At 38.6% G+C, this 56,092-nt stretch overlaps 1 protein-coding gene across 2 annotated transcripts; it reads right to left on the bottom strand.

Annotated features, from left to right (window-relative positions):
* Nucleotides 1–4,124: 4,124 nt before the first annotated feature.
* Nucleotides 4,125–39,657, bottom strand: BOD1L1 (biorientation of chromosomes in cell division 1 like 1). 2 transcript variants are annotated; one of them, XM_021554410.4, is made up of 25 exons: nucleotides 39,448–39,657; nucleotides 38,951–39,075; nucleotides 37,549–37,739; nucleotides 35,841–36,437; nucleotides 35,227–35,373; nucleotides 33,777–33,946; nucleotides 32,804–32,927; nucleotides 32,314–32,458; nucleotides 31,580–31,655; nucleotides 24,734–30,848; nucleotides 22,592–22,653; nucleotides 21,163–21,223; nucleotides 18,621–18,664; nucleotides 17,661–17,748; nucleotides 16,555–16,631; nucleotides 15,895–15,979; nucleotides 14,842–14,915; nucleotides 13,538–13,613; nucleotides 13,423–13,457; nucleotides 11,515–11,560; nucleotides 8,661–8,695; nucleotides 8,471–8,555; nucleotides 7,869–8,022; nucleotides 6,070–6,213; nucleotides 4,125–5,263 (listed from the first exon to the last, which is right to left on the bottom strand). In XM_021554410.4, exons 1-25 carry the CDS (start codon nucleotides 39,640–39,642, stop codon nucleotides 5,155–5,157), a joined length of 9,060 nt encoding a protein of 3,019 aa, XP_021410085.2. In that variant the 5' UTR covers nucleotides 39,643–39,657; the 3' UTR covers nucleotides 4,125–5,154. The 2 variants fall into 2 exon arrangements, 1 of the variants encoding a protein (XP_021410085.2); XR_014954721.1 differs by lacking the exon at nucleotides 13,423–13,457.
* Nucleotides 39,658–56,092: the final 16,435 nt, after the last annotated feature.

The following is a 56,092-nucleotide window of genomic DNA, read 5'->3' on the forward strand; positions in this document are numbered from 1 at the left end:
ATGTTCCTAGCTTTAAATACAGCTATCCAGGGACTCCCAGCAAGACATTTATTTTTATTATGTTTTTCTTTTGGACTTTATTCACAAAGCCAGCAAGGATAACTAAAAAGCTGAGATTTGAAAGAGGAAACGGGTTTAAATGAGAAATACCCTTTCAAGGAATTTTGGTGAAACATCTTGAAACAGAGATTAGAATGGAGATAGAATTTCCTAGGTGTTTAAACTTTCATGTTTTAGTAGAAAAAACCCCACCCTGTTTGAAACAGGCCTCAGATTTTTGAGGAGCCAATGGAATCAATGGAGTGTGACGTACATAGCTGGGACAAGGAATATACTGGAAGAAGCGAGCACAGTATCTTTAAGAAGTTGCCAAGACCTGCAGAAGGCTGACATGGGCAATTTCCTCCAAACTGAAGCTACAAGCAAATGAAATAGATGGAAGGTTGTTGAAACTGAAGGTATGAGTGTTCTCAGCTCTATACAAAATGAATGAGCAGAGAATTATGAGGATATCAGAGCTATCAAGAGTTTGGAGTAGGTGTATGCTGTATGAATGTGCAATCCCCTTTGTCAAGATGGTCCCATTAAACCTTAAAACTGAAAATTTTACTGGGAAGAGAATAAAAACATACCAGTTACTTTCATTCTTTACAATATAAACAGGCATACCTTCAAGGAAATCAAATGCTGCTTCGGAAGGATCTGTAAAGGCACTCAGGGTATCCCAGATTCAGGGCAGCAACTCTCCAGACCAGTGATGCTCAGTGTTGCAGAGGTGCCACTGCCTCTTCCAACAGCAAGGCAGTACCCAAAGTCTGTGGTGGCAAATGATCTTTTCCTAATGCAGAACCTGATACAGGTATCAGGCCACTTTTAGGTGTAGACACCCAAGCTGGTGTTGAACTTGCTTCACAGCGGACATCTCTGACTGTCACTACAACGAGGAACACCTGCTGCTCTTGGCAACCAAGTGTTTGTGGCAAATTTTTACTGAGTTTCTGGAGAGATTAAAGCAGCTCAGGACTGTATGCAGCCTCTGAGGGATCGGGGCCAGGGATCATTTTGTATAGGATAGTTTTGGAACATTTGTTGGGAGAGAAGCAGTACACGTGTATTTGGGATGGATGTCACAGATTAACCCCTGCCTCTCTCAAGAGAGAAGTAGATGCATTACTAGAGAAGCTGCTGGAATAGAAAACTGCCAACATCAGCAAAAATCTTGCCCCAACTGCTGAGTGCACCTACTGACTTTGGATCAGGCTCTAGAGGGAAATTTCACCAGTTGCAAAACTTAAAAACTCGCCAGACCCCACCTAAAAATGAAAATTGCAAACTTGTAACTGGTGACCCTCTAGGTCGTTTAAAAATCCATCACAAAGAAACACAACTAAAAAAAATCCACTAACGTGATTTAAAATCTATATAGTAGACAACACTATAGTATTTCAAGTTGAAGAGAGTTAAGAGATGCAAATAGCCTTTAAGTAGAATGCATCAGAAATATGAAGAGATCCTAAGAATAAGCCAACAGCCAGCTGGTAACACAGAGAGATGAGGCATGGCAAGCAGGACTCAAGGTCCTGTTCTGTAAAACTCTGGGAGGAGTTGAACTCAGTCTTCCACCAGCACATCTCTGCACACTCAGTATTTTAATATTCAGAGAAATGAAGCTGTCCCAAGAGAAGGATCTGGAAGAACAAACAGCCACTAAAACAAAAAAACCAGCCAAGTGGTTTAGAAATTTACTGGAATTGAAGCCTAGCCCCATTATTGCACCAAACAGCCCTGAGCAAAGCTCTCCATAAAACACTTTCAGTACATTCTGTTTCATCACAGTGCAGGACAGCATTTCTCTCCTGACCTCTAAATCTGCACGGGCTAGGAAAGTATCACTGCTTTATACATATGTCAAGATTCAAGCTGGAGTACAAACCTCACTTCTGAAGAAGATAGGTGTGACTGTGGCAGAAGATAGTCTTCTGCACTTCCTCCCTCTCCCACTTTACAATTGTCTTTGATGAGCAGTATGATTTGTCCCAAGATGAAAACCAGGTGAGAATTGCAGGAGGAACTGTCACATAACAAGATAAAATCTTAAAGTAGCTCCAGAGGTGCTTGCATTAGAATTGTGAATTCTGCAAAGCCAAAGACTGTAAACACTTCTAGCTCTTCCTGCTTATATATAAACACTTTAGAACTGCTTGTCTTACACTGGCAATACTTGGATACTGTATCAGCAATAAATCCAGTCATAATCATCCACATAACCAATGTCTGACTACTTGTGCCTGAGTCTTCTACTCTACTACTCTGCCTTAATGTGACTCCTGCTCCACACACCAAGGAACTGATTCTTCTTCCACTCCGTCTTGTGCTCGGAAAGGCTCTGGGAGACAGAAGCTACAAAAGAATTGGAAGCTGTAAACATTCAATCATAAAATCATGGAGGTTGGAAAAGATCTCCAAGATCATGGAGTCCAACCCTCGATCAAATGCCACCATATGAACTCAGTCACAGCACGGTGTCATGTCTGCTCACTCCTGAACAGTTCAGGGATGGTGACTCCACCAGCCACCTGGGAAGCCTGTTCCAACACTTAACTACCCTTTCAGTAAAGAAACTCTTCCTTATCAAGGAAGTTTCTCACATTTTGCTTAACTACAGCAGACTAGTACTGTTCCTGTAAAGGGCAATAGTAATTTAGATAAAACTTTGAAACTACTAAGCAAAAAAATATTGGGAAAGAATTCCCTATATAGATGGACAGTGATGTGGCCTAGCATAAATGTTGACAAGAAAGAAGGTGGCAGTAAGTGAAACATGCATAAGCTGAAAATCTGTGGAATTGGCAGTTTTTACTTTCTCTTAAAGTGGCTGTCCTGCAGAAAAAGAATTCCCTTAATGCCTTTGTATTACAGAATAACTTAATTATCAAAGAGATGTTCCATACACAAGATGTTCCCAGATGTTATTCCTAAATGCTATGCATCACTAGGGGGAAGGACAGTAGGACACCTCTTAGGAGCTCAGCTTTGAGAGACTGACACTGATCTTCAGAGCTCTTTTTATCTACTGAGATATCAGACAAGAGCCAGTCAAAAAGATCTGACACAAGTCAGAGCTCTGTCAATCATTATAATCCACCGGAAGAGCTCTGCCTGTGAAACAGGCAAAGATGAGCTGTCCTGGAGCAGGACAGGTACAACCAGCAGAGAGAATAAATGATAACAATGTACACTGCAGTGGTGAGGCTTCCTTAGGACCTCCTGAGCAGCCTAACTACTGAATTCAGGTGAAAGGAAACAAACAGAACAGGTGCAGGGAATGACTCCAAATCCCACCGAAAGTCTGGAAATTACCCATGGAAAAACAAACAGTTCAGCCTGTTTAGCCTTACAGAACAAAGGCTGAAACAAAATATACATCTTTGGTCCATGTCTACTGCAGGGGGCAAAGGGAAAAAATGGAAAAAAGGGAAGATTTAATATATCCTACAGCTGTGCATAAACATCAGTATTAGTAACATACAGGAATATATCAATCAGTATGCTACCAAGGCATGTATTAATATGGCAGCAGAGTTAAGGTAGAAAGTAAAAGGAATAATTTTCAGAGCTAAGATATTTTCTTCTTTTAGACTAACTTACTTAAAGTATTATGTGAGCATTTTTATAGTGTCCTAAGGAAGGCAAACAGTTGTAGACTTTCCCTCCTGTTTACATACCTAAAATATAAGCACCTGTGAACATTTTTTAAAGACACTAACCAGGTAAAGTTTATAGACATGACTCCAACCAGACACATTTGTAAAGACAAGTTCCTCAGTAAAACAACTGAAGAAAAATAAAATATGGCAACTCAGATTTTTGGCAAACATTTTATATTTTTTATACAAAAATCTCAGTAAGAAACCTAGCAGAATATCTGACCGAAACATCTGCCTTACAACAAGTTAAAAAAAACCCAACAAACTCACAAAAAAAAAAAAAAAAAGAAAATAAAGAAAAAAAAAGTAAAATTCGAACCCCCCAAATATTTTTTAATTATAAACCAGAATATCAACAAAACACTTAAAATAATCTCAGATTGTTTGGCAATTCATCACATCATAACAAGAGACACATTAGATCATAAGAAAAGTTTAACTTTATATACAACTTCACTTGAACATTTGCTCTTACCAGAGTTAATATACATTAAAAAAAGATTCTGGCAATAATACCAGCTTCTATTTTTAATACCTGTGTATAAAATGTAACATAAAATGCTGAAGCTCTATAGTTAGGAGAAGTGACATTTGATTTCAATGGGTCCCTCTTTGTTGAAAAAGATAAATACTGAAAGAACATGTGTTTAGTTGCAAAATAAAACTTTCATTTTAGGGTGGTATTGGTTGACTGTGAATAAATCTAACCTAGTACTATTTATTTCTTGAAGATGGTAGTAAATTTCCAAGTGAAAATATAATCTAGTAAGATTACATTTTAAATGCTGTACTTTGCCACAAATGTGAACAGAAAGGAGCCAAGTCCCTTTCACTATGCTAAACTACTTTAACGCATGCGAGAAAAATATTTTACCAACTGTCTGAGCATATTTTAGAGAACTTCAGATTTTAGACAGCCTGGGGGAGCGGAGGGGAAGCTTCCTACTGACATCTGCATAGAATGTAAAATATATAATTAAAAAACCCTAAGGTATATACTAAAGTTTACAGACCAATGCTTTCCATATAATAAATAAAATGTCCATCATTGATCAGATTCATACACAGAGTAAAATACAACCTATTTTTACAAGTTTATGTACAAAGTGTATTAGTAGGCACATGGGTGCCTTATGGGCTGGAAGCATCTGCATTAGCATGTCACATTGGGAAACTCCAACTTTCCAAGTCAGTGATAAAATATATAACTACTTTGTTTTTCATTCAGATACAAAGTAAACTTATTTTTCATCTGAAATAAATGTACATAATATTCTGTATAAACAATAGTTTATAAAGCTGTTTAAAATGTAACTTAAAAGTACTGCATTGTTTAACTTAGAGCTCTGAAACAAGCACGTGCAAATCCCTTTGCTTTAAAAAAAATAGAAGCACAGATGTTTGTTTTCTTTTTGACTCTTCCAAGAACAGTACTGGCTGGTAAAGATTATCGTTTTGCTTTCTTTAATGGCGTCTCCTCTGCTTTCTGCTGGCCTTTTCTCCGTACCACTGTTGGGCTGTCCTCCCTTTTACGCTTGGCAGACTGCACCTTTAACCTGGAAAGCATATTAATCATTATTTTCACAATGAAGAGTGGTCAGGAACAATTCTATTCAGAGGGCTGAACTAAATTGTCCATCTCTGATATATGACATAAAAGCTTACAACTAAAACCCACTTCTCAATAAAATATGGGGTACTAATTCTGTATGTTGGAGAGTGCTCCATATGCACAATTTGGGGCTAGAATTCACCTTCTTCCTTCTCTTTCTCTGGAAAGACTTGTAGATTCATAATAGATTTATAATGGACTTCATTACTCTTCATTACAAAAACAGAATAGCAGCAAAAGTGTCTCAAGCCCTGCATACACAAGAGGGAATAAAGGGCAGAGATCATATACCCTTACCCTGTGCATTCACACACCACTCTATCTGCTCACCATACTTCAGCTGCAGCTAACTGTAAATGGGCTTAAACTGAGATCTTTGAAGCATTAGACTCATGTCATCATATTTAGCTTTGACCTGAACTACCAATGCTGTTAACCCCCACACAGGAAAGAATCACAGCTAGTTTAACAGAAGTTAAAATGCTACATAAACAGCATTTTCAGATTCTCACAAGAGGTTTCCAAGGATATAAGAAAAAAATCTATAGTCTTCCAAATGTCAAATAAAGGAAGAAAAAGAAAAAAATGTAAACAGAAGAAAATCCTTTAAAAGCTTTTATAATTCATATGAGAACAGAACAAAACTAGTCTGCTGTTCAGATTTTGAAGCAGTGTGTTACATATAAGGAAAGGATCTCTGTAGTGGCTTCCAAAACAAATACTCAAAGTAGATTCAACTTTAATACTTACTGTGTCAATGGAGGAGATTTATTGATTTTTGTATCACTTGGAGATCTTTTTTTAGCTGCTAGTTTCTGTCGTTTTCTAGGAGAAACTGAACTTGGACTGCTGCCTTTAGAAGTCGCACGTGTGGTTGGCTTGCTGGGCTGTTTTCTGTAATACAAAAGAATGATGAATTTATATATAACAAAATACTTTTACCAAGTCAATTTCTTGCATACCAAGTGTAGATAACTAAGACTGCACAGTATTTGCAACAAGTAAATCAAAGTTGCCAAAAGAAACAGTGAAAAAACTGTATTTGCCTGCTTCAAGACACACTGTGAAGTCAAGCTGGGTATTTTTGTATCAAATGTAGAATCAAAATATTGCGCTACTGACAATATTTGGCATTTGCAAAAAAAAAAACCAAACCAACAAAATCAAACCAATCCATTCCAAATATTAAAATATTTTTTGTACCTAAGTGTCTATGTTTAAAAGAATATCCTGTAGTCTGAATTCACTCATATAAAGCTTTGGTATGCACAAGTTCAGAAACCTGGAAAACTGTATTGGTGATTCATTTCATAATTTAGAGAAAAGGTGACTTAAGTCAGAGAAATCCAGCAATGCTGAATATGAAGAAGCATCCTCTTCCACAGACTTATTCCCAAAAGCTATTTATAAAATGCAGACTGTATGCAGCACCTTAAGGTAGAGATGCTTTGCTGCAATCAGAGCCAGAAAGGTAGCATTGGATATCTGAGACACAACCCCAAATTTACAAAAAAAAGTAGATGTTTCCACAAGCAGAATAAACCCATAAAAACCTTTATTACAATTTCAGAGTTAACAGTTATGTGAGACTAAAGGAAGTCCTCATGCCTTTACTAAAACAAACCATGTTGTTTACTAAGTCGTAGTGGTAAACCTTCATAGGTTTTACGTAAATGAAGAATCATGGAACTACTTTTGGATTCAGTTCTGAAATTATCAGCTCAAGAAAACTGTGGCAACTGTGCTTCAAGTACTGCCTAAAGACTACCATATAATATATACAATATAACATAATATCCTTAAGAGGGAAGTAAATATGGTCAGTTGAAAGTAATCCCACCACCAACATAAAAAAATGCCTGGACTCCAATTCTCTTCTGAAAGAGAGCAACACACATCAAAACTTCCCAAAGCTGCTATGTTTCATTGTTTCCATAATAACATCAAGAGGATGAGCTGTGCTAGAATTCATGATGCCTACAAAAAAGCAGACCAGTGCTAAGGCAGATGAAGAACAGCTTCCTGAAAACAGAACTCTTGCTATCCACACTTGTTTTTGCAGCAAGACTGCTGTCCAAGCTTGTAGATCACCATACTAGAAATAAAATCCTCCAGTACTGCAGATTCATGTATTTAACTTGGACAGTACTTAAAGAAACAAACTGGGCTAATTATATTTTCATCTTGTTCCAACACCAAATGGTGAATTGTACAGTCAACTCTGATGTCCTCTTTTACCCATCAGAACCAAGTGTTCTTAGACTTAAATTCTGAGGCATCAGTAGGATGAAGAGTACCAACAGGATCAATTTTTGCCTCGTTACATATTCAAATATGCCTTTTGAGACCCTAACAATTTCCCTTAGCCTCACCTTTTGCCTCTTCATTCCTAGAATTAGAATCAAAATTATTTGGGAAGCTCTTATCAATTTAAAACAAACAGAAAAAGGCAAAAAGAGGAAGCAACAGGCTCTTCTCTACAACAAACCCCACAATAACTGATAACAAGGTAGAAAAAAGCTCGTTATTAAGAGTGTCTATATGGTTACCTTTGAGCCTCTAATCTTGTGGCTGATCTAGTTGTGGCCCCAGAATGTGCATCGTCATCTTCCTCACCATCATCTTCCTCACCTTCCTCTTGGTCTTTTAGCTCATCTTCAGAAGATGTTAATTTCCGACGTTTCTTCTCCGGCTCCAGTGTTTCTGTCCATTTAAAATTTTAAACATATGCTATAATTTTCCAAAAGGCCTCCAAAAGGACATGAACACTTAATTTAGAAAAAGTATTCTAGTCACAAGTCCCATTTTCAGTAAGTAATTTTCCATTTCCTTCATATTTCAACATTTTTAATTCACACTTGTTTGACTTAATCTTGCTAACACATTCACCACAGTTTACTTACACAGCTCCTAGCCAGAATTCATAGAAAATTCATGAGGCTTTATAGAAGCATCTGGGATGTAGCAATTCTGACATGAGATTACAGCAATTTACACGTATTTACATAATATTTACACTAGCTGTAACTCAATGATTTTTCCTCAAGAAAGGAAAATTGAATAAAGCTTATCTTGTTGCTATTAGTAAACAGAAAGGCACAGCAGTATTTTCTTATTCTGTCAGGAGTAGCACAGCTTCTCATGCTTTTACCCATTTCCTCGGATTGAACCAGGGAACGCCTGGGCTTTCTTCCCCTTTTACGTACAACCATTTCTGCTTTCTCAGCTTCATCTTCCTGAAAAAACAAAATGGAATAATGTAAATCAAGAACTATTTACTTTACACAGAAGACTGACATTTTTCATTACATACTGCTTGTAAATTTAAAATTCACACTTACATTTGTTGTTTCTTTCTTATTAGATATGTCTGTACCTAAAAAGAAAGGAAAGAAAACTTGATCCTGAACTTCAAATCTTTCACCAATCAATTTAAAAGGGAATTCTTTCATATTCTCTCAACTTTGTGTAAGCATCACAGTAGCTCTAAAAGCATTCCAAATATCTTTCTAATTTACAAAATAGCTTTTCTGTATTTTGTTATATACAGAGTATACAGAGACTGGGACAATAATTAAAGTTTTTTTTACATACTAAGGCTTTATATGACTGACAGTATTTACTGCTTTGTTGCATATGCTGTTCTGTTTTAATAGAAAAGCAGAAGACACTTATCCCCTTGTAGCTACTGTCAACCAATTACAGAATCACAGAAAAATTTGGCATAGAAGAGGCCTCTAGAGGTCACCTAGTCCAATCTCCTTTTAAAGCATGGCTAAATTAATTGATCTAATCTTGCACAAGATCTTGTTCAGTCCAATTTTGAAAGTCTCCAAGAACATGGTTCCTTCAGGTGATCTGTTCTAGCACTTAACTGTGCTCATACCATGACTGAGATAAAGCTCAAAAAGACACTATTTAAAAACCTTCTAGTATATGAATGACATAACTTCCTCTGCTGAAATACTTCTTACTTCCAACGCAGTAATTTTAACAGGCCAGCCTATACACGTTAAAACAGATTTTTAACTCTACAGCCCATGTCTCAACTTTGCTTCTCTCCATGATTACTTCTATCCTGACTCTATGATGAGAGAGATTATTTTACATAGCTTTTGAACTCTGTCACACAGAAGTATCTCCAACACTGCAAGGATAAAAATCCTTAGCAGTAGGAAAGAGAAACCGCTTTAAATAAAAAAAATAAAAGCAAGTTTTTATATATTTTCCCCCCTGCCATAAAATTGCTGTCTAATTTCTGAAAGCTAAATAACAGAGGATACAAACTCTAAACTCCTCATCAATTAGACTGAGAAAATAAACAAAAGAACGACAGTGCAAAGGATCTAAAATAGATCTCAAAGAGCAGAAAGATATTCTAAAATTCACACACAAGCTTTTTGGCACTCCTTTGTAAGGTAATAGGGAAAAACTTTTATACAAAAGCAAATTAAGTTAACCAGAAATATATTTAAGAGTTCAAAAATTAAGTGAAATGAAATAAAACATAGGACCATCCACTGTATTAAACTCAACACATAACATAAGCACATACATCATACAATCAGCCTGTATTATTTCTATTGTGTTCAAAAGAGATACTTCATAATTCTGGTTCACTTTGGCAAATCTCTAGCAAAGGGGTTCTTGACTGAAGAATAATCCCATCTAGGTCGATGACATGTCTAACATAATCCTCTGTAAGATAGGAAAATGTACCACTTATGCCTAAAGAGAAGTATAAAAATAGTAATACATAGTATCTAAAAATTGTACTAATTTTAGAGTAGCAACTGTTGATTAGTGCTAAATAGTTGGTTTCAAGTTCAGTGTTAGTGTTATGGGAGGATGATACCTTCAGAAAACATGTGTATCTTAAGTGCATGTGCTGTAGTGGCCAAAAATAAAACTCTGCATCCCACTCCACACATGGGTCTGTCCCTATAGCAAATCCTTACGCAGAACACCGAGAAAGTACCAGAGTAAGTGAACTGCACAGAGGGATTCAACTTGGCTTCCTTTTCATTACCAGGGGTTCTTAACCCCATGAATGCTAATACATTATGAAAAATTTAACAGTACATTCCCTTCTATATACTCCTCTGAATATTGCTGTGATACTAACAGCCCATTACCTGGAAAACAGAAACATTATGTAACACACCCAAACTTTAAGTACACAGTCAGGTGTCTGTGCTTTTGAATAAAAAGCAAAGCAGAATGCACTTTTATTTCATTCTCACATTCTTGTCTGTTCTCTTTGCAGTTCACAGAAGTCAAGTATCACACAGCGAACTAACCCTCCAGAGACAATTCTGAAGCAAATGGATTAAAACTGACATTTTAACAAATGTGGAAAAATAGGAAACAGCCTATATGTTCACTGCAGCTGGATTAGTGTATCTGTAGAAGCCTAAGCTTTTGGAAACTCCAGAAGATTTGTTTTGAAGACTTGGTTTCTCAGATTTTTTGCATGTTTGTTTGTATCCATTTACAAACCATTTTTTAACTTACTTTCCAGTCCACCTGCTTCCTAAAATGGTTTTACAAAGTTTTTCTTATGAATGGCCATAATTAAAAAGACACATTTAAACAACCAGTGCAGTTCAGACTCTATACACAAGAAAAAATAGGAAAGAGAAATACAAAGCTAAGCAAGCTAAGTGACCATGTTCCAAAGATCTTACAGCAGTTGTGAAAAGGGAAATAAATATCCCCTCAAGATACCCCTAAGATCTTTAGATACATAGCCACAGATAAAACAACTACCTGAATAAAGTTTGAAATGTAAAGTAGTAAGTGTGATTGACAGTCACTGTATGAAAGAAAGCAGGCAGAAAGGGAAACAGTCACTAAGAGCCAGCCTGACAGGGCACCTGCCTTCCTCTGAAGCTCTGCCATGTACTTAGCCTACTCAGTTGTTTGGTACATTCTGCAGTGCATTATTCAGCACTGAGCAATGCTGCTACCTCTTTGAACTAAGTTCTTATCAAGCTGCTCTTTTTTGAAACAAAAAGCTTGGTAGGAATTGGAGACAAGTCTTCATCTCTTTCTTCAGATGCTTTCATTCTTGAATAACACTGACTGACAGAGATGATGTCAGGACAACGAGGGACCCGTGTGATTTTTGTGAAAACTCTCTTCTATTTCTTCCATATCTCATTTTATATGTTGAGGCAAGTATAATTTGCTTACCTGTTTGAGGTGTTTTCCCTCTACTTGTGAAGGCAGGAGACTGCAGCTGAAATTAAAAAAAGTGGGTTTTTTAATTTAAAGAAATTCAGAAAAATTTAGCATTGTGTTACATTATCACAGAAACTTGCTCACATTCAGTGTAGAATGAATCCATAAATCTAGAAGATGTGAACACTAATAAGCACACAAAGTTTGTACTGTAGTTTAAGAGTAGGATGCATTTTTCCATTTTGCTAAATAACTGAAACAAGTCAAATCAGCCCATAAACAAATCACAACACTTTCAGCAACCTGACACTAAAGTCATTGCAATAAAAGACACAAAAGATACAAGCAGTGTCAGTCAAACACATTTCCAAGTATTTAATTATCAATGAAGAAGTTAGTACAGTCACTTTATGTAATCTCACATACAGATTTACAGAACTACAAGTCACCAGAAATTGTTTATTTACTCAGAATGCAGAAAAAGCTATATATAATTACACACTGTCCTATGATGACTGTCCAAAAACTTCAGCTTTCACCACTGAATGACCACACCACGATGCCTACAGTTCCTCTGAAGTAGCAACATGTTCCCAAGCAGCCCTGGGGAAACTGTCATGCCCTCCTGTCTCAGATGGGAGGGCAGGTATCACTCCTCCCTGAGCCAGCCTGCAGCTCACACCAACCCCTCACTCATCACTAGGAAGTACAAGACCTTTAAACACTTGAACCAGAACAAGATGATTCTGTTCCAGTACTGAGGGTACCAAGGTACACCTATTAAAATTAATTTTAATCCTTAATTGGACAAAAAACACCCCAAAAACAACAAAACAAAAACCAACCCAAAACAGCAAAACAGAAAAATCAAATACCAAAATCCATACCAGTTCAAATTACATTTCATTAAATTAACATTGAAAAAAAACTCGATGAGGAAAGACAAGGAATTCTGAAAGGGAATTCCAGCCAATCTGTAAGAACAGACAGGACTCAAAGGGCTGCCTGAAATATGAGGACAGAACAAGCAGAGACAATAATTCCTTTTATCCATAAACTAGGTAAATTCCCAAGATCTCCAACAGCCATGCCAGCTGGTGCCTCACCAGGCAAGCAGGAAGAAAACCTGTGTTTTAACACAACTTCATTTTTAAAATCCACCCTTTTCTGTGCAACAACGTTGATTCTGAAATAGAGGAATTCCCTAGAGAGAAGCCTTTAACCAGAATAAATCCAACTGGCTGTACTCCACAAACATGCCTGACCCATCACTGCCCTGTGCTGAAATCCAAGTGGACTGCAGAAACAGACCACTTTCTTAGCTGTGAATATCCTTCACAGAGGTTAGGAAATAAAACTACCACTGAGCTTTAGAAGACAGACATGTTTCATGAGCTCCTAGGTTACTCACCAGTATGTCTCTTGCATGAGATGTTGCAATATATATGTAATACAACTGCTTTATATAACATTTTATTTTACAGCTATGAAAAGATTCCATGTGCTATTATTATGATATATTGAGAAGAGGGGAAAAAAAATTTGTTTTTGAAATAAAGTCACCCTTGCTCTTCAGGCCAAAATTACTCTCAGCACGAACTAAAAGACACATATGCACACCACCAAAAATTCACCCTGCACACAGGTATATATTGCTAGCTAGAATAACACTTAGATTTGTATTAAGTGAACTAAGTGTGAAGGTGATAGGTAATTTGCTATGTTCTGAATTAACACTATAGTTTTCTTAAAAAGTTCAGCTATATTAAGAGATACTATTAATATGTTTTGTTTACTTAGACTGAACTCGATTATCCAGTTTTCCATAAGATGTTTCTGAAATGCTGTTAACTGTTAAACAGATCAATGGCTCTTGAAATACTGTGTTTAAATGCACCCAAACAAAATAAAGGCACTTACATTCCCAGTGCTCAAATCAGCTTTTGACTCCCCACCTGAGGGAAGAAATACGAGTTCAGAACTTGAATGTCACTATTATCTTTGTTTTTCCACACAAGTATTATGAACTACTTACCACCAGGCTGTACTGCTTCTAGAGGGTATTTACGAGGCCGTCCCCTTTTGCGTTTCACTACTACAGGCTGATTTTCCTATTAAAAATAAAGGACAAAAATATTTTACTTACTGCGACTGACATTTAGCATTTAGGCAATACAATACAAAGACTGCTGGCTTAATTAATAATGGTAGTACTTTTCAGTTAAAAAATATATGAGGCAAGTTTAATAGCAAGAGATGCTGCCTTTTATGAAATCAACCAATACAGGTTTTTGAAAAGAAATGAGAACTCCCAGTTATACAAAATTCTCAGCAGTTTGACTAAGGCACAAAGCATGTCTGAGAATGCAGTGCCTTCTGCTCCCCTAGCCCAAAATCTCTATCACTTGGTCTCACAAATGCTGCTGGCTTACCCCATGCAAGAACTCCAGACTTTACATCCCATGAGCCCCTTTTACCACAGGCTACATCCTGTATGTTGAGCAAGTGCTTCAAACAGTTAATATTATAATTATCCCAATACAAAGATTGCTGTTATTCTTTATATAAACAGGATCTTTAGCAAAAAGAGCCCCTTCTTGTGAAAAGTTAAGCATTGAAACAAAAGTTTTAAGTAAAAAGTAGATGCTCAGATTGTGAAATCCGCAATAAGACTCTCTTATATACAAGAAAAGCTTAAATGCCTCATTCAGCATTTACAGAAGTTTAGCTGTATCTCCCCCAGAATGGTTCTTAGAGACTCAAGCCTTGAGTGAACAAATATAAAAACATATTATTTAAACTTCCTTCTACTTCCAAATTTGTGGCAAAAAAACCCCAAATGATGAAATCCAACACCTTTCTGAGATCAGTGTCTATTTCTAGAGGCCAGCATCAATTTTAATCTTGAGGGATCAAAACATTTGTTTATAACCCATACTGTTATACCCATACTAACTATTTCAAGTATGTGCCTAGGGGATTATAAAGACTTTAAAAACTGTTGACAGTATTTTCTAAAGGCAAGCTGTATTTGACTAAACTGTCCACATCAATTACAAAGTTTCCAGAAAACATGATTTCTATACAATATAATTCTATATAATTGCTTTCTAGACATTTTGTAAGCACTATTAAGCCTAGGAAGGGAGTTAGTCCTACTTCAATAATGAGACATTCTGTGAGTTTATACTTTATGACAGAGCTATGTAAGTCCTTGGTACTTTCTGAAGATAATTTTAATATTGCTGTCTACAAAACACAAAGTACTTATGTACCGCAAAGACAAAGTACTGTAAACCTTCATTATCTCACTGAGTTAACATGAATAAGACCATTCACCTCTGGAGAATTTTCGTTTGATTCTGGACTGTGCTTTTTCTTTTCAGACACTTCCTGTTCAAAGTTAAGGCCATCTTCATACATACAAAAAAAAAAAAAAAAGAAATGTTATGCCTTTGTTTTATTAGGCAAAAGAAATAACAGAAGCCACAACCTCCACACTGAAAATGTTATTTCATTCTTTAGCCCAAAATTCCCTAGAAACACCCATCAGAAATCAACACTGTTTCCCTTGTAGCAACAGTGTATTGGTCTTCCAAAATGCTTCCTACTAACACCAGACAAGTTAGGGAAGTCTTCTTTTTTAAGGTAAGAACAAAAGCTCAATTGTGACATACTACAAAATGGTAGGACAAATACAAGCCTCTATTCCATTTTCTCACATGTTCCATGAAACAGGAAGCTGAGGATACATGCACATTGCAGAACAGATTCAGACTTGTCAGCATGCTCTCATGAGAAACAAAACTATTAATATGTCAAACTAACATCAGGGAACATTCCAGGGAGCATTCTTTGTTCCCACAAAGACAGACTGAAGTAACATCAAAGCCACATTAATTATGTGGACACACTGTCTTTTATTGTTTATTTTAGTGCAATTAAGTCAATTACAACAGTGTAAATTGCACTTTTCTGGTTGTTTACAGAAGCAAACAAAACTCATTTGATGGTTATGTCATGGATTTTCACCTAGGACAGCTCTTGCTGGTAGTTAAGAGGTAGATGTTTTTATCACATAATGCTGATTGTTCTATTTTCCCCATCTACCTGTTTTATTTCCCATTGGCTTTCCTACCCAAGATACATACTGAAGCAATAATGGAGCCAACAGGTGGTAACAGCAAAAACACCAAAACTTTTATCACCATTAAAGAAACTAAGATTAATGCATTATTTGCTAGCAGTTAATAGAGCAGAAATCAACTAAAATATATGCAAGCATATTTGCTGGGATCAAGTTCCCACTTTCTCTCAAAAATCATTCAAATGAAAATAAATTAACATTCAATATGGGTTCAGAAAATTTGCCATAATGGGTAGTTTAATTACCTTTTTCTTCTGTGGTACTTCTAGGAGGTGTTTGAGTTACATCAATTTCTTTGGACACTTCTGCTGCATCACCAGAAATAACTTCCTACATTGTTTTGAAACAAGAGAGGAAAGATGTTTTACTACACATTAAAAATCATTGCCAGTTACACTGAAAAACCACCCCACCTCAATACATGAGTAGTTATTTCACTCATCAAGGTTTTGTACAGTCTCTTAAAAACTTTGATGCTCTCAAATCAGTGGGTGAGTTAGTCCCAAATATACTGCATGTATGCCTAAAAATAACATCTGTCTTGTCCTAATTCCTGTTTTGATTTAGCAGAACTCAGGTACAGTGCAATATACCCTCCTGAAGAGCTCAGGTCAGTACACCCATGCAGACGCTGAACTGACTGGAGAGCTGGCATCCAACAATGCTCCATGAGATCCCAAGCTCCCAACTCCTGTGCAACTCAGTCCTCTCACTCTTCCACACGTCAAAGAGGTCCAACACAGACCCCTGCCATGTTTTTTGTCTCCTCCACTCAAAAGTATCATCATCTAGTCAGTTCTTTTGTATTCAAATGGATACACCTCCCAAAATAAACTGATAAAGAAATTGCGATTAGATTTTCATCTTATTTACAACTGCAGAACATAAAGAGTTCTTGAAAATACCTTGATGTTACCAGACTTGTCAGAACACTGACTTTGTTCATCATCTTTTAGCACATTCTGAGCAATCTGCTGTTTGCCTGTAAAAGCAATTGACAATTGAAGTGTTAAAAAAGTGTCTTCTGCATTTGTCATATTTTTGTGCCACTTTTATACCAGCTCATTATTACTGAGATTCAAAAGTCTGAAAAGCAGTCTCTTACAAAAATATGAACAGGAAGTTACTCTAACCACTCTTTGAAAAGAGAAGACAACACAATAGCAGAAGGGAATTACATGTTTCTTGTATGTTACAGGTGTGGGTTTGTTTGCTTGTTTGTTTTTAAAGATAAGCTCAAATTTGAAATTTGGTAGATAACACATCAAGAAATAGAACACCAACCTCAACTTCAACTCACCCAGAGATAGGGAAAGCAGTTAATGCTATGTGGGACATAATGAATATGTAACTTTTAATCACTCACTTCATCAGATCACAATTCTTAGAAGAGGAATAAAAGCTCTTATGAAAAAAATGCTATTATTAATGATACTAATTTTTTTCTGAAGTGTTCTGATGCTGAATAAAAGTAAGAAGTTGAATCCAGAGCTTGAAGAGATATTACAGTTAGTCTTGTAATTACTCCATCAACAAAATGGCCAACTTATTTTGACACTAACTGCATCTAAATTTAATTTAGAAATGTTTATGTCATTCAATGAACTGAATTCCTTCTCACTTTTTACTTCCAGACAAATAAAAGGCTACACTAAAATTTATTTATTTCCACCTAAGAAAAGGAACCATCCATCCCCTCAAAATTTAGATTTTCCTGATGACCAGCTTACTTATCTTTTATAAGTATAAAATTAGTAATTATTTTACAGGCTAAACAGAAAATGTTTTGTCACCTATGATTAAATAATGCAGTAATTAAATTTGTTTTAATATTTTTATCAAATATATTAACTGAGATATTAGAAATTGTTTTGGGAATATAAATTGCTTTGGAGTTTGGAATTTCCCCTATTCTATTCTCAAAAATACCATTTTATGGTCTAGACACAGTAGAACATGGCTTTGCCACAGAAAAGCTTTGCACAAATTCCTGTACTTCTGTATCACTTACATTTTTCTTTATCCAATGTTTCTGAAGATTTACATTGAATTCCTCTGGATCTGTGTTCTTCAGTTATCTGGGTAGCCAAGTTTTCCACCTACACACAAAACACAAAGAAAGATAGCTTATTTTTTTCCAGGAAATTTATAAACACAGAAGGGAGGAACTTTTCCCTACTTGCTACTTCCAAGCACAACATACATTAAAATGGAAAGCAGCCGTCATGAAGGAATTTATTCCTAGAACTCAAGTAACATTCCTACTACAGAACAGCATGACCAAAAAACTTCAAACTTGCAGTATTTTCAGAATTTTTTATTGATATTTTCATTGAAAAAAGTCTAAGAATTAAGCACCCTACTACATTTTTAAAAGTACTTAATCACAGTAAACCACACAGAGTATTTCTGGATTTAACATTTTCCTACACTCAGGAACAACAGAATTATCTCATTAGCATCAGAAATGTGGCCAACCAGCATTTCAATACAGTAATAAATATATTTACTACCCAAGTTTAATTAATCACAAACACAATTTCAGCCTCCTACCTGTATTAAATGTATTGGTTTTGCTCCATAAGATACACTTTATATTTGCAAGTTTCCAAGTTATCCCTCTTATAAGTTCTTGTGAAAGATAGCATACTGCATTAAACAGGTTTCTAACTGTGACCAAAACCTCTATTTTTTTCCTCTAGTCTCATTTTCCTCTCTTCTCTCTTCTGGCAGTTAACAATCGTGAAATAGTCATAGGCCATTGGACAACAATACAAGATTTGCTTACTGGCAGATTTGAAAGAATAATTAGACATCAACCTACACAGCTGCAGAGTTTCAATAAACATAGGCTATGCATATACAAAAATAATATTTTCCTTTACAGAATACTTAATGTAAATAGAAATAAATTCAAGTATGAGAAAAGCAGCACAGATTTAGATAATAAATTTAAAAACCTAGTACTTACATGAGAAGTTTCTTTTTCTAAAGGAGTATTCCTCTGCAGCATATCTATTAAAAATAAGTTTAACACAATCAGAAAAGCTAAGCAACCACAAAGTATCACACTATCCTGTACTTCACCTCCCTGAAAGGATTCCAGACAACCTGAAACTATATAAACTTACTTTCAATGTCAGAAGTAAGGGACAACCAATCTTCTCTTTAACAGTCTACCCATACCCACAAAACAAAACAAGATATGAATTTCTCAGCACAGAATAACTGAGAATCACTTTATGGTTGAAATACAGCCAATGAAGGGGCTGTCGTCTTTCAAATTTACGGCAAATTTGAAATTTCAAATATATTCTACATCTGAATCAGAATTTCATCCCTCACAATCTCAGATTCTGGATCATGAGATGAAATAGAACGTGATTAAGCTACATTAGAATTCCAGAGAACTAAAGTTTGCATAATTGTACTACTAAAACCTGTAGCTGACAGAATGCACATAAGGAAACTGTCCAGTTGCTAAACTCCACTATACTCTGATGAAGCAGAGCCTCAGCCTTCCCTATCACAAAAATAGGGAAAATAATTATAAGAGTTGATAAGTGGTCTGCAGTTTTGAAAGAATTCCATACCTTTCAATACACAATGAGAATTATAAAGAAGCTGCTCCATCAAGTGTTCTTAAAATCTGATTCATAAAAGCACCAAATGAATACTTTGATTAAAAAAAATCTGCTAAAACATTCCAAGCAACTTTCCCTTCAGCTACCACAAAAACATAAACCTAAAATCAAATAAACCCAATTTTTTTAACATAGAGTTTTATGTATTTTGTAGCTTGTTTCTTAAATCTCCATGTTTTAGCAATAATTCTTTCACAGCTATATTGCTGAGTTGCACATCTTTCAATTTTTAAAGCAGCGTCAAATTAAGAGCTAGTTCCTACCCACTCAAACAGCAATGATTTGTTTACATTCCAAAGAATCTTGGACTACTAAACTACTGTGTCTGCTGTTCATACTCATGACAGGACACACATTTGTCTTTTAAACAACTTCCTTTTACGTATGTTGAGCTGTATGTATATATGCATGCATATATACATATAAGAGAGATTATTGTGGGGGAGGGAAAAAAAACTCTCTACCAAGATCTACACAGCATTAGTCTTCAGTATGTCATATCGAACATGATTTATACAACAAATGGACTTTTGTTAAACATTTCACAAGAAACAAGATTATCTCAGCATGTTCAATCTGCACATTTAAAATTTTAAGTACTGTCTGTCTAGATGACAGAATGATGGGAAGTGGCAGTTTTAAAGGCACTTCAAAGAAACCTCACAGAAAAACCTGTTCAAATTTAGATCTGTCATTCTGAAGTCTACATTCTTCTAACCAATTCTCACGGTTTACATTTGCTTTCTTGTGAGCAGAGTATGTCTCTTATCACTCAGCTGAATATACAACACCCTATAACCAGATATATGAATCTGACTTACCTGGAGAATACAAAAAGAATTCCAAAGTTTTATACCAATGCTCATATCCCACCTTACAGCTGTTTTTGTTTTCTATTTGGTATGTCTAAAAATTCAGATCTGAGTTTAACAGTCTGTCCCTTCACAGAATGTAGGCCTTCAGCTGCAACCTTCTGTTAGAGGAAATGCATCTTTAACCTCCCTGGACAATATAAGCAGCAGTAACACCGGTACCTCTTGGGATTCATTTTAGTTCTGCTTGCTATTGCAGTAACTGAGGATTAGCTCTCATCTGGTAGTGTTGTAAACATCTCTGTAACGCATCTGGACCACAAAATCCATCAAGATGGGCACAAAGAAGGAGTTTGTTTCTGGTTTAACAAGAAAGTCAAACAATTGCAATACATAATTTGGGCTTGGGAAGAATGGATTCTTTTTCAGTTTTGGTCCTACTGAAGATTACTTTAAGTACATGGAAAAGCAACCACTGAGCACAGATCCAAGTTGACTAATTGTTGTTTCTAATTACTAGATTATTACCTACTTGTTACTGCCCTTCAAATTTGAGTGAATGGGCACAATTATTTTAATCTTTTAGAGAGTAAGAATTAAAAAAAAACCAACAGAAATTTTCTGTAAAGTCTTTGTGACTTGTCCTATAGTACTTACTATTTTCATATCGTCACAAGGCCTGTCACAGCACCCTAAAACCAAGATGTTCTACACCTATAAGGAAAAAAGCTATTCCTTGGGGAAGTTTCTGCATCTTTCCTAGACAAATGTTTTTCTTTATTTATTAATTCTAAGTAGAATATTAGCAGTTGACTTTTTTAAAATCTCAAATTTTAAAATCCTTTCCTACTTTCAGCATATCATGTTGGAGGGAAGTCTGACCCACCTTTCCCACAAACCAAATTCAAGCCCCCTGAACTCCTAGACTAAAGTTAAAGACTTCTGAAGGCTTTCTTCAACTCCTTTATACATCATATATAACAGATCTGCAACCTTCTAATCATAAGTAATAGTCCCTTCAGCATGAAACTAAGTTGCTACCAAGCATAACAATCACCTTTTTGCAATTCTTTAGTCTGAAGATCCACACATCCTTCTTCACTTCTTGCACTTTCAGGCTGTTGTGAATAAGCACAAAATCAAAAGAAAGAAATATCGCAGATATTCAGAACAACTATGTCTCACTCCGCTCCTGTGTGTCATGATGAACATTGTCTTATCATGAACTATAAAAGTCTTCAAAAGCTTTCTTATTATTAAGACATCAGTACATGTATTAAGAAGGAACAGTCAGAGCTATGTTCAACAGCACAGTATATAGATTTGACCTTAGTTAACATTAGTACCTGAGATCAGTTTAAAAAAGCAGGTTTCAGGAATTCAAAGTACAACACCTACTCTGAGCTCCAAATAAAACCAATAGCCCAGAAATGTTCACCTATACAAGGAAAAAAGAATCTGCTATGTATAACAAAGTACAGTGGTCTCCTTTCAACTTGTGTTTTGGGTGGATTGTTTAGATTTGCTTGCTTAAAAAAAAAAAAAGAAGTTGCAGATCAGCTCCAAGTTACCATTGCATAAACAATGCTATATGGAGCTAAGTGTATTAAGTCCGATCTGAACACTGTAAACTCAGCTACAGTTCCACATGATGGCTATACTGACTCCAGAACCATGTTATGCTGGTAAACAGTGCAGCTGTTTGCAGCTGGAATTATCAGTAATTCCCACCAGATTGAAGCTGACTTCCTGAAATCCACCCTTTCATAGATGCTTGAATCTCTGAACCATGCTATCCCTCAAAAACCTATTCTCACGCTTGGCAAGATACATGAATGCACTCCTGCATCTGAATGAAGAATTAAAACCATGTGGAATCCTGCCTACTATGGAACACAGCCCAGACACACAGACCCAGCTTTGGTCTTACACAAGCTATAGGTGACCATGAAGCCAGACACACTGGATTACCCAGGGTGACAGCAGGTAAGGGGCTGCAGTTATCAGAAGACATCAGCAGCAGGTGTTGCTCACACACACATACAGATGTGTGAGTCTGCAGACTGGCTAGGAAGTGATTCAACAAAATGAACAGCAGTGTAGGTTTGTTTACTGGTTCAAAGGACTAAACCAACATTTGCCAGCTCTAAGAGCTGGAGTGTGGGTGACTATGTTGCAGGCAACATGCACACAGTATGATATATTCTTAAAAAAACAAACTTCAATGTCTCACAGAAGGAGTATGGCTGAAAGAGGGAATTATTCCTAACACAGAATAACATGGACAACCCACAATTTAAAAGCCAGCTGCTTAGAAAACTACAGCTGAATAGCCTGAAAAATTACTCTTTCCAAGTTCTCCAGTTTAAATTTTTAAATCTCCATTTTTGCTGCACAAAAATCAAAACATACAGGAAGAAACCCTAGCAAGATGTATGAATAAGCAAGAAACAGTGTAGTAAAAATTTTCACAATAATATAAATACCTTGTCAGTTCTCAAGGTACTTTCTAGTTCTTCTGTCAACTTTGGTAAGGCTGCATTATTACCTAATGAAATACAAATATGTTAAAATTATCAGAATACATTATTTACAGCATTTATCTCATACTACAGTAGAATTTTACTTCCGAGTACCTCATGAATATGGCACATAAATTTAAACCCTTCCTGTGAACAACAGAAACAACAGCCAGTCTGTTTACAGCAAACCAGCTCAATAAAACCCAAACCTGGCATCTGCAAGAACACAAGTATTGCTATGTTTTCCTTAAATACAAAAGGCTTGGAAAATATGGGATATCAGGATTTAACACAGCTTACTTATGAATTCTGACTTTGGCTTTTTTTCTTGCTTATTTATGTATTCTAACTTTGGTCTTTTCTTCTCGCTTTTCCTTCAAAAAGAAACCATTAACAAAATTTTTTAGATCAAATTCCAAACAGCAAACTACCTCTGTATTAATAAATGCAGAACTAAGAGTTAATATTAAGAATATATTTTGCTTTAAGTGACAATTAGGTTTAAATCTGTCAGCTCTAGAACCATAATCAACTGAAAACGTTCAATTTCTACAGAGACTGAAAACTCAGTAGTTCTTGTTAGCATCAAAACAGTTTCATAAAATCATAACACCCCTTCCCATTTCATTCACTAGGAGAACAACTGTATGCTTGTAATATCTTAAGAACAAGCCATGGCAACAGCATAAGTCACATGAGTTTTACAGCGTTTTCAGAAACCTATTTCAGAACCCTGTTTAGAAAGCTTTTCCTAAACAAAAAGAAATACTTACAACATGATAATTCACCAATGATGCATGCAAAGTGATTACATGATGGTTGCAGTTCACAGAAAAAGTACCATTACCATTTATAAAACCTACATCAATGGACAAGGATTGAAGCAAGCACTGAGACAGGAATACTTTACTGTGCAGTATTTTACACTTTCATGGCTCATTTGCTTCTTGTATAAACAGCAAATAACATTTTCCAAGCTTACAAAACCAGCACCTTTCCTAGAAAAATTCCTAAAATCCCAGAATCTGCAGAGACAGCTTTCTCAACGCAAATGTCAATAAAACTAGTGAATAAAGCCAGCCTTTAAGAAACTGGGCCTAAATCCACATTATATATTTTTTTTAATTCTAGCACAGATAGACATAAGATTTAAAAAACAGTACTTGATCAGCATCGTTTCACTTCGTGTGACATAAATAGATTTTTCTACAGTTTAATTTCCACAAAATTTATAATGAAGTCACAACCTTGATTTCATTGCAGCATCTACACAATTCATTAATGTTCAATAAACCTGGTGCTTCAGCTACTTCAGAGGGTCAAAGAAATGCAAGGTCAAAAGTAGTAGGATGTTCATTACACTGTATTTTAGGAACCAGCAACCATGCAGATTCACTTCAAATGTCAGCATAGAAAAATAGATCTGGATATAGAGTATGATATCCTTAATACCATATACTATCATTTTCTATTTAAAATAGACATCTACTGCTCACTTAAAATACCTATTTAGGATAACTGGCCGATTCCTTTGTAACACGAAGCAGAACCATTTCAAGTGTATTCATATAAGACAAAATTAAGTGTAATATATTGAATCTGAACATGACCACTAAATAATAGCCCAGAGAAAATCTGCAGTCGTGATTAAGAATGGCCAATCTTAACCTTCAAAATTATGAACCTATCTTTCTAAAATGATGAACAGATGCCAAAATGAAATGCATCCTCTTTCCTAAAAAAAATTTTGAATTTTGCAACACATTAATAACAAAACCCATGTGTACTTCCACAATAATTACCCCTTGCAAATAACTTTAGATATTGGCTGACAACTTTAAGTCAATGTATTTTAGTAATTTCTTGCACTGAAATATTTGTTTTCCAACACAACTCAGGTAATTGTGCTCAGTTGGTCTTGTTCACCCAGAATCACATGCTTATTTGTCACCAATTCTTAAGTGTATTAATAACCATTTTGCAACTAACAAAGAAGTGAGGTATATCTAAACAGTACAAGTTATTCCTAACTATAATGGTAAAAAGCATCCGTTTATGACAACTTATGAACTGAAGAATTAAAAAAAAAAAAAAAGAAATCCTCACCTGAATTAAAGGTTGCATTATTTTTCTGAAAAGTAACTTCAATGCCAGTATCACCTGTTTTGACCAAGTTGGTTTTCTCATCACTGTCATATAGCTTTTCTACATGCAATGAAGTGAGGTCCCTTTTTTTCCCTAGTTCTGCTTCTATTGTTACTTCACCATGGTTGGTGTTTACAGTCACTTCATTTGCAGAAACTAAGGAAAGAGCCTGTGTCTTAGGCAGGGGAGTCCTTATTTCAGATAAGTCACTTTCTAGAAGTACGTTCGAATTTAATTTATAGTTTACATCCTTTACAGCTTCACTCTCTTTCTCTGCTTCTGAAATTGTACTGGAGAGCTCCGATGTAATGCTCCCACACAAAACATCTTCCTCTTGCTCATTGTCCTCACCTGCCTCTGGGGAAGGACTGTCAGCAGTCTCTGTACTAATCTCCACACAAAGGGCCTCATCTACACTCATGAGGTTCACTGCATTTTCATCTGTTTCTGTGATTTCACTGTCTACTGTGGCCTGAGATGCTGCCAATTCTATCCTCACCCCACTCTCATGTGTCTCGTTCTCTCTACCAACAAGCAAAGAATTCCCGCTTTTTTCTGGGCCTGTAGTTGAAAGAATGCATTCAATCTGGTTAGCAGTATTAAAAATTTCTTCACTTTTGTCTTTTACTTCTGTAGTCTCAGTAGCAAGTTGACTTTCTTCTATGACTGTGAAGGTGAAGAGACTATCACATTCTTCCATTGTGCTCAGAGTGATCACTGCCCCCTCCTCCTTATCTTCTATATTTGAAGCAGTGTGTTTATCTTCACTGTCCGTTGCAACTTGTAGAACAGGAGCTCCACATTCTCCCACAAAAATCACAGAACCTTTGCTCTTCCCATCTGCATTGAAAGCAGTTAGGCCAAATTGTTCATCTACAGTTGCAGTGGGCTCCACCACCCTACATTCCTCTGATGCATTTGGAGAGAGAATGGCACCTTCATCTCCTGCTACGATGAGCTGACTTTCAGCTTGTGGTGCTGCACTGATCAGGACTATCTCACATTCTTCTGTCATGCTTGTAGTGATCATAGCAGCTTCACATCTTCCTTCCGTTTCTGAAGCAGTGAGACTGTTTTCATCTTGCACCGCTACACTAGACATAGGAGATTCAAAACATTCTGCTGTACTTGTAGAGATCATTAGTGTTTCATTCTTTGACTCCGTGTCTGAGATATGCTGAATCACCTCTTCCGTGACTTCACTTGACATTAGGATTACTTGTTCTTCCACAACACTTGTAGAAATCATAGCACACTCATCCTTTTCTTCCTTCCCACTAGCAGTTGGGTGACTTCCATCATCACCATTATCATCTCCTCCTGTGCTGGATTCACTAGGCATGGGAACCTCATATAACTCCATATCTACAGAAACCATAGTATTCTCACTCATTTCTTCTGTTTTCACAGAGGGGAGCTGACCATCATATTCAATAGCTGCACTTGACATCGGAGCCTCAAATTCCTCCACAATACTGGTGGAAATCATAGTGCACTCATCTTTCTCCTGCTTACTGCTGTAAGTATTCACACACTCTTTAAACTCTGTAGCTGTGCTGGGCATAGGAACTGTGTCTTCAGTGTCTATTAAGATCATAGAGTTTTCCCCACTTTCATTTACTCTTTCAACAGCAAGAGGACCTTCTTCAGCATCTGTGGCTGAATGTAAAGGAGCATCTTCCACTGTGCTGGTAGAGATGACATCACCTTTTACCTTTACTTCTCTATCAGCAGGAGTATGAGAAGTATCATCCTTCTTTGGAACTGCACTACTTATAGAGGCATCAAGTCCTCTGCTGTCAAAGAAATTCATGGCTTTCTCATGTTTGTCTTCAGCACTGAACTGTGTCTTATCTTGCACTGCCATAGCACTAGTCATGGGAGCCTCACATTCCTCAGCATCTGAGGGAAGCAAGGTACCTTCACACTTTCCTGTCTGTGCAGCTAGGGCACCCTCATCTGCAGCACTTGCACTGGTCACGCTGCTTTCAACAATGCCTTTATCATTTCTGCAGTCTGTGTCACAATTAGCTTCTTTCTCTGCACTTGTCATGCTGTTGACAGTAAGCTTATTTATATCTGTGCCAGCCACTCCTGACTCAGCTTCCATTTGTTCAGCAACTATGCAGATAATGGAACTTTCACCTTCTTCTGCACCTATACAAATTAGTGCACTTTCGCTTTCCACTCCTGTACAAGTAGAAGCATGCTCATTTTCTTCATTTCCTCTTCCTGTACTGGACACAATATCCTCACCTTCTTCATCCTCTTCTTTTGAGCCTGTACTAGTTACAAAACCTTCATCATCACACAGACCTACACTCACTGTAGTGATACTGGCTTCTTCCTTTGCCCTTGTACTGTCCATTAGACTTTCACATTTTTCAGTTTCTAAACAAACTACAAATCCCTCGTTGCTGTCTTCTAGCCCTGTGCAGACTGCTGAAATTTCAGCATCATCTTCTGGGGTTATGCCTGTGCTGGTCACTGCACTTTCACCATTTACAGTGTCCTCAGATTTGTCACCACTAGTTCCAGCTGTAGCACTGTTGTTTGTGACCACTGCAACACATGCACCAGTTACAGTGTTTTCTCCTTGGGTATCTGTATCAGTCACAGAGCAGATGATGAAGTTATGACCTCTTTCTTCTGCACCTGTGCAAGTCACAGTACCTTCATGTTCTTTTACTTGGCCAGCTGTCACACTGCCCCTAAATTCACCTGAATTATCAACACTGGTTGACCCTTCACCTGTTTCTGTTCCTGCACTAGTTACAGCTCCATCGCTCTCCATTTCACCTAAGCAGGACACAGAACTTTCAAATTTGCCTGTATCTACACAAGTTGAGGTATTTTGCTTTTCTTCAGAGCCTGCACTAGTCACAGCATCATCTTTTTCTTCTGTCCCAGCACTATTCACACTGTCTTCAATTTCTACTCCACTTGGGTTCACTGAATCCTTACCACTTTCTTCTGCATCAACCATGGTACTGTCACCATTTTCTTCTCCTTCTGTACTTGTTAGGAAGCTTTCACTTTCTGCTAATCCTTCAGTGACAACACTGCCACCACCTTCTTCAGCTGCTGCAACAGTACAGTCACCAATATCTGCTCCTGTGACAAAACTGCAGCCCTCACTATGTTTTACCCACATGCCTGTTGTGAAACCTTCATCAGCTTCTATGCTTGTGCATATTACTGTCACCTCACTTTCTTCTGAGCAAGTGGTTGTAGCATCACTGTCCTTTCCAGAATGTGATGTACCCTCAGCTCCTTCTCCTCCTGTACTAGTTGCCATTGCAGTGCTCTCAGTGATCTTTTCTGTGCTAGTTCCTATCACACTGGCAGGAGATTTTTGTAGGCTGCTATACGACAAACTGAGTTTACTACTTCCTGCACTGGTACCTACAGCATTACTTTCATTTTTGTCTTCCATGCTAACCACATTAGTCCCTTCTTGCCCATTAGCTATAACAGAGCCTTTGAAACTTTCCTCAGGAACTCCTTCAGGCACTAAAACAGAGGAAGACTGGATCATATCATCACTGTCATGCACCTTGTTCTTTTCCACACTATCCATCATTGTGCTTCTTTCTCCCTTTGTGGAAGGATCTATATTCAAGCATTCTCTTCCTTTTCTTCTTGGTGTAAGTTCTTTTGTTCTTACATTTCCATAATCTTCAGTTATGCCAGACATCAAGTTTTCCTCTTTTCTTTTTAACTTCCTGCATTGAGAGCCTTCTGATTTTGCTGCTTCATTGTAATCTTTTCGCCTACATAACCCAGCTGTACTGTCTCCCATTGCCTGTTCATCAGGCCGGGACACCTCATTAACTTTTTCCACTCTGTTTGCCACAATGGTGTTGTCACCATCATTTTTCATGACAGAACTCGGCACTGCACGATCTTGCTCCTGTACAACCTGTGCTGTATCATTCTTCAAAAGGAAAGCATCTTCCAATAAGGAAGTTCCATCTGAATTGTGGCATTCTTTAGACGTCGTACCTAAAGAATCTGTAGAGATATCCATATCCATGGAGTTTGCATTAGCAGCATCTTCTCTTGAAGAATTAATTGCTAAAGGAACATCGTCTGAATTAGAATTTATCACAGTTCTTAAATTCTTTGGTCTTCTGCTATCTTTTGAAGCCTGATCCTTACTAGATGCATTCTTTAAGGTTCTACCACTTGTTTCATACACAATACTTGTTTTATAAGCCCCTTGTTTACTGGGACCTTGAGCCATGGAAGCTTTTTTGGACAAAGGGTCTAAGGCACCAACTTGTTTATTTGAAGTATCTTCTTGTTCAACAGTTTTTTCAGCTGCAGGCAGAAACTGTGATTCACAGGCTTCAGGATCTGCCAAGCTGTGTTTTAACTCCTTATTTGAGACAGAACGAGATCCTTTTTGTTTTACTGCACATTTGGCATCTGTGGCTTGGAGAGAGTTTTGAATGCTTTTTCCATCAATTTTAGATGCTTCCTGTGCTTTTGTTTTTTTCAAATCAAGTTCAATCAGCTCTTCCTCATGACCAGCATGCAAGTCATTATTCATGGTTGCCTTTTGAGGGGCTGGAACCTGGTTGCTTTCAGTTGTGCTAGCTGATTGTTTTTCTTCCTTAAGTAAATCTTGGTTTGATATGTTGCCTTTCCTATTTTCACAGGATACCTTCTTGCTTTGTTTTTTATCTACTGCCATTGTGACATTAGATAATCTTTCATGCCCACTCTCCATTTCTTTAGTATCTTTATCTTCCAATTTGATGTTCTCTTCCTTTTTCTTTATTTCCTTGTTGCTGTGCTTTAAGTTTCTGCTTTTATGACCTTCAGCAGAGAGCCTTCTTTCTAGTTTGGAATTACTTAAATCTTTATCACTTCTGTATTTCTCTTTTACAGCCCCTTTTTCTCCAGAATGTAATTTAACTCTGTGACTAAAGTCTTTTTGTGATCCCTGAGTTGACTGTGGGCCACTTGCAAGTTGAAACTCAGCACCACCCTCCTCCAAACCTTTATCTTCATTCCTGGATTTGTGCTGTTTATCTGAATCATTGTATTCCATGCTCTTATCTTTGTCTAGTTTCTGTCCAGTGTCTTGTTTTGTTAATTCCTGTAATTCTGTTTCAGATGCTTTGAACTGTTTACTGTGACTCTTTGACTTGGACTTTAACAAAACCTTGTCTTCTGCAAGGCTCTTAGATCTTCGTCTGTCTTTATGAACACCATCTTCAAGTTTTACATTACTATCAGAGTTAGTTGATTCTATTTCATGTTTATCTTCTGAATAGCTTTCGCTCCTTTTGTGTGATGCTGAACCAGGTTGCTTTGAGGCACTTAGGGAATCCTTCTGTGGTTTAGAATCACTCAAGGACCTTTTAGTCTTATATTCCGCTCTTGGTTTGTCTGTTGAGAGATGTCTGTCTTTTTTGTTTTCTTTCCGCAGCAATTCTTCAGCTTTTAAGGTTGATTCAGAAGGGTTTTTACCATCTTTTCCTGTTACTGATACTCTCCGTTCACTTCGGTGTTTACTTTTTCTTTCACATTTGTCATCGGAGGAAACCTTTATTTGTTGATTATGTTTCTGCCCACCATCCTCTCCTTTCAAACTTCGCTCAAATGAATGAAGGTCAGCATCTTCACCTGACTTGTGAATACCATCTCCTTTATATTTGTGCTTTAAAGGAAGTTTATCTTCTAAAGCAGTTCTTTCCTTTTCATTTTTGTCTCTGTAAGACTTGGCTTCTTTTTTGGCAGAATTTCTCATATGTTGAATTTCTGTGTCAGTATCTTTTTTGGGGTGTTTTTCATTCTTAGATATGGATTTCTGCTTCGGTGGTTCTTCGGTATTGACTTCTGCTTTATCCAGTTGTTTCTTTGCATCCCTTGTTTCGCTGTCCTGCTGAGCTCCTTCAGACTGAAGAGAAGTGGAGGTTTTTCTTTTATGTTCTTTTTCTGCTTTAGAATCACATTTGCTTTCCTCAGCTGAATGTCCCCATTCTGAAAGTCTTCTAAGTTGTTTACAGATTTCATTTTTTCCATGATTGTGCTTCAATTCTTTGGAAGAATTTTTTTCATAGGTCTACAAAAGAGATTTTTAAAAAAATATATAAATATACATTACACAATTCCCTCACTTATGTGCCTGAACAGAACTGGCAAACAAGCACAAAATCTTGAAAAAAGCCTTAGCACAATAGGGAATACACTTAACATTGTAATAAAAATTCATTTTAGCCAGGAAATGAAAATTGCCATTTTCCTTTTAGCTATATGCTATAGTGGAAAAACTGAAATCAGAACAAGTTATCCTTAAGCTGTCTGAACTTTATTATTTTTTCTTCATAAGATAATTTTTCTAGTGTTACTATAAAAGGTTTTTGAATAGACAATCACAATTTCAAGTACTCTGTAAGCTACTTTAAATAGCTATTATGCCATCTGGTAAAACAAAACTGTAACTAAAAATCTGAAACTAAACAACACACCAAAACCTAAAAAAGCTGCATCTAGATTTCTACTTGACCTTCTGCTCTTTTTAAAAACTCAGCATGCTTCACAGATTAGGGCTCAAACTGCATCTCAGGTTCTACTACAACATGCATCAGCACTGAAGCCACATTTCAGTGGCTACTGGAATTCAGAAAACATTATTACAGTGATGTCAGATCACTAATACAACTAAAGGAACAGGCAGGGAAAAACTTATGAGTGAGAACGAATGCAATTATATGCAGCTTGGTGTGGACATATGAAAGAGTACTACCAGAATTAAAAGGAAGATCGTAAGATTTATCCTTAAGGGACACCTACCTCATTTGTCTTTTGCATTTCTTTTGAATCTTCTTCAGATGGCTCATTTTTCTTTCTGCAGCTATCTTCAGCATGCCTGAAACAGGTATTTGGACAATTTAACAAAGAACAATTGGTACTAGCCTAACACTACTTCACAAACTTTCTGCTTTCAAAGCTGAACACGAGAGAGAAATGCCCACTAAAAATACAGAAACTGTGCATGATCACCAAACTTCTGACTAACCTATTCACCCAGGCTATCTTCACTTGCAAAATTATATATATCAGTTTCAAAAATACCCTGAATACCAGTGCTTTTAAGCAGTATTAGTATGACATTGGTACTGTTGTGTCCCAGTAAAATGGCTAAGAGTCCTCCTTGCCCCATATTTACCTATATGTAGACAGTTATGCACAAAGGTACGTACCTACACGAAACATCTATCTAAAGATGAAACCAACTTGACTTGCCTATTAGATGCACAAACATGTAAAAGCTCTCCATTCTCACACCTTTATTACCATTCTGTGAAAAACCACAAAGACTGCTACTGCAGTCTGAGCTGCAACATATTGAATCAGCTGTAATTTTTCTGCCAGAATTTAATGTTTATTAGTAACAATATTATGCAAATATTTTAAGAAAAAACTGTTTAAATGGATAAGCTAAGCACAAAGTTGAAAATAACCTTTCCAATCCACAAAAATTAATATTCAAAACATTAAGTGCTTTTGAGCATATACATAAATACCTTGAATCTCTTTTTCTTTTTCTGCTCAGGGCCACTTTTTTTTCCAAAAATTTCTGTTCTTTAAGCACATCCTTAATGCTGGTACCAGTTGTTTTTGACTCTAGACTTTTTGATGAAGGTTCTTCTAATTGTAAGCCACTTTTTCCTAAAATAACATACAAATGGTGAAATACATACACATCATTATATTAATGCTTCAGCTATAAACATGACAGAAAGCAGTACAAAGAGTATTCAAGTGTAGCAGAGAATAGCAGCTAGGTGTTAATTAACCTTAAGCAGTGTAATGCATATATGAAAAAGTGAAGATGAAATTTTGTATTAATACTTTGCAGTATAATTTTTTGTTACATCACTGTTGAGATGTTGGGCTATTAAAGGAAGGAAATTACTATATCCATATATGACCATTATTCAAAGCTGAATGTTTTATTTAATAGAGGGAAAGCAAGAGCAGGATGTGGGCTACTCACAGCTTTTCTTCTCATACCTTTAGCATTCTGATTTCCAGGTTTTAGGGATTTCGTCTTTTCTGCAGCCTTCTGTTTACGTTTTTCTTCAAGTCTCTCTCTGTTAATTCGTCTTCTAAGGAGTCTCTCTTCTTTTTCTTTGGCCTAGAGACACAAAACCAAAGAAAACAATTTATCATTCTTTGACTACAAATATAAGTCTAAACCCCATAGAAAACAGAACACTGTAGACTAAGGCAAACTAAAACATAAATACATGTTAGAAATAATATAAAAGTTAATATTATCCTCTTAATATTTTTGTGAAGTTAATTAGTGAGTTGCAGAATTTCCTTGCTGCTCAACACTGCAGACTGAAGCTATGCAACCTTCTCCAAGAACGTATGTTTTATCTGTATGTATATACAATAGATACATATTTGTTATAAGTATAAATATATGTATCTGGCCAACAGAGAAAATCTAAAAGAACTGCTGCTCCCTCTTCTCTGTGCTGGCACTTCTGCCACAGAACAGAGTGCACATGCTTAAATCTGTTTCCATTCTCATTGGCTGCAGACTTGCTACAAACTACTGATTTCATGGTCAGCAAGGAGTATATTTGTGAAGAGCTGAAGTAACGAAGTAGCCTGCAGTACTCAACACAAGCCTGACCTACTAAAAAACACCACTGAAGGCAGGCTGCAGGTAGATATACAATACATTTTTCATCCAAATTGTCATGGTATTTTGGCAGGAGGGGAAGGAGATAGAAAATTCTGTCATTGCTTTACTATAACCAGCAGAGCAAAGTGCTGTGCTGGAAAGCAGATCATGCCATACTAATGGAAACCTGAAGAAAAAAGAGCTGTAGAACAATGAGAAAAAAAAAAAAATAAGGGAGAAGAAACTGAAGTCTCCTCCTTGCACAAACCATCGCCAAACCAGAAGTGGAGTTTCTGCTCTAGAAAGTTTTGGGGCCAGAACGTGAGCAGTAGCAAAACCCGCACTCACAATGGACTGACGGCGCTGTTCTACGGTTCGTTCATCGTCAGAATCACTGAAGTATTTGGAGTACAGGAAAGGCTTGCGAACATATGCGTGGCGAACAGGCTTGGCTTTCCCATCGCTCAGCTCGTTCGCATGGGGCTTCGTCTTACTTTGACTGTTTTTCTCCTCTTCATCTAAGGAAAGGTTGGTGAGTGTAGAGATATACTGATAAATTAGGACAGTGCTTTCAACAAAACTTTTAAGAAGGCAAAGCTACTCAAAATGTATCAACCATTATTTACTCTGAAACCATAAACAGTTAATAAACCTAAATCCTTTTAGTATCAAAATATCTAGATTATGAAAAAATCAAAAGTGCATTGACGTGTTTGTGTACATCATTCAGCCAAAAAATTGCATGACACAAGCCAAGTAATAAACCCGCTTACCCCCCTTGCCTCTAATCCCACTACCCCTTTACACATAGTATTTAGTAGCTAGTTATGCGTGAGAAGCCTATGTAATTTCTTCTATGTATTAAATTTTAGTTATCTCCACACCAAAAATATCAGTACAGTATTTGAGTACATAAAAACTAGTTGGATTAATGAAATACGTACACAAAACACACTGTTATTTACACACATCTAAGTATTAATCAAGTAAAAATACATAAATATATTTCAGTTTTATCAGGATTACTAGAAATAGTGCAATACTGTATAAATTATTTGTATTCACAAAACATACTTAAGGCTTGCTTTCCTTTCATAAATATTTAGTCATAACTGAACACAATCTGTCATCTTTCAAAGTAAGACCAAAGCCAGAGAATAACAAGCAATTCAGAGCTTCTAAATTATATTTTGAGAGCAGAAAAGGTAAGCTGTGAGCACACTAGAAAGAACTCATTCAGGTACTACAGCATTCTGCATTATAAAATGGAAAGTTTTATTAACTGCAGAAATCAGTCTGAAGTCTGTACTACACAGGCAGAACACAAATAGGCAACACAGTCAGTGAAATACTTGGTGTTTCTGAACTTTTAAAGCTAGATCCATTCCCGTTCTTTCTACTGTAGCCAAGCTCCTGAATCCTAAGGCTCTAAACCCAGTCTGGTCTACAACCACTACCCTGGGATCACAAAGCTCTCCAGTGTTATTCCAAGTTCATGGCAGCTGGGAGGGGAAGAAACCCCACAGAACAGTGACATTCACCATTAAGGGCTTTTGTCACCATGTAATACCGTAGCATAATAAACATTTACAGTATTTAGAGTAGACTGTATTATATGAATAAACATATTAAAAAAAGTACTCATCTTTTGCAAATGCACAAATATTATCCAGTTGACATTCAAAGCCTCTCTCATAGTAGGTACAATATTGCAAACTCTCAAATTTACAACACGGTATACTCAAGAAAAGCATTACATACTCTTTATTCTCAGTTAACAATGTAATTATTTTACCACCTGATGTGATCTCCCCCTCTTCAGTACTGTCAGAAATTACAGGCTCCTCTTCACTCTCCTCTTCAAAGGAAGAAAGGTCACTGGTATGGACAGAGCTGACTGTGATGTCACTGAGTACATCCATATCTGAATCTATTAACATATTTTCTTGCAAAGGAAAAAGTAAAAACAAAGAGCTGTAAGGCAGCATACCGAGTTTGTTAAACTTCTCCTACCAAAACATCAATTTTGTTACTGAAAACAAAACTATGTTAAGAATTAGAAATAAGAAAACAAAATCATAACACTGTAATTAAATAACCAGGCTAACTCTGGTTTATTCAAGATAAAAATCACTCTGAGGTAGAACTATGAACTTTAAATGAGGATTGAAACTGTCGAGAGAACTTGCCAGATTAAGATGACCAATCACACACCTGAGAAATCAAAGGTCATCTGACTCCTAATTCAGGTACCTCAGTTAAGAGAGATGGAGGAAATCCAACTGTCATTAGCAGACCAGTTTGCCAGAACTAGCAGAAAACTTACATTCCAAATATACTGATTCAATTGCTGAATTAACTTAAAAACCTCACTCATCTATATTTTCAGGAAGAGCATTGCCCACACCATACCTTCTTTAGTGCTTTCAGCTGTTTTATGTTTATTGCTATTTTTTTCTGGAACTAAGTGTTTCACTGGTTCTGACTCTTTTGCTTGCTTTTCTTCTTTTGACTTTGTAGTATCATCACTTTTCTTTGAATGATCAGATTTCTTGTCAAGTTTTTCCTTCTTTTCTTTCCTTCTTTCACTGCTCTCTGGTTTCTTGTCAAATTTATCCAATAATTTACTCTTTACATCTTCACTTTCCTGTGGAATATCTTTACTTGTAAACGTATTAGTATCCTTTGCTGAATGTTTTATTTCTTCATTTTGGCAGGGAAGCTCATTTAAATCTTCACACTTTGAAAGTGTTTCAGCCCCTTCTCCAGAAAGGTCACAAACTGCCTTTTCTTTGTCTGGCAAGTCCTCTGCATTTCTTTCTTTATCAGTGCTACCATCCACACTCTGCTGAGATGAGAGTTTTTTTGCAACTTTGTCATTGTTCTTGGGATTTGAGGTCTCTGTTGAAGCCCTGGAAGCACTAGCTTCTTGATTAAGAGAAGTTATTGTTTCCAAAATGGACATTGCATCACTAGCTACATTAGCACTTGGAGTTGCAGCAGAGACACCTTGAATAGTAAGAAAGAACAGAGTTTTACTTCACCCTAGTTTCCATAATTCTGTTCTGATAGAAGGTTAAATATATGAGAAAGAATAAGCACTCTACAAAATACACATACGTAACTAAAAAATTTGACTAATTTTGCCTAGAAAGATTTTGGCTAAAAAAAAAAAAAAAAAAAAAACGAACAAAAATATCCACGATGTGTTTGGGCAGGAAGCACTGTACAATTACCAGAGATCCATTTTGCACTGTGACACACCACTGTTCCCGAGCTCTGCCTACAGAAAGTGAGGAATGTCAATGGGAGTGACATCTGAACACAGCCCTTGTTCAACTTTACCAACATCCTAATTCAGATGACAACGTATATAATACATATTCTTTGTATATATATGTATATACACTGCAAGAGAAAGTTGATAGCTCACACCTCTAATATCTCCATAAATGTCATAGAAAATCAACTCAGCGTACTGACTATATAACAAGACTATCAGAAATACCTTATCACTTATCATTTTAGAACAAGCTTTGAAGACGAAGCATTAGGCAGAGTAGCACTGAGAACTGCAGCTGGCTTGTTAACCCATTTTAAAGGAAGTGGGCCCCACAGGATAAAGGCTTGGATTTAAATAAAGGTTACAAAGAGATGGATGGCTGTGAAGTCTCTTAGAACAGGAAAGAATGGACAATTACCTGCAGGAGTGTTTAGGAGTTGATACAGGTAATATTAGGACCTTAGCCATCCAAATTTTATGACACACAGCAACTGCACAGGGAACTGTCTCTTAAATAAAAAGCTGCATCATTGTTCTCTTACACATCTATGTCTTATCTGATCCTATAATACTGAGACCAGCTTTTCTCCCCACAATAAGCTGATCCCTCATAATCTCACCAGAAGTGAGTGAGTGACATGGTCACAGCGTGACATCTCTTTTGCCTTCTACATTTAAACATAGAGTAAGAGACAAGTGTTCTGGCATGCTGCTTGGAGCTCAGCTTGCTAATACTGATACTAACAGCATTATGGTAGCACAAAACCTAGTAAATGATTCTGCTCTCTTAAACACCATTCTTTTGTTAATATACTACTCAGAGAAATGGTAGAATACCTTGTACTGTAACTGATGCATCTGCTTTCTCCTCACTTGGAGATGTACTGGGGCCTGCCTCCTCTTTGTGATTCAATGTGGCTAAAAATTCATGGACAGCTTTTTCCACCTGAGGTCTGAATGTGTGGTTGATCTTTGGGTCCACAACCTGAGAAATAATTCTGTCAATTCCCGATTCCAACATTCCAGACCTGGAACAAAGTTACATAAATTAGTATGAAAAAATAGTTTTTAAGATCATTTAGATGTGCTCCAATGAAGCACCAATGTTTCCTGGGCATTTCCACAGCTATGCACTTAGCCTGTGCCTTACCCATAAGAAAAAATGTGCTAGAGAAACAAAACAATCCAAGCACATGGAATTAATACAAGCAGCCTGTTGTTACATCATTAGTGGTTACAAGTGTGATCAAACTGCAAAAACAGTATTTCTGGAAAAAATTTAGAAGAAACTTTGTATTAGGAATTACCATAGCAAAAAAGAGATGAATTACAGATGGTATGAGGCATAAATAACTACTAAACCACTCATCACTACCCTAAGTTACTTTCTGCCCAGTATTATGTGGCAGGTTCTGCAGCTTTATAGAACACATTTAGCCTTCAGTAAAATAAAAAAGAAAATCCACAGCTATAAAGCTTATCTTTTTAGACCCCTGTAGTCTTTTGTGGGACATATGACAACTCTTGTTGTCATTGCTTTTTTAACAAGAAAGAATAGTTGCTTCCTTCCCTACAAACCAAGCAGTCCTCAGTACAAGTTATCAATGGTACCACCACAGTACAGCTGATTAAGTTTGTCCCCAAATCCGAGGTTTGACCCAATTTAATGGCCAAACTCATGGTACTTTGAAGAAATTTCCTAATGTTTCTTTGAAAAGAAAGTCTGAAGGAACCTTCATGAAATAATGTCATATCAGGTTAAAGCGTCTGACAAAATTTTAACAATAACACCAGTTCTTAAAACCTCTTCTCTGTCCAGCTGTATTTAAATACATTTTTCTATTTTGTGACTTCAGCTTGATGCTCTGCAGAGTTTAGTCTGTGGAACGTTTCCCCTTAGCTCCAAAAATGATTATTGCAATTTTATTAACACCTCCCTTAAAAGAAAAAGCAAAGATAGCATTTAGCTAGGGAGTTACATCTCAAGTCAAAATCGAGTTTTCCACCCCTGCATAAACTTGGATCAGATCAAAGAACATCTGCAGTCTAATTCTGGCTAATACTGAGGGCAAGTTACTACCCCCAGTAGTATTCCATTTTCAACACTGAGAGGGGAAAACAACCCAACTTCTTCAAACATTTCTCTTAAGAAAGCAACCCACTTTACACAGACCCAGACCCTTTGTGACCTATCACAGTACACAAGCATATTCAGAGCAGCTCCAGAGCTGTCACTTACTTGAGAACCTGCTGCCTAATGTTATTTCTCAGCTGGTTCTTGTTGAGATGAGGACTCCAAGTATGAGTTGCCAAATGGTTGGAAACAAAGTTGTCAACGCGCTGTCTCAAATTCTGGTAGGCAGGCTAGAAAGCAACAGCAGAGAGGTTGGACGGGAAGGATCACGTACGTGGCTGGTTATCCTCCGGGAGGCCAGGCTGGTACAGCAAGGAGCCCCGTCGGAAGCCCCGGTGCTCCGCAGGCGCAGCCGCTGCCCTGCGGCAGCGCGTTAAGCACTGCCCCGCCGGGCCCTGCGCGAACCGGGCGTGTGTGACCGTGCGTGCACGGCCGGCCGGCCGCGCTCCCGCCGAACGCGGGCTCCGGCTTCGCTCCCCGGCCGCGAGCGGAGCCGGCCCCGCGGCCGCTCCGCACCGCCCGGCGCACCGCCCCGGGCCGGGCCCGTCCCGACCGCCCGAAGCCCGGGGAGCCCCCGAGCCTCCGCTCCCGCCCGCCCGCACCTTGGTGTCCACGTCGGCCAAGCAGTCGCGGCGGAACTGGTCGAAGAGCCCCTGGCTCTTGAGGTGGTTAACGATCATGGAGACCAGCTCGGGCTCGGCCGCGCCGCCCCCCGCGCCGGCCCCGGCCCCCGGCAGCGGCGGCGGCTGCTGAGGGGGCGGCGGCGGGGGCGGCGGGGGCTGCGGGTTGGTGGCCATGGGGGCGGCGGGGCGGCGGCTGCTGCCGGCGGTGCCGGCCGGGCCCCGGGACGGGGCTGCTCAGCGAGCAGCGGCGGCGCTGGCCCCGGAAGCGGAAGGGGACGGCGGGAGGAAGCGGCGAAGGGGGCAGGCGGAGGCGCCGCCGCCGAGAGCGGCGCCATCGGCGCGGGACGAGCACTGGCGCGGCCGCGCGCAGCCGCCGCGGGCCCTGCACAGGGGCGGAGGGGGCGGAGCCGCTCGCGGCCCCCGGGCCGGCGCGACCCCGATCCGCCGGGCCGAGGAGGCAGAGGAGAGCAGCGGCCGCGGCGCCGCTCGGCCTCCGCCCGCCGCGCACACGGCTCCCCGCGCGGCGCGGCCGCCGCCGGGCGCTGCGGGCACCGCGGGCGCGCCCCTGTCCCCGCCGCCCCGCGCCGCTGCTGCGCTCCCGGCGGCGCCGCGCGGCCCCGCCCTGCGGCCCGCCCCTTCCTGCGCCCGCCGCCATCGCGGTGCGGCGGCGCGCGCGCTTCCTCCCTCAGGGGCGGGGCGGCGCCGCGGGGTCACCGCCGGCGGAAGCGGATGGGGCCGCGATCCGCGATCCGATCGGTCGGGATCGCGATCGGAGTCGCGGTCGCGTCGCTCGGGACGTCTCGGGGCTGCTCCTGGCTGATAACGGGCGCTGCCTCCGCTCCCGCCCCGTGCGGCCTCCGGGGCCGCTGTCGCCGCGCCCCTGGAGGAAGCGGCTGGAAGATGATACTTAAAATACTCGAATTCAAGCTTGCCACCTTTACCTATCAGTGCATTCTCATGCGTTCGTGTAAAAGAAACGTCTTCAACACATTTCTTGTTTCCTGGTTGCCTTCTTGGCCCTTGTTTTTCATGTACAGTCACAACTGTCCAATGTGCTGAGGCAAGGAAGATTCAGATTAGATATTAGAAAACATATTTTTCACTGTTTGGGTGGTCAGGCATTGCAGTGGGTTGCCCAGCAAAGTGATGGAGCCACTGTCCCTGGAATTGTTTGAGGCATCTGGACCTGGTTCTGTGTGATACAATTTAACCTGTAGCCTCTGCTATATATGTTTACAAACTGGTTATGACTAAAATTGCTTTTGCATTTGCTTTTAAGACACTCTTAAGTTTTTGACATATTTTTAATACAAGAAGTCTCAGCAAGTTTCCTAATGTCTTCTAAATAACGTAGACAGCAGATGTAGTTACAGATGCAGTTGCTAAACCTCAAGCAATATTTGAATTGCTGAGGAAATACTAAGATATGAGACAGACAGAAATGAGATGTATATTATATTGTGGGAACAAATTGTTACATGGCTGCAGGCTGGAGAAGTACATGAAAGTACAAGTCACAAATATCAGGGAAGGTGCTTGTGGCTTAGAATGCCTGCTCTGTGGGCTACTGGGGACTGGGAAGGTATTTTTTTCTGTTTCTAGCTCTAGGCTTTTTGTTCCTGAATATGAGAACGGCTCTAAGGCTGAGTAGACCCATTTCGGCCATTGCTGTCACGTCAGCAAGCTGCTCAACTTGTGATTTCAAATTAACATATTTTTATCTCAGATTTTGTCTCATTTTTGTCTAACTAGGGGCACAAGTGTCATAGGAATAAAATACTGTGATGAATTTGGAAATACTTTTACTTGTAGTAGCATAAGTAAACATAAAGCACTGGCAATAGCTCACTTTTACTTTTTTAGACAATGTTGCAGAAATCTTATTTTATGCATGGCTACCACAGGCATCAAATTCAGAGTGGCCAACTGATTCTATGAGTGTTCATAGACTTAAACTCTGTTGAGGTCAGTTCATACCATAATTGTTAAAAATGATGACTGAACTTGGCAGGTTTGTTGCTATTTTCTCGTTTTTGTTTGTCAGTGAAACACTTTGTGTAGTTTTTTCCTCAAAAACTTTGTTCATGTTGTGTATGCTGATAATGAATCTAAATTTATGAAGTATGTGAAATCCAGGTGACAGCTGGATTAAGAAAGTAAAAAAAGAAGGTAAAAGTCCTTCACTTTGCATGGATTAATCTGAACAATTTTGGTAGTGATAGGAGATGCCCTTCTTCTGTGATGAATTCTGTTGCAAAATTCTGTGCTGTGCAAAGATAAAGTACTGCTGTTGGTACTGAGCATACAAAGGTGCTGTTCCTCTTTAACCACTGCAGTCTTTTACAGACAGAGGTACACAGAAAGGGGAGCTCTTTAGTAACATTTTGAGTTTTGTACTAAAAATAAAGACTTTTCAACAGGAATAACTTAAATGCCTGAGCAGATTCTTGGATAGTAGAAGCTCTAAAGCTGCCCAACACCAACAAGAGATCTGTCCTGGATGAATTGCTCACTTCTTCCTCTGCATATGTGGTAACATGTCTGTGGCTTGCACCATCTGTGTTACCATCCATTCTCTGAGGTTTATTATCTTTTATTGTGTGGCTTATTGGTATGTTGTTTATTATGGCACAATAAACCCTAGAACTGGATGGTGAATTGATTTGTTGTATGAATGTGCATTGCCTGATGCATATTTAATTTTTGTTTCTCCCTGTGCATAAACAGTATACTTTTATGATTATCTCTAGGTAGAGAAAGCCTCAGATTTTCTGGTCCTTGCTATTGCAGGATTTTTCTAAAAAAAAAGGCAAAATTATGCCTAGGAGCAGCACTAGTAATCATAATCTAGTCCGCTGTATTTTGGAGCAGCAGAGAAACGGTGCCAGCATTGCTGAGATTTTATGCTTCATCAATAACAGCATATGTGGCTTCAGCTAAGCTGCAGCGTGAAATGCTGTAGTTGCAGGACTGAAATGTAGCCAAGGCACGGACTATACCTTCAGCTGTGATGTGACTGGAATGGTGTCCATATCCTTACATGGGAATAGTTGCAGTAGATAAAATGTTATTGGACTGCCATAAATGGAGGATATGATTCTGTCATCCTTTTTTTAGGTATGTAAATAAGAACATTTGGATAAACTGTTTAGTAGTGCATGCTTGAAGTGCTCTTTCTGGCTTGTAACCATGTTTCCTTCATGTTTTTATCTGTTCAAACAGGTGTATACATGTATTTATATTTTTTATTTGGCTGGCAAGTAGGCCCTGTATAAAATGTGAAGCATGTGGCTTGAGTGAATTATCTGTAGAACAGCAAATGTATTTTGCTTCAATGGGAGGCTGCCTGTTGTGTTTTCTACATGCAAGCCTTTGGGAAGTGCATGAAAACAGTGACTAGACAACATGTTTTTAAGTGATGAAAGGAAAGCTTTTATTTGGAGTAGGCTGTCATGACCTTGCACTGACACCTCAAAAACTCTTTGGTCACTTCTAAAGAGAGCAAAACTAAAACTACCATGTGACTCTGGTTCTCCCACTGGAACTGACCAGGATAACTGTTAGTGATGCTTAAGTTCAGCAGAGATGGACATTTGGTGGCTCCTCAAATTGACAAGTTAAATAGATAGACTGAAGTGCTTTGTAAAAATACTAAACTTGTCATGTTCAGTAGCTAATATAACTGCTTGTATTTGCTGGGAAGATTGTCTGATTAAAGTTTGAGAAAAAGCGAAGTCTTGTAAGTCACATTTCATCAACCTGGATTTTTTAATACTTTTTATTGATATGCAGAGACAATAACTCATTTTATGTAGCCTAACATGGTAGAACCATTTAAAGTTACACCTCTGAGTATAACTTTATCTGAAAAGTTAGGATTATTTTTTCCAATTTCAGAACTTCAGTGTGACACCAAACCTGCACATAATGCTTTTTAAAGTACATTATTTTGAAGGTACAGCTATGCCTTTTCTCCATTTTTCTTATTTTATGTCTCTGTCAATGCCAAGAAATTGAGTTTCTGGATGCCCAAGTTTTGTGAGATGAATAGAGCCTTTTTAGAGGGTGACATTTGAGAGCAAAAAAAGATTACTGTCACAAATAGCTTTAATACACAACATTACTTGATTTTGTTGTTGTTGTTGTTGTAACCAAGAAAGGAATCTTCAAGGGCAGATGGAGCCTTGACCTGCCTGTGAGAGGAAAGCCCATCTGTGTGGCCGTGGCTGTGACTGGTGATGCAACGTTTGTGCTGTTCTCTCTCATGGCAGTGAGAGAAGGGACAGGCACATGACAGCTTTCTTACCTCTTCACAAGCAAACAATGACTAATGGATGTAATATTGTTGGGATTGTTGTTGGCATCTAGGGAGTTTGACATTTAATTCCTGCTAATGTGATCGATGATCTCAACATATCTTTTTTTTCCCCTTTTTATTCCCTGCTTTTTTTTTTTTTATTTTTTTTCTTTTTTTAAATGTAGGTTCCTGCATGCTGGAGAGTTACCACTTTGTTTCTCCATTCTGGTGAAAAATGATAGAAGGAGTTACTGGGCTCCCTTTAATAGAGTTTTTACTTTGGTGTTTGTTTTTGACTGGAAAATACATGTTTTTGCTATTTGTGTACAGGGAGACAGAGAAAACTTAATGGAAACTTGTTCTCCAGAGAGAGCACAAGAGATTATATATTCTGTCTACACTCTTTCACTTTTGCCAAAATGTAATTTTAATGGTAAGGTAAAATGGTACAGCTTAAACATGAAAGCAGAGTCAGTGGATACACAAAAGCGTGACACATTTTATATCAGCATTCTTTGCTGACTACAGCAAGGTGAAATCAAGGTGGAAGCATCGCTTAAATGGAATGCATGAAGCTTAAAGTAGAGCTGATGGACTGAATTTTGCTTTAATTTATACCTGGTGTAGTTCCATTGAAGTCAGCAGGGAGATGGATCAAAGCAGGACTTTGTTACTAAATAATAGGGTGCTCAAAATTGCTCATGCCATCATTTCTGCAGCCTTGGTTGTAATCCTCCAGTAAAAATGAGAGTTATTGTATCTAGTGCAAAAATAGTATTTTCTGTGGAAAATTTTTAAAGTGTTATTTGCGAAAATAACAACAAAAATAATTTGGACTTTTGTTTTGTTCTTTTGTGTTGGGGGTGCCAAAGGTCTGGAGGAATAGGAATGGTGAGTCACATATCAACAGCATTCTTTTAGGAGAGGTGGGGTGGAGGCAGGGAAGGAGGTGGGTCATTTTGTTGCCATTGACCTACCTCCCATGCTTGGTTCCTGGTACTGCTGAGCATTAAGAGGACGCTGTCTGAAGTGACTGGTAGGGTGGGGTGTGTAGAAGGGCCGGTGTGAAGGTGTCACGGGTGAAACCCCACCCTGCTGGCTCTGCCTGCAGATTGAGGCAACGGCTCAGCTGCAGTCAAGGCGCACCCATTGCCAGCCTGCTGCCAGTCCCCTGGGTGCCCCAGCACATGCCTGGCATCCTTGCTTGCCTCTCTGTCGCAGGGGCAGAGAGGAAGGAGTGTGTTGCCCACCTGAGGCTGACACCACTGTAAATCCAGGTGGAGTGTCTGAATGGGAGTTGAGATTTACTGCCTACCCAGAAGAGTACCCCCAAGCTATTGCACTTCAAGGACAGCGCTTGGGACTTGTTCTGAAGAATGTGGAAAAAAATCTTCAGTGAAACAGTAGAAATAAAAAAATCTTTTTTTTGCTCAAAATATTTCACCTATTGATTTGCACAAAGATGATATGAATTTAATGTCTTTAAGATTTGTGCTTTTTTGCCGAGTTTCATTAAAATTGGCCAACCGTTTCAAAAGTTATGGGGCAGGGGTTGGAGAAAGACTGACAAATAGTGAAGTAATTGTTTCCTGGGGAAAAAAAATAATTGAAGCCTGGATCGACTATGATATATTGTGTGTGGAGATAACCAGCTCTGAATCTATTCAGAGACCAGCTGCTTTCTGAATAGGAACTGATATAGGAGTCAGACAAGGGGAAACAATCCCAGTCTCATGCTGGGGAGTGTGAGAAATGCAAGGTTTCCTATTTAATTTGTTTAACCAGAGGAGAATGGAAAGTCAAGAAAAAGTATTAACAGTATTACCAATGCTAAACCCCAACATTCACGCATCCCAATTTTGATTATACACTAGGAAGAGAGCATTTTAAAAATTTATTCTCCTGAATGTCCTGGGATTTTAGCTTTTATTTGCTCTTAGCAAGGTTTTAAACCTTCCTGGAATGGAGAAGTGTCATGTTCGCTTCAGGAATGGGATTAGTTAAAATATATTTTTGCTCAGTAAAAAGGAGCTAGTGAGGCTGTAAAGGAAGAAGACAACTTTGCAAGAGCCTTTTTTTCCTGTTTTATGGATATGCTGGCTGGAAGGAGGATGGGTGGCTGAAACAGCTCTGCTGTCACAGTGATGGTGGACCCAGCCAGCTTGGCTGTAGCCCCTTCTGAGAGGAGAGGGCAGGACTGCCCTGTGTGCAGCCTTTTCTGTGCCTTGGGTATCACAAACAGGTGATATATATATACTACTTTATATACTTTGTCCTGTTGTCTTTATTGCCACATGTTAGTGATCATCACTTGACCGGCTTTGTTAATGTCATAGAACTTGTTTAATAAAAGAAGTTCTTAAGAGAATAGTGTTGCACTTCAGTAGACATATTTTGGAATTCGAAATGTGGGTGCTGTGGTAGGGGGAAGGGAATGCTTCTGCATGCTGTAGGGGGACAAGGTGGGTTTTGGCTTGCTGAAAATGTGTGTCAGGTTCAGACGCTGGTAGCTGAGGTGTCTAACCTGAGAAACAAGGACATCACTGGACCTCAGACTGCTCTGTTACCCTCAGGTGATACATGTAGTGGGGTGTTTTGGAGTGTTTATCACTGATTACAATATATTCTAGTCCTGCCAGGGCAGCTGGCATCAAAGGAAACTATCTAAAGTGGTGACAGTTTTCTTATTCTGGTGTTGAGAATAGATGAACTCCATAAGTCTGAATTCCTTTCCCAGGACTGTTTGATTTCTCTTGTAAGAAAACAGTCTGAAATTTTCCAGAGTTTTGATTGTATTTACTTCTGTCCATTAATGACAAAAGCACTAGTTTACAACTCTTCTTCCATGGAGACAGAATGAGCAATTGCCCACATTAGACCAGAATACTTTAGTTTTCCTTTCTTGATTTCGAAAGTAAAAAGGAGCAAGAACAAGAAGCTGTGTAGCCATTGAGAAAGCTAAAGAGGAAAGGCACTTCTTAGAACTGCTGCCTCCAAATTAGTCTGTTAGATTGTCCCAAAATTTGTCTATTCATATGAATAGAGTAGCTCTCTATATCCTGGTTTTGTGCCTCTCCTGGTATGAGCTTGGAAGGTGTTTTTTTCAACTTTGATTACTGAGTGATTGTTAATGTTGGTTTTATTTAAGAACTGATACAAAGATCTCCCTGGCAAAATTTGGATTTTATTTTATTTTATTTTATTTTATTTTATTTTATTTTATTTTAGTTATTTTATTTTATTTTATTTTATTTTATTTTATTTTATTTTATTTTATTTTATTTTATTTCTAATTAAAATGTCCTTCCGTACATTCTTGTTTTAGCCAAAATTGTGATTTACCTCTTGTTGAAGAGTCTGAAGAGACAAGATTATAAAAAGTATGATCACTCCCCATAAACGAAAATCCTATGCACCATAACAGAACTTTCTTTACAAGCCTGCAATAAAGCATCTCAAAAGAGAAAGGGAGTCAGGAGAAAGATACATGAACTTTCAGAACTCAATAAAAGATGGTAATCGTGCAAGTTTGTGAAATCTACCATTCCTGAAAAACATCTGTAGCAGTAGATTATGCCTTGACTTTTCCTGACATGATTTCATTAGTTGTGGTGGTAGAGTACTGCATGGAAATCAGAGTGGGATTTTACCTTTGTGTAGCAGAGGAGGGAAGGACAGATTTGTCATATGCCAAAATTCTCACTTTGCCTGAGGGAAGGATTAAAATAATTTATTAGACAAGTAATCCAAAACCCTGGGACAGGTGAGAATATTTCTAGATTCTCCGGGGATAGATTACTCCTCTGCTATTAAACCAGGCAGAGTGAATAGGGAAGGGAGGGCCTCCAATATCTGTTTCGTGTATGAAGCTAATATCAAGATTCACATCCTGTCACAAAATATCAAAGAGTGCCCTTCTTTTCCTCCTTTCCTTTCCTTTCCTTTCCTTTCCTTTCCTTTCCTTTCCTTTCCTTTCCTTTCCTTTCCTTTCCTTTCCTTTCCTTTCCTTTCCTTTCCTTTCCTTTCCTTTCCTTTCCTTTCCTTTCCTTTCCTTTCCTTTCCTTTCCTTTCCTTTCCTTTCCTTTCCCTTTCCCTTTCCCTTTCCCTTTCCCTTTCCCTTTCCCTTTCCCTTTCCCTTTCCCTTTCCCTTTCCCTTTCCCTTTCCCTTTCCCTTTCCCTTCCCCTTCCCCTTCCCCTTCCCCTTCCCCTTCCCCTTCCCCTTCCCCTTCCCCTTCCCCTTCCCCTTCCCCTTCCCCTTCCCCTTCCCCTTCCCCTTCCCCTTCCCCTTCCCCTTCCCCTTCCCCTTCCCCTTCCCCTTCCCCTTCCCCTTCCCCTTCCCTTTCCCCCCACACCCTCTTTTTAAACTCCTGTTTTACTGCAGCTAGAATTTGCTTCTCACAATTACATTCTGTTGAGGTACTACTCTGTGTCTATGCTATTTAAGATGTCTATTTGCACTAGCATATGAGCAAGATAGGAAAATGCAAATAGTGTTTTAAATTAACAGGGATTTTGCTAATTTAAAAATATTAATTGTATGCATTTTTAGGTCCTTTTGCTCCTGGGCAGCCAAAGAAAACTTAAGTTATGGTACCAAAATTATTCCTTATATTCATCTAGGCTTATTCTATTCTTCATATGAGCTCCTCAAAGACACATTTGTATAAACAGAAGCATCCTAATTAAAATTGCTAGGGAGTCATTATCTATTTAAAGTCTCTAAGCACAATTTTAGCCTTCGTATTGTGATAGTGTAAAAGAGCAAAGTTTCTCTTGGAGATTTAAACATAATGATGTGAAAATTTTAAGTATTTGCTATTTGGCTGCATGCTGTTCTTATCTCCACTAACATGCACCTGATTTCCTTTTCTATCTTGCCTTTGTTCATTTGTAAATCTCCAGCGGTCTTTCATGTTTTTTAAAGGACTGCAAAACTCATTAAAAGTTTCCAATTGTTTATTTCCTTGTGCTTTCTCATTTAGCCCTCTTTTCACAGTTCCTGCAGTTTGACTTAGATAACAAACTTTAAACAGTTCAGGCATACTACCGTCTCTACCAAAACTATTTGCAGGTCTATTTATTGCCAATATTTATTTCTTCTGCTGATATACAGGCTCAGTTATGTTGATTTTTTTCCATCTAGTGGCTTTATTTCCCAAACAAGGACCATAAAATTCCATTTCTCCCAGTCTGTAGCAATGGTCTCTCCATATTTTTTTTGCAGATGACAGTTCTCTTTGTTTTTCTCCTTGTGTCTTCTCCAAGTTGCTGTGTTAAAGTCTTCCATTGAGGACACCCGCGTAACTCAATAGCTACATGTATTTGAACCTCGTCTTTAGTGAAAGAAACTCTCCAACATTTATACAAAGGGGCACATTCCTTTCAATATCCAGAAAACTTAAATTTGTTGTTGAGGGAAGTGTTCCTACATTCTCTGTAAGAAGAGATAGGCAGCAATCCACTGAGCTCCTCCAACTTTCCTCAGCCCTAAATTCACTGGTACAACAAAGCACTTTGTGCATTGATGTGTGACTTACCCATTTTGGCAAGAGTCTGAAGCAGGCAGAATTCTTATGCTCTCATAAAAAACAATATATAATATAATAGCAAGTCTGAGATTTGTGTGCCACTTGCTGCAAAATGGCATCTCTGAGACAAATTTCAACAGCTTCTTTAGTGAGTGATAATCTCTTGGCTAGGACAGAGGGCAGGAGGGTGCAAGAGAGTAGTTGACTGAATGGCCAATACATACCTGTACGAAATAATGTACTTACAAAGTAAGTAACTCATTTAGAAGTCATGAATACAAGTTAGCAGTGAGAGACCAGCAGGTTCAGTATATATGCTTGTGCCTGCAGCACAGAAAAGTTCTTTTCAATTTGAGCATTATTGCAGCAACATTTTTTTTTTCACAATAATAAATTATTTTCTGACAATTTGGAAGCTCCTGGTTTTGCTTAATATACAGTTTTGAATACAGTAGAATACTACAGTTGGAAGGAACCAACAAAAAAAACTGTTCTCCAACTGTCTTACCAGTTAGGGCTGAATAAAAGTTTTTAAACATGTTTAGGGCACTGTCCAAAGGCTGTGTAAACTCTGACAGGCTTTTGGCATTGACCACCACTCTGGGAAGCCTCTTGGTAAAGAAATGCTGGCTAATGTCCAGTCTGAACCTCCCCTGGCCCAGCTTTGGGCCATTCCCACATGTTCCTGTCACTGAATACCAGGGAGAAGAGATTGGCATCTCCCTCTCCATCTTCCCTGCTCGGGAAGCTGCAGAGAGCAATGAGGACACCCTTCAGCCTCATTTTATCCAAACTAGACAAGCTCTGACCCCTCAGCTACTTCTCACAGGACATTTTTTCCAGCCCTTTCAGCAGCTTTGTTACCCTCTGGATGCATTCAGAGCCCTGAATCCCTCTGGAACCGTGGGGCCCAGCCCAGCGCGCAGCTCCAGGTGCGGCCAGCCCCGCGCTGAGCACAGCAGCACAGGGACCTGCTCTGCGGCTGTGCTGTGCTTGATGCACCCCGGGACAGGGGGTGCCCTCGGGGCTGCCAGGGCCACTGCTGGTTCACACTGAGATGCTGCTGGCCAGCAGCACCCCCAGACCCTTCCTGCAGGGCAGCTCTCCAGCTGCTCCTGAGTTCTGGGAGAAAGAGAGAGACTCTTAGGACAGCTGGAGTTCAGCATGGTTCCTGCACTGGGGTTTAATGCAGAGCTTGGGTGCTGATGACATGGTGCTAGTCCACACAAGGTCTTTTGGGGCAATATGAAAGTAATCTCTCTCCAGATGTTCTTTAATTTTCTTTGTGTGGTTTGACTCTGTTCTCAGAGCCAAATGAGGCCAGGTCCAGTGTCCAGTGGCCTCTTGCAGTTGCTCCTGAGCACATCAGGCTGCGTTTTCAGGTTGGAAAATGTGACATTTTGCTTTCAATTCAACCTTGAATGAAAAAAAATCCAAAATCAGGGCAGGGGGGAAGGGAAAATAAAAAAGAAACGAGAATACCAAAATGTATATTTTAGGGCTTATACTTTTACATGTTTCTAGTCGTGTGTAAAATGCATGTCTTGTTGGAATAGACTGTTTTGTTTCAGCAAGAAAACAAGGAATTATTTCCTTGAGTATTTGTTCTCTCTTGGCAGTATGGAAAGGAATTAGCACAACATAATGCCGCCTAGTCTCTCTGTTAAAGTAGGAGGCGCTACTCTAACGTAGCTTGATTTCCTCCAGATGATCCATCAGTGATTAGCTTTGGTATTCAAGAGCTCTGGTTTGAAGTTTGCCTCTGTGGTTGAGGCGTTTATAAGGTCTCCATACGTAATTTCGACCGAGCCTGGATGTCTCTGCGAGTCCCCGGCGCTGCCTTGGGTTCGGCCAGGAGGTGGCAATCTCTACTTTCAGTGCGAACTTTGGCAAAGTTGTGCCCCCACAGCACCAGCCCCGTTCAAAGAGCTGCCTCTGCTCTGCGTCGCGTTCTCTGACTGGCAGCGGGGCGAGATCTCATTCCAAATCTCTCTTAACATTTGAACGCTTACTTAGTCATCAAAGTATTTCTAAAAGCAGAACTTAGAAAGCCTGTTGCTTTATAAGTCATAGTTGTTCCTTTCCCATTCCCAGCTCTCAGTTACAAACAGAAACTCCCACAATTCAAAACTCAGCCATATAAATCAAGTTCTGTGTATCATATATGTTACTGTGAACCACAGACATTAATTAATATGCCAGTACTCAGACTTCATAAACTTCATGTTCAAACATCCAGACTTAATGTTACTTATTAATATTTTAAATTAACCTTGTAAACAGGTAGTGGAATTAAACAAAAAGAAGCAGGTATTTTCCATGCCTGTTGTTAAGTGTTTGCCTCACTTATTAGGTGCAAGCAATGTAATGCCCTTTCCTTGAGGAACAATTGGCCAGTAACTGTACCCAAGGTCAGCCAGTCCTTGAGCTCTCTGCTGTGTAAGTGCAGTGTTGCAAAGCAGCTCTAAGGCTCTTTCAGTACTGACATTCCCTCTCCTTACCCCATTCTGAGACCTCTTTTGCATACCAAAATGTAACAGCAGTCATAGTTTCATATGGAAATGAATGAATACTGATGTTTTTTTTTGTCTTAGCTCTGTGGAATATTTCAACTTCTCTTTGAAATTGGGAGAGACATATGAATAAGTCTTTTCAACAGGTATTTTGATCTTAGCCTTTCTGTCTGAGAGACATAAGCAAACTAAAATACTGTGATTGCTTGTCTATTGGCAGTGTCAAGAAAAAAATAGGTTTTTCATTGTTTAACTGCCATTTGCTCTGGACTATTAATATCTAGAATTTGGTATTTAAATATAGTCTGTATTCTGGCAGCTTGAGGAAATTTGATGAGGGTTACTAGGAAATTATATTACAGTTAAATTAAATAATTATGCTGAAGGCATGCAATCCACCTGAACAAATGAACCAGCACAGATTCATTCTGTCTGGTGGTCAAAAGCAAAGTATGAAACATTATTTTTGTTCATTTAAAGACTGAGGTGAGAGCTTTACGCAGTTTATAGTTACAGCAGCAGATAAGGAAAAAGTTCAGTTAATTTCATTTTCTAGTGTAACTTCTCAAAGAGAGCTGCTTTTTTTAAGAACCTCACCTACTTTGTTTATGACCTGCCTCACTGCTCCATCTACATTGTGCTGCTTGTGATGAGCAATGAGCATCTGCTGGCAGCCTGGAAAGCACTGCTGGCTTTCACCACAGGCAGGCAGCTGGAGGTTTCCTGCAGGAGCGAAGTCACCCATATTTAGGGAGAAATAAGAACATCCTGTTAGCCCTTGGCAGCCTGCAAATGCACTGGGTATTGTGTTGTCCTTAAGTTCTCATAGCTGTGCTGGGAGCTGCCTTGCAATTTCAGTATTGTTCCTTGGGTAGTTGTTTCAGGTGCTTGGATGCCATGGTGACAACTCCTGTCAAGACAGATAAGTAGGAAGGGTTGCTGACTTAAAACCAGTGGGATATTCAGCCCTGGCATTACTGCTGTTCTGAGCCAGCACTTGAACAACAGATATTTTAAGTACAAATTTTGGCTAGAGTTGTTCTACAGCCTATGTCCTCAGAGGTTTTCAAGGCCCAAGTAGTTAAATCCCTGGTCTGATCTCACAGCTGACCCAGCTTTGATAAGGAGTTGGTCTGGAGCCTGCTGGAGGTCCCTTCCAGCCTGAGTTGCTGTGGTCATGCACACTGCAATGCCTCAAGCCTTGAACCTGGCCAAGCCCTGCTGTGTCTCTGAGTCCTGGCCCTAAGATATCTGCAAGTGCCAGTCATTTCCAAGTTGTACTTCAGACAACACTTAAACTTCAGTTGTTCCATGAGCTGTTATCCCATATTACTGTTGGGAAAACCATGAAATAGGTGACCCTGGCTGAAGCCCCAAGGAGACCTCCATGAGGGATGAGACTGGGATTTGATAAGGCAGCTGGAGAAGGAACCATTTTCCCATTCCAAATTAATTTATTGTTTTGTACTAGGCTTAAATTTCAAAGACAAGTTAGAGAAAGGCTTTTTTAAAAAAATTTTATTCAGATCCAAGAATAACCAATAACTGAAAGGTGCACTAACAGGACACATGATAGACAAGGTTACCATCTCTGGGCTAATGAGAAGCAGCATGGATTTTTGACCTATAGATATTCTGCATTTGTCTAGTCTTTTTCTAGTGGTTAAGCAGAAGCTTTTATAGCTTCCATAAACTTATTCGGCTTTCTCCATCCTCCCCCCTTAAAAAATAATCTATTATTTATCTAGTCCTATTACATTTCCCCCTTGCTGCTAATTTGGCTTTTTATCAGAACATATCTTTTGTTCAATTCCATAACCTCATCCAGCAGGGAAACACCAGCTCCTAATTGTGAACTGAAAGCATTAGACAGCAATCTCTTTTGCAAAGGACATTGTTTGAACTGAATGGTAGAAATCACAGTTCACTTGAAGTAGGAACTCTGGTTATCAGTGAATGAAATTCAGACTACACAGAGTCTAGCAAAATTTGCAATCAGTTGAGTTAACAATCCTTAAACTCAAGTCTTGTTCTATTTGTAGTTGCTTACAGACATTTGGTGCTGTAATCATTTCCTATGAGAGTAAAAGACAAATGTCCCTCTTATTGGAGCAATTTGCCTGTAATGCAAAGCAGAACTATCCCAAAACAACTGCCTTTGACTTTTATGTTTAATTTTTTTGTCTTAATTTTGCATTTGCCTTTTAAATGTCATCCTTGGTACAAGAAATTGTCTCCAAAATTTTTAATAGTCATAATTTTCATCCTCATCATCATGTCATTGTCTTTTTTCCCCAGCAATTTGTTCAGACACATATTCTGTCTAAGCAGTAGATGAGATTCAAAATCTAAGTCACAGCAGTGTTTCACTTTTGAGACAGTGTCAGGCTCCACAAAGATATTTCAGAGTGTTGTAAGCTCCAACTAAACATGCAATAAATAGCCACAGGTTTTTCTCTGGTATTGGGACCTAAGAAAGACAAGTGAGGTATAAGAAAAGAGGCTCACAAAGAAGAGATTGTGCTGGACTTCTCTCATGTCACACCTTGATAAAAGCAAACTTTTGGTATAGTCTTGAGGTGAAAGCTGCTGGATAGAGGCTACCTGAAGGAACTAGAAGGTAGAGACCATGGCAACAGTCCTCATTACTGGAAAAAGAAGTACCAAAGAGATAATAAAATATTTTTTATGGGGCCATTCCTGTTTCTTCCCTTCACTAATGCTTTCTTTGAAACATAGGGAACCGTGCTGGTTGGCTGGAGCTGGGCTAGAAAGATCTAGGCATGCTACCTGAATGGATCATTAATCCAGTTTTCTAATATGATTAATCTGTAAAAACTCCCACATTTTTGTATTAGAGGTGGTGCTTCCAGGTAAGGCAGGTAATCCTGCAGAAGAATTAAATCCTGAAAAGAGTATAATTGTTCTGTGTATCTACAGGGTCATAATAGTTCTGTGACTGGTTCAAAACACTGCTGTACCTTCCCTTTAGAAGTAATGCCATTGAGAGCTCAAGCCCCATGTTTTTGCAGAAAGCTTGATGGAGCCATTGCCTGTGAAAAGGAGACAGATTTGCTCCATGACTTACTAACTATTCTTTTTTTTTAGAGCATATTCAGGAAACTTTGCAAGATTAGCCTTGCAGAGTTTCATGAAAATTTCTGTCCCACTGGAGAAGAGCAGCTTGGATAAGCATGAGGTTCATTAACTTTTGGGTGACCTTTTCACAGTAGATACATGGCTGTTGCAGAAGCAGGTAATGAAATGCTGATAATTTTGCAGAAAACATTCCATAAATGTGGCTAGAGGCAGCAATATGAAATCTGAAGAAATAGTTTTCCTGCTTCTAAATTGGAGTTAAAAATGAAGCTGAATTCAAAGACAAATCAAATTGTGCAAGATTATTAATGTGATTTAAAGAGAACCAATGTTGTTGGAGGTTTTGTTTTGTTCTTAGCATGGAGACATGGTATTTTCATTAAATGGATGAATAATAAACGGATTAACCTGTCAGGGAGGAAAATGGCATACTATGCTTAAATTCTGCAGCTATTTTGGGGAAGTTGACAAATGTGTGAGTGGAGATTAGGCTTTTCTTTTAACTCTTTCTTTTCCCTCCAGAAAATACATGTAGCTGCAAGTAGAAAAGATGAGGCAGGTGCCTGCAGAAGGGTAGGTTAACTGTGGATGTATGTATTTTCTTTTAGTGGGAGCATTTGAATATGAGGTTGTGTATTGAGTAACCAGGGATTCCAGGACCACGGGGAGCAGAGCATTCTGTGCTATGGCACATCTGATTGCATCCTCCTTGGGAAAATGTGCTCAGGTTTCATCTTGTTGGACTTACCTAAAAGATTATCACTGCACCCCAAGGATAAGTTTTGTCAACAACTTAAAAATCCAAAGGAATGTCTCTTAGTGTGTGTGATCAGAAAATGAGCACAAGTGAACCAGAAATCATTAAAATATACCAAATCTGCTGCAAACTTTATATTTTACATGAGAAGGGTTATGGCAAGTTGAAGAAGTAAGACCTCGAGCCCACAGTTTGTGGTGGGCTGAGAAATTCTGGTCTGACTCATGAACATTTTTGTGTGCAGCTTTTCAGGAGTTCAAGCAAAGAAATACCTTTGTCATCTTCTGGTCCTACAAGAAGAAGTTTTGAAGAGCTATCCTCCATCAGTGAAATTCTATTAAAGACATCATAAGTACATGTGAATACTTAGTGTGTTTCAGCTTTTAGAGTTCAGAGGCCTGCTCTAACATTTGGTGAAGAGATTCACAGG

The sequence above is a fragment of the Lonchura striata genome, chromosome 4 (genome assembly GCF_050655825.1).
Source record: "Lonchura striata isolate lonStrDom1 chromosome 4, ASM5065582v1, whole genome shotgun sequence".
In the NCBI taxonomy this organism is placed as follows: domain Eukaryota; kingdom Metazoa; phylum Chordata; class Aves; order Passeriformes; family Estrildidae; genus Lonchura; species Lonchura striata.

Bases quoted from the DNA above. Each gene is read 5' to 3' on its own strand.
- BOD1L1 (XM_021554410.4), bottom strand. From the start codon at position 39,642: ATGGCCACCAACCCGCAGCCCCCGCCGCCCCCGCCGCCGCCCCCTCAG. The intron at 33,947-35,226 runs GTGGTAAAATAA...ACCTTTCCTTAG, and splicing joins AGAGGGGGAGATCACATCAG to ATGAAGAGGAGAAAAACAGT. The intron at 16,632-17,660 runs GTAAGTGATACA...TTGCTTTTACAG, and splicing joins AACATTGGATAAAGAAAAAT to GCAAACAGCAGATTGCTCAG.